Source organism: Martes martes (assembly GCF_963455335.1).
Source record: "Martes martes genome assembly, chromosome: 4".
Taxonomy (NCBI): Eukaryota; Metazoa; Chordata; class Mammalia; order Carnivora; family Mustelidae; genus Martes; species Martes martes.
In genome coordinates, this window is record NC_137891.1 from 121,432,252 (window position 1) to 121,488,474 (window position 56,223).

Below are 56,223 nucleotides of genomic sequence, written 5' to 3' on the forward strand. Positions count from 1 at the left end.
TATAGATACATAGCAAATCACTTGAAAAAATATACTTGAGAGTATTAGCAGTAGTTTTGTGTGGATGATGACAGAAGTATTTTGAAAAGTATTCACTGGCTCTATAAGGTATAATTTACATATACGCATACATGATACATTCAAAATACACTTATTTTAAGCATACAGCTTGAATTTTGACAATGCATACACATTTGTAATCACCATCACAATCAAGACAAACATGTGTGTCTCCCTCTGGAAGATTTTTCATGCCCTTTCTAATCAATTCCACCTCCCCCAACCTCCAGACCCAGGCAATCTCTGATCTGCTCTTTTGCAGTACTTTGTACTTTCTTCCTTTTGTTTATCTGTGTATTGTAATATTCTTCAATGAACATGTATCTTTTTCTAAGAAGAAAAAAATTATTTTAAAACTAAAACAATTGAGGGATGCCTGGGTGGCTCAGTTGGTTAAGCCGCTGCCTTCGGCTCAGGTCATGATCTAGGGTCCTGGGATCGAGTCCCACATCGGGCTCCTTGCTCAGCAGGGAGACTGCTTCTCTCTCTGCCCCTGCCTGCCACTCGGCCTGCTTGTGCTCTCACTCTCTTTGACAAATACATAAATAAATAAAATCTTTAAAAAAAAACACCCCTAAAACAATTGAAAACTACAATAAAAAATAGAAAAGCAACACAAAAATCTATAAGGTGAAATCATTTCAAAATTAATTCATGTATTTCTCCCTGAGTGAATTTCCATTTCTTCCTTTGCTCCCTGACTCTAAGGGACCTCCCCCATCCACCCACCTATCAACACTGCCCCAAATCAGCAGCTCACCACCCCCTCATGAATCCATATCCTCTAGGGGTTATAATAATCTTCTCACTCAAAATGGAAAACAATGAGACAGCCCACCTTTTTTTTTTTCAGAAGGTTTTTACCTATGTGACATTCAGAGCAATTTATTGTTTAACCATCATTTAAATTACTCCTTTTCCTTCAATTCTGTTTAAATACCTCCCAGTCATAGAGTGATAATTAAACATAGTGGAAGCTTCACACAGCCCAAACGTCCAAAAAAAGATTGCCTTCCTTGGATGTTTCTCCTGCCAAACCGCAGGAAACATTCTGAGGCTACTGGAAATGAAGAAAAACAGTGGTGAATGAACTAGACAGGATCTTGGGATTAGGTGAGTATGGTACAGACCGAGGAAGCCAGTGGCTTTCCTGCCTACAAATGTGATGAAGGAGATCCAAGACTAGTTATCAGGTACACAGAGTGCTTCCATGGAAGCCAAAACAAATGATCAAATATTGAATGAACACCTGCCTGCCAAATATCCAGATACAAAGTCTTCCTTTGTACCAAAGTACCATGTACCCTTCAGATGAAGCCTAGAAACCCTGATGAGAACACACAGTTTTATTCAGCTAACATGGCCCTAAGGGAGTAGGGATGCAATGTACATTGCCTGCTTCCTTTGCCTAGAATGTCACATAGTTTACTTTTCTAATTTCCTCTAGCTCACAGATGAGGGAAATCGAGGCTTGGAGGGTTTAAGTAAATCACCTGAGACTGCATGGAAAGTGGCAGAACTGGAATTTAAATTTCCAAAGCCCTCTCTCCTGAAGGGCCTCCTACCTGTTTGCTCTGCAAATAATGGCCACAGCACCCTGTGGTCATCCTGTTAATATTGCACTAAAAACATTTGCAAAGAATTTTCCTGGATGTTGGGAAGGTTGATGGCTGTACTTTCTCTTCTCTGAGAGCATTTCTTTCTTCCATTCATTTCTTCCCCATTCCTCAAGCGTGAGATAAAGTAAAAAAAAAAAAAGAAAAGAAAAAAAAAGACTGCTTTTATTTGTTTGTCTGTTTATTATTGAGAAAACACTATCACCGTGGAAAAAGGGAACAATTCAAATAAAGGGCATTCTGTGATCCTTTATTCTACTTATGCTAACCAGTGAGACTGATTTCTTCATGGAATCGAGTAGTTGGTAGAATGCACTACAGATGCTTTCCCCTCAACCTCTCAATTAATACAATTAATTAATATAGTTAGTATTTGTTGTTCTGACAGTTTAAAATGGAAAACAGGGAAATTCTGTATATGCTCGGTACTAAATGTTTTACATAGATTTTCTTATTCCTCTTATTAACGTTCTTGTTCTTCAGTTTAGAAAGTGGCTTGGAAAGGTTAAATAATTTGTTCAAGGTCACACTGCTGGTACTTGCTCAAGATCGGCCCAGCCAGGTTTCAAACCCAGGCTGTGTGATTCCAGAGCTGTTACACTGTGCTATGGCTGGTGTGTGGCTTCTGAAAGTCTTTTGTAAAGAGAAGTGTCACAAAGGGTGGGAAGAATGACACAAAGGGATGGGCTTTTAAAGTGATTAATTGGAAAGAAATACATTCGTTTGAATGTCTAAGTGCTGGCAAGATGGAGAAGAAATCATTTTAATCCCTTTGTGGTGCTGTCTCATGTAGGTCTGGTCACATAAGGTTATAGCTGGTCTGGAAGGAGTATGATTCTAATAAGTTCATAGCCATATAGTCAAACAGGCTGCCTGATTGTGATAGAGGGCATCTTTTCTACTTGGCCGTGATCAGCCAGTCACCTGCAGGATACTGGTGACAAAGGAATTGAGAGAGAGAGTGTGTGCAAATCCATGACCATCCTTACACAAAGGCTTGTATTTATCTTGCCAGTGTTCAAAGATGGGATCTTCTATGGTACGTAAGTAAATATTTATTGAGTACCTAGTATATGTTGGGTTCCCATTATGGAAATAACTAGAGTTATTATTAATTTAGAAGTGAAATTCTGGCAGCTTTTTTTGTTTTTTCTTCTTGAAATGTCTCTCACATTCCTCTTTCCCTGGTTTTATTTGTTACTGTCTTAGGTCAGGACCTCTCATCTCCCATCAGGATTATTGTCAGAGCCCCCCTAAAATGGAATAGAATAGAAAAAAATTGTTTTGGGATGGAAGGGACATAATTTAGTCTAAATCATTTTAAGGATCAGACCTTATGTGTGACTAACTCCCCTTAAATCATTGCCTTTATCATGATGTTTATCCATCTTCTCAAAAATTCCCAGGTTTTGCCCCTTGAGTTCAACTCATAGTTTGGCTGTAAGGTCCCAGCTTGCATTGTGGCCCTACTGTACGTGTCCAGTCTCATTTTTTCTCAAGTTCCTAAAGTACATCCTCTCCTTTAGGTAAGCCTAACTCCTTGTGGTTCTCTCCTCAGGTCTGCCTCTGAGACTTTGCTCATGCTATTCCTTTCTCCTAGAATATCTTTCTTTCCATTCCAACTGTCTAAATTTCACCTGTCCTTGAAGAGCCCTTGATGTCTACTTCTTCAGTGAAATCTTCTTAACTGATCCAGTTTTCATTAGTTACCCCTCTCTGAACCAATAGTGAAATTTTCATGCATCCCACAATTTAGTGCTTAATTATAGAATTTCAGGGTTGAAGGGGACTTTAAGATCATCCAGTTCTACCTCCCAATCTATGTGTGACTCCCCTCTACCACAGCCTTCCCAACAAGCTTTTGCCCTTCACTCAAACACATATCTGGCAGATCTTGCCATCTATACATGCATTCATTCAACTCATAGGTCCTGAACACCCAGTTTTCCAGGCAGGGCACAAGGTACTGGGAATCTGACAGTGAACAGGATGCAAAAATCTACTTTCTATCATGAAGATAATGTCCTACAGTGAGAAATACTAAAATAAAATAAATCAAAGGGTATGGCATTAGAGAGTGCCTGAAGATGCTAACTTAGGGTGACCAGAAGAAACCTTTTAGAAGAAATTACTTTAATGCCAACGGTCTTACTGATGAGAAGAGGCTAGCCATGTGTTCAACTGTAAGAAAAGGTTTTCAGACAGCAGGAACATCAAGTGCATGCCTTGGGAAGTGGGGGTGAGTTTGGAGAGTTTGAGGAGTAGGAAGAATGGCAGTCGGTGAAGTATAGTGAGTGGGTGGGAGGAAGGTTGGAGAGTGGCTAGAGAGTGGCTAGAGAGCGAGCCCGGTAGAGCCTGTAGAGCTCATAGGTGATAGCAAGAGGTTTGGACAACACAGCTTGTATTTAAATTGAGCTGAATGTGGCTCACTCTATTCTATTCCTTTATTCTGGCTTTGCCTCTAGATGTTATGTAGAACAAATGTAGACTAATCTCCACAGAATAGTCTTTTATATATTTGAAAATATCTATCCTGTCTCCAGTGAGCCCTTTTAGGGATAGACATTTCCATTTCTTTCCACGGTTCTCTCCACTGTCTCAGGAGCCATACTATTCTGGTCAATTTCTTTTACTCGTCCTCCAATTTGTATTCCTCATAACAGTGATTATCTAGGTCACCAACACAGGATAGAGTATGTCTATTTCCTTAGTCTTTCTAATACGTATTATTCATACATCTCAAGATTGTATTAGCTTTTTCTTTTTCTTTTTTCAGCCATTTGCACTGTCCAGTCATGTTGACATTTTGCTTAAACCGCTGGATCATTTTCTGTATCATTTGCTGCTCAACTGTACTTCTCCTCAACCTACACTTCTGTGATGGCCATTGTGCAGGTTTTTTTTTTTTATTCAAGTGCAGAGTCTTACATTTATAATTAATATATTTAGTATCACTTGATTTAATCCACTACACCAGCTTTCCAAGTTCCCTTGCGATGCAATTTCACCGTCTGCTGGATCTGCTCTTCTCTTACCGGCTTGTCATATACCAATTTGATAAAGGTGTTTTTTGCATATTCACTGAAGTCATCTAAAATGTTTATGGAACAGGGCTAAGGCCAGACTGAAGTATAAGATTTATAAGGGCAGAGACTGCCTGTTTTGTTCATTGTTGTTCCTTTTGCTCATTATAGAGTCCAGTACAGAGCATGTTTGATGGATTAAATTGGAAAGACTGCGTGGGTGTGACCCCAAGAGCCTCCTTTCAAACTGATACAAATCCACTCTTTGACTAATGCATAAGTTCACTGGACTGTACTCACATCACCCAGAGTTACTGTCTTGACCATAAGGATATCAAGAGCAACATTTGTTTGTTGCTGCCCAAGGATACCATTACCTCTTACAACCTCATGATCCACTGGTCGTATAACTCTTGTCAAAAAGGGAAATGAGGTAGTCAGAGATGCCTGACTTGCAGAGAACCTAGCTCATGCTCAGACCTGCAGATCGTCTCATTGATTGCTTGGTTAAGTGCTTAAAAATCTGGCCCTTTTAAGATCCAGACAGAATCGCCCTGGGGATTACATTTAAGAACACACCTACCATTCGCTTTTGTAAATGAAAGTGACATTTGCCTGTCTTCTGTGTTTACTTAGTGATCTCTGGTCTTTCAGTAGTTTTCACTGTCATTTATTGAGCCTGGAAACATGAATTCGCTGTGGGGAGCAGCGTGTTCTTTGAAGATTGCTTTGAGAGGACTTCATTTAGTTCTCTTTGACCAATTTTATTCCTACCTTTTTACTCTAAATAACATTCATCTTTACTGGAAAGATGGAAGTAAAAGAAACAAAAGTTGCTTTGTTTTTCGTATTTTTTTTGATACACACCAACTCCTATTAATTCCAATGTAATCTTGATTGAATGTAAGTATAAAATATTTTTTATATTTTATATTTTTATATTTATATTATATTTTAGCATTTTTTAAAGATTTTATTTATTTGACAGAGAGATCACAAGTAGGCAGAAAGGCAGGCAGAGAGAGAGAGGGGGAAGCAGACTCCCCGCCGAGCAGAGAGCCGACGCGGGGCTCAATCCCAGAACCCTGAGACCATGACCTGAGCCTAAGGCAGAGGCTTAACCCACTGAGCCACCCAGGTGCCCCAACCTTAGCATTTTTTGCAACAAGTTTCATATTACAGTTTCACATAATTCTGTACACAGGTTGGTGCCATTCTTCTATTCTTCTTTGTTCAATGGGCTTTTACTCCCATGCTTTGTATGCACTGAAGTTATAGAAGAGTCTGTGAGAAAGCAGGCTGTGTATTTACATTGCTTTCTCCCTTTCTTCCTCATGGAGAAATCATAGAGTCAGAATTTCTTTTTGGTCTTAAACTCCTGAGCTGCATTCCCTTTAAGAATTTTCAGCCATGGAATCATATTTTTCCTGCACCTCAATCTCAGACTTTCTAAACTTGAACTACGTTCAACTTTTCTTTTTCTGATGACCATCCAGGAACACCTTTCTCCTGGGGTACCATGTCCTTGCTTGCAAGCCTCAGGTTCAGAGTTGAAATATCTCTGGTCATTTCAACTCTTTGGGAAATGAAATAATGTATTTAGCCACAAATTAATAAAAAAAAAATTTTAGCTAAATGAGACACTTAGGAAATGTCCAAATATTTGAAGCTATCTCATTACTTTTTCTTATTCTTTCTCACCAAATCCTTCCTATTTATTCCCTTAGGAATACGTTAACCATACCATGCTACAATCTCTAGCGTACTTCCTTTATAACCCACATTCCATGTTAGTACATAAAACATCTGAGATTGTGGGACTGTGAGAATTGTGCATGACCCATCTCTCAGTTATTATTTTAAAAATTTATTTATTTATTTTAAGATTTTATTTATTTATTTGACAGAGATCACAAGTAGGCAGAGAGACAGGCAGAGAGAGAGAGGGGGAAGCAGGCTCCCTGCCTAGTAGAGAGCCAATGCGGGGCTCAATCCCAGGACCCTGGGATCATTACCTGAGCCGAAGGCAGAGACTTTAAACCACTGAGCCACCCAGGTGCCCCTTATTTATTTTTTTAAGGATTTTTTTTTTTTTTTGGTAAGTAATCTCCATACCCCATGTAGGGCTCAAACTTACAACTCTGAGATCAAGAGTTGCGTGTTGACCGACTAAACCAGCAGGCTCCCCCTCAGTTTTTACTTTAATTGAAATGATTTGTCACTGCCCTTGCACTGTCATTCTCATTTCTACATGACTTAAGTGAGAATTGTTTGCCTGTAAAAAATAGGTAACTACCCAAACCAACTGAAACTAAAACTGGGATACTTAAGGAAAGATATAGTGGTAGGTCATAGGATATGTGACTAGGGAGAACGGCTGGGCTCCACAGGGAACGCATCTGACAACTGGACATTTGGAATTGATATTACTCTGTGCTCCTTTGAACTCAGGGTACATTTGCACCATCCTCTAGCTTTTGCAGCCCACTGTTCTCTGCTTCAGCAAGCATAAGGCAGTCTATGGTGATCTTATCTCCAGGGGACATAACCCTCCAGATCAAGTGCTCAAGCACCAAGACTCTGTTGTAATACACCTACCTCAAACTCTTTTCTGAATTGTATTGCCTTCAGTGCCATATGGCTTATTTTCTTTTGTGTCACAAGCATTTGGAGCTGGAGAGGAAGAGGTCACGTGATATAGACCGGGGAAAATAGCTTTTCTAAGAAGCTCACATCTAAGAAGGGTGTGAGGGCACAGTAGAAATGATTTGGAACTGCCATGTTAGAATTGCCATCTCCAACCCTGATTATTGCCATAGGTTTATTTCTGTTTTTAATTTCCTCTGCAATTACATTAAGTACTTTCCAGCTAAATACAATCTTAATACTTCTTTCTGAAGTACACTTCCATCTTAGACATGAGTCTTTAATTCCAGTATTTCAAACCACGGTTTAGAACTTAAATTTTGTTCATTGATATCTCCCATATCCTTCTCTTCCTCCCAAAGGGCATCAATGAAAACATCCCCTATAATCTCAAAAGTTTCAGTTTCCTTCCAGTAATGTTATTATCTTAAAGGTACTCCCCGGTGTCCCTATAGGAATCACCATGATTGGGTAATGGGCTTGGGCATATGCTTGAGGAAGCAATACTAGTTTCTTTGTTCTGCTGTGGCTACTCCTAACTAAGCTCCATCCCAGGGAACTACAACATCAAGGTATATTCCTTCCTCCCAAGGTCAGTATTTGATATCCTTGAACTACTGGGGCTGTTCAATTCCTTTCCAGCATTTTTTCCTTCCTCAAGGAGGGTCTAGACACTGCTCTTCCTCCCTTCACTGGGAAGCACATCCTTAATGTGCGTTGCCAGGAGGCCAGCATCGTCTTTTTCTTCTCTCTGTCACATTCTTATCCTCTTTATTCTATGGATTCTGGTTTTGATTCTACTCTTTCAGATTCTTCTGTGGTGCTTGAGATAAAACCGTTTTTCTAGAACGTCTGGATTTACCTTTGGGGAAGCTCATACCTATTGTGTGTATTTTTTTAGTCCAATAAAATTTCTTCTTCAATTGACCTTTGCTTTCTCCTTTTCCTTTTCATTTATTACTATCTGTGTTATTGGATCAAGTTCTGACCCTCTTCACCTTTAAAGTCAGGATCTTGTACTTTTTAGTTTTTCTGTTAATCCTATTTTATTGGAATTATTTGTGGTCAGATGCTTTCTGTTAGGATAAAACATATTTTTCAAACTTCTTCATACATTCAAACATATAAGCTAGCTAGCTAATATTCAACATCCCCTTCATTTATCTTTACTTCTGACAGGAAGATAAACTCAATTTTTTCTCTGCTTTTCGTTGGACAGGTGTCATTATGTTCCATGAGTTTTGGTTGGTGTTAAGACATCATATATTGGGGCACCTAGGTGGCTCAGTTGGTTAAGCCTCTACCTTAGGCTCAGGTCATGATTCCAGGGTCCTGGGATCGAGCCCTGCCTCGGGCTCTCTCAGCAGGATAGAGGCCTGCTTCTGCCTGCTCTCTGCCTACTTGTGATCTCTTTCTCTCTCTGTCAAATAAATAAAATCTTAAAAAAAAAGACATCATATGTATATTATCCTATTTTGCATCATTTTATTTTATTGTGTCTTGGAATAGAAGTAAAGAGCATAGCTTTAGAGAGCAGATAGACCTCTATAATATTGGGCAAGTTACTGGAGATTTGTAGGCTTCAGTTTCCTTGTCAGTAAAATGGGGATATAATAATTTCTATTGCATAGCATCATTATGAAGATCAAGTAAGAAAATATGGGTTGACTGTTCACTACATAGTAAATGCTCAATATATGCTGGCCTTAGTTACTGTTATGATTACTCTTGTTAGATTATAATTTTCTTGAAATTGGGAACCGTATTTCAAATTTTATTAAGCAACTAGTTCTTAATGCAAATTTATTACTGTTTATTTATAGCATAGTTGTATTTAGTGATCAGAACTCCCAAAATGAAGTACATGGGAATGAAGATTGTTAGATTTGATTATGATTTATTTATGTTACTCTTCTTTATTTACTCCCAAGTTGGTAGGTTGTTTTACTTCTTCCTTCTAATCTGACTTAAAAACATTTTTTTGAAAACGTTTATTATTTCCATGTCACAGATGAGAAAAGCAAAGCTCAGAGGGTTCAAGTAAATGGCCTAAGATCACAAGATTAGTAAGGAGGAGCAGCAAGAACAACAAATGACTTAACCATAAACCAGTGAAAAGAACTTTAAGAAGAATGTGACTAAATAGTATGAGATACATAGAGAAATTTTTTTCCTTCAACAAAGAATGAGAAGAGTCAGGAAATCTTTGTGAAGGAGATGCAATTAATCTAGGAGTTAGCCTGTCAATCTATGAACAACAGAGATTATTTTTTCTTCCACTCCATCCATTCTCACTTTAGTAATGTATAAAAATTTATGTTTATGACATATAAATAGAAAGTAGATAAATTGCCACTAAGTGGAAAATAAAAAGGTAAACATGGTAGAAAAGCATTTTATTTGATGATATATGGAGTACAGCTACATTCACAAGCTTTTGATATATAATGGATCTTATGGAAGAAGACTCATTGTCAGCAGTGAAAATGATAGTACTTATGTCCTTTCACCAAGTTTAGTTACAGTGCTCATAATACAAAACCAGTCCTTGAAATGCATGGTAAATCAGCTGATTCTGGGTACAAATGAACCCTCCACTTCTGAAGGCTTGGTATGGGCTCCGATTTAGGTCTCCAATACAGGTCCAGCGATTTTTGGTCCTCTTTTGGGAAACACACCATTTGGCATGATCCTGGTAAGAACTGAAGTAAGACTGTCCAGATATCTTAATTGCTCTGACATTGTAGACGTGGTAAGGAAGGGAGCAGTTTGAAGGAAGCTCTTGTCTCTTTCGCTGCCAGGTTTCTGTTAGCAAGTGTGTCTTCAAATGTTGAGCCATCCAGGCTGCAAAGATGTCTAGAGTTTATAGGGAGAAAGATAGCAAGGCTAGTATTCGTACTTAGATAAGTCCCTGAAAATATCCTCAGCAATGGAACTCATCATTCACCCCTGATATGTGAATGTCATAAACACAATAATAACAACATAATTGAGATAGTGGATGGGAGAACATTTTGTAAGTGCTAAAGTGATATGTAAATAAGTTATTATCCTTATTACTAAGATGACATTGGTGTTTAAAAATGTCCTCTGTTCCACACAAATAAGAGAGCAATATATGTTTTTGTTCTGAAAAGATCTTCAGAAAGAATAAAGCTAGAGAAGTAACCAGGGGCCGGCTTCGAGGGATCTTTGCAAATCATGCCGAAAGGTTTGGGTTTTCCTGAAATCACCGGGGCTATTTATTTATTTAGAGTGAGCAGAGGGAAGGGGGAGGGGGAGAGAGATAATCTTAAGCAGACTCTATTCTGAGCCCAGTGCAGGGCTCAATCCCATGACCCTGAGATCATGACCTGAGCTGAAATCAAGAGTCAGACACTTAACCAACTGAGCCACCCAGGCACCCCTCAATGGGGGAGTTTTTAAAGAAGTGTTAATGGAGAATTAATAGAAACTGGTTTGTGATCATAAATATCAATCAAGAGGCAATGCAGAGGATGAACTGTGAAAGGTGCATTAGATTGGAGATAGGGAAAACAGGTTGTCACAATAACTGTGACAATAAACAAAGGTGGGACTGTAGCAGTGGCAGAAAGTTTGGAAAGGAAAAGATAAATGTGAGTGTTACTGAGGACCTGGAGCTGATTGAATTTGATGACTTGATATAGGGATGAGGAAAAAGGAGGGATCTAGAGTCCCCAGTTGACTATGCGGAATACAAGAAAAAGAGTGGATTTGTGGGGGATAATGATGAGTTTGGCATGTTGAATTTGATGTGGCTGTGCCACCTTCCAAGTAGAAATGTCCCACCCACTTTTGAATACATCTGTCAGTCCAGAGATCTGGGGTGCAGATCTAGTCTTGGGAATCACCTGAAGGCTTGCTGGAATCGTCTAGAGTGAGTATGTAGAATGAGATAAGGATGAGTAGAGAACCACGTGGCAACTCAGCCACCTAAGTAGTAGGCAGAGGAGGAGGACCTGGCAGAAGAGACTTAAGAGAAGTGGGAAGAAGACCAAGAGACTATATACTCCCAAAAATCAGGGAGGGGGAGTGTTTCAGGAAGGAAAGGGTTTTAACAGTGCCAGATTCAGCAGAGACTATTTCTGTCCTGTTAATTTTTGGATCTCTATCTGGTGCCTAACACAGAGCTTGGCAAGTGGCAGGCATTCAGTGAATTTTATCTAATATAAAAGGAAGGAAGGAAGGAAGCAAAGAGGGAAGACAGTGAGGTCAACTAAGAGAGTCATTGGTGACTGGGGAGAGACTGGCGTGTCTACAGACAGAGGCTCAAGACTGCAGTGAAGGAGCATTGACCAAGTGAAGGCTCTGAAGAGTCCTTTAAAAAGAAATCTGGAAGGAAAGAAGAAACAGATATAGGGGATCTAGAACTGAGGGAAGGTTTTGGGGGATGTTTGTGTGCTAAGGGGACAGAGCTTATAGAGTGGGCCTGTTGAAGTAGAAGAGGGAGAACAGATCAAATGATGAATCAAGGTATTCTGAGACTGGGATGGGTTCCAAGGCACAAGGGGTGCACTTCTTCTGTTGGGGTAGAAGAAAACTCGTGAAAAGGGATGGAAACAGATAAGATTGTTGAGAGTAGCTATGTTCTTTTTGTTGTTGTTGTTGTTGTTGTTGTTGTTAGCTATTTTAAAAAATTGAAGTATAGCTGGCACAAAGTGTTACATTAGTTTCGGGTATAAAACACGGTGATCTTGACAACTCTGTTCTTCATTTTTTGCAGACCACAGTGGAGCTACCATCTGTTACCATACTATGCTATTGTATCATCGACTACATTCCCTAGGCTGCTCCTTTCATCCCTGTGACTTATTCATTCCATAACTGGAAGCCTGTACCTCCCACTCACCTACACCCATTTGCCCATCCCTCCACCCACTCCCCTCTGGGAATCATCAGTTTGTTCTATGTATTTATGGGTCCATTTCTGCTTTTATTCTGGGGGGGGGGAGCTGTTCATTTGTTTTGTTTTTAAATTCCACATATAAGTGAAATCATGTGCTTTTAAAATTCCACATATAAGTGAAATCATTATCTTCCTCTGTCTGACTTATTTCACTTAGCATAATACCCTCTAGGTCCATCCATTTTGTCACAAATGGTAAGATCTCATTCTTTTTAATGCCTGAGTAACATTGCATTGTGTATATATACCACATCTTCTTTAATTCATTCATCTATTGATGAACACTTGGGTTTCTTCTATATCTTAGCTACTGTAAATAATGCTGCAATAAACAAAGGGCTGCACATATCTTTCTGAATTAGTGTTTTTGTCTTGTTTGGGTAAATACCCAGTAGCGGAATTACAGAATCATGTGATATTTCTGTTTTTAATTTTTTAAGGAACCTCCATACTGTTTTTGGTGGGGTTTGTCCTTGAAGGTGTTTCTCCTTGGTGATCTCTGTTCTCTCTATGAAGGAGAAATCGAGGCTGGAAATGAGGTGGCAGAGTCGTGTAAAGGACTTGAGGGTAAAGAAGGTTTTGAATAGCTGCTTAGAGAATAGAAAAAGAAGGAGACAGCTGCATCTTGTGCCCAACAGAGGCTGCAGACTGTGAGTTTTCACTGGCCCCTGGTTGGATGGTTGTGAGATTTTGTGAGATATTTTGGCGGTTGGATCAGCAATTTTGCTATTCATGCAGAGTAGGCAAATGTTTGAACCAACCCAATCTCCCATTTCCCTTTCCTTCCTTTTCCCTCCCTTCTCTTCTACTTCCCTACCCCTGAATAATCAGAGTATTTCCTCTATGTAATCCAGAGTGAGTCCAACAGCAAAGTTACATATGATTGGATCGTGATCTTTCATACCATCAAGGAAAGAATCAGACTTTGCAAAATGGAGGAATTTTTGGCCCTGGGCTGACTGAAGTGCGGTGAGGTGCCGGCCGGGGATCTCTGACGAGCTGGAACCGGAGCACAGCTTGGGCATGTGAAGGAGCTCCTGGTGAAAGATGGCGGGGATGGAACAGCTGTAAATGTTTGGGTTATAGATCAAGAGCTGAGAATCTGAATCAAGAAACAGAAAGAAAAGTTGAGAATTAGGACATAGATGGAAATGCTTGTTGATATTATAGATCTTGTTTTGAGTTAAAAAAACAAAGCAAAACAAAAACAAGAGTATTCCCTTCTTGAAACCAATAGCTTTCAAATTATTCTCGGTTAAAGTAGTTGACACCTATTGAGTACTTCCTACTTTCCAGGCACTGTCCTATGGGTTTTACATGTATTTAATTCAATCCTAACAATAACCATATTATTAAGTAAGTTCTTTTATCATTATCTTCATCTTACAGATGAATTAATGGAGAATTTATGTTGCATGCACAGGGTTATAAAGCTCATAACTGATGGAGTTGATATTCAAATCCAGGCAGTCTGACATTGGAGGCCATATGGTTCTTTCTCATATATGTACATATGCAAAAGTAGAGAACTCCCGTGAACTGATCATCCAGCTTAAAGAATGGTTAGCTCAATAGCATGTACACCTAATCTCTGTGCTATTCATCTCTCTAATCATTACTGGAACTCAAATAGTTAAACTAGGGCTTTGAGTGAGAGCCTCAGTAATCCTTGCCATAAGGTGGAAATTTGATGAAAAACAAGTTCTAAACCTCCTATACTTAGAGGTAAATCACTCATTACTACAATTTAGCAGCCTCCTCAGTAAAAAAGAGACTGGTAAAACAGCGTTCCTCCTTCTCCTCCTCCCTCAGCTTAGTTTTCCAAATCCACATCCATAGTTTTCACTTCCAAATCCAAGTATTTTTGGCCACTTGAGCTTGGGATCTCAAAGGAAGATCCCATGGCTTGGAGCTGTCAGGTTGGTGGCCTGCAGGTAACATGTAATCTGCACAATTATTTTTTTAAATAAGATTGAGACCATGCTCTCTTTCCGACTCTCTCCCATCCTCCCATCCCTAGATTTCTAGTTCCTCTTGAAAAATATGGAGATCTGGTATCGTTAGGTCTGCTTTCCTGCAGAGTCACACAGCAGAGATGAGGCTTTTGAGGGGAGACTCAACACTCCAGTTTATCACTGATCCCACTGCCCATGAGTGTTGCTTGTCTGTTTCACCCATTTTTGTTACCAGCCTGGCCACTGCAGATATTTGAAAATACTACCCCGATCAATTTCAAAGACATCACTGGCAGATCAGAAAACAAAGGTCTAGTAAGTGAAACAGATCAAGGTCTCACCATGGCAATGTCAATATTAGAATCTAGTAGAATCCAGGTGTCAGAGTGTTAATGAATAGAGAAATAGATGAAGTAATACATTTATTAATACATTTCCAAATCCTTTCTTTAACATTGCTATCTCTTTTTTTAACATACTCTAGTGTTACCTATTGCTTCATACTGGTTGTACTTAAAAGTTACGCAGATGCCAGTTTGCCCGTGTCTTCTTCCTGTGGGTGGATAATCATAGCCTTCTTCAGGAGTTGGAGGAAACCGGGGAATAGAATGAATCAGCCAGATTCCCTGGACTCTGTTCCACAGCAGTAAGCCTACCAAAAATACAGTTAATAGAGATACATTAGAAAAACAAATCTCCATTGAACGATAGGGTTCAAAGCTGCATCATTTAAGCCCATTTATATTTTCAGGCCAATGTTTTATTCCATTAATAAGCACAAAGATTTATGCTTGTTTTTCAAAGATTTCAAAACGAACTCGGGCACACATCACCTAGTCCCATTACTGATAAGAAGCCACCAAAGAGGCAGCCAGGGCAGCCACCCTATGAAGAGCTAAGAGGAATTTCGTGTTGTAACCATAAGGAGAATTTGTTTTGGCAGAATGCAAATTTGCTTAATTGGAATTTGACCTTTTTAAACTATATAGTCACCTGGCAAGCTTCAGATAATGAGTCTCTTTACTGCTAAGCAGATAAGCTATTTTCAAATGCTGGCTAAAAAAGAGTTGGGGGAGAAAAATATCAAACAGAGAAATGTACCTGTAGTAATTTGTTGTAAGAAACCGATGCTCATTTAACTGTAGAAGACTAGTCAATTCCACAAGCCCAGAAACAAGAGGCAAAGAGAATTAAAAGAGAAGCCATGCCAAAACATCCCAGGTAATTGTGTTTAGTGAAGATGTGTAAAGCAAAAATAACATGAAAACCGGAAAGGAAAGAAACAGAAAGATTTTCATCATCTTGTGACATGGCAAAACGAATCCTACCCAAGAGGCATCTGTGACGATTTCTGTGTTTATAAATAAATTGGGATAGTTTTGGTATGCTGACTAGACTTTCCAGTTTGCGTATGACCATACAAATATAAAGCTATTCATGTTTGTCTTATTGTTAGAGTGGAAATCAAGTGCCTGACTGTTATTTCTTTTGCAAAGAACACACTTTAAGAAAGAACACTATTGGTCTCTCAGTGAATATAGAATCATTCCCTGTGTCCAGGTGGAAAATGTATGTCCAAAGTCATTTTGCCTAACAGACCTGGATGACCTTCAGAAGCCTCCTTCCGCCCAGATGAGTGAGCTGTTGGCCTGAAATCCTAAGCCCCCCGTACCAATGCCACAAGATGTCAGGCATCTGTTGGCAAAGAGAACACTCCCTCTGGACATGGGGTCCCATTCCTTTTCCAGTCTTTCTCCCGAGTCCTTTTAGCCACTAACAGGGTGGAGTGAGAATGGTGGTTGAGGGTTGTTGGAGGAGAGGTTGGAGAATGTGGTGTATTATAAAAATTGCTGCATTCCATGCTAATAGGACCATCAGGAGGGCATCTTGGCTAAATCAAAAGCTTTCAGCACTCATGACACTTGACAGCCATTACAAATTATATTCTTAATCAGAGGTTGCAAAGTAGCAGCCCAGTGGCCAAATCTAGCCTGCAGATACATATTATTATGTTCACAGAGTATTTTTAAGACTTTGAGCTCATTGCCAACATTTAAACACTGGGGGACATTTCCACAACTCCTAATTTTCAACATCCCCTGAAAAATTGCATCCCCTCAAGGCAAGCTGAGTACTATCTGCCCTTTTGACAAAGTATGTACCCTCCATTTCTTCAGGGACCCGTTAGCTCAGCCCACCTGGCTTGCTGACATCCCTTTACCTGCCCCTGAAGGCACGAGTTTGAAAAATACTTGTTGCCATGGGAAATTATTCATGATGCATTAAGTTGAAAAGCGGTTGAAAATAGTCATTACAATAGTTTTATAAAAATGTTTTAAAATACATACTATAGGAAAGGTAAGTAGCAAGGACTAATGTGATTATCTAATGGGTCTTAGGATTACAGATTTTTTTTGGCTGGCATTTTGAATTTTTATGTATATATATAGTTTATAAATAGAAAAACTATATATATAGTTTATAAATAGAAAAATAACATTTCCTATGATAAAATTTATAATATATATAACAAAATTACCTAATATGAAAAATTTATTTAAAAATACTTTTCAAAAATGTTTATTTCAAAGGAACCATACAGTAAAAAGAATAAATTTTATTCTATATCAATTCTTTATTCTATATTAATTATACCCCAATGAACCTGACTGAAACATGTGTGTACACACACACACACACACACACACACACACACACACACATACTGGGTGGTATTCCCATTATTCACTACTTGGATTTCTGCTACAGAGTGTGTATTTTAATTTTAATTTATTTTATTTTATTTTTTTTAAGATTTTTAAAATTTATTTGACAGACAGAGATCACAAGTAGACAGAGAGGCAGGCAGAGAGAGAGAGGAAGAGAAGCAGACTTCCCGCTGAGCAGAGAGCCCGATGTGGGGCTCGATCCCAGGACCCTGGGATCATGGCCCGAGCTGAAGGCAGAGGCTTTAACCCACTGAGCCACCCAGGTGTCCCCAAAGTGTGTATTTTTAAATGTTAAGAAATAAAATGGGGGCGCCTGGGTGGCTCAGTGAGTTAAAACCTCTGCCTTCGGTTCGGGCCATGATCCCAGGGTCCTGGGATCGAGCCCCACATCGGGCTCTCTGCTCAGCGGGAAGTCTGCTTCCCTTCCTCTCTCTCTCTGCCTGCCTCTCTGTCTACTTGTGATCTCTGTCTGTCAAATAAACAAATAAAATCTTTAAAAAAAAAAAAAGAAAGAAAATGGAATTTATGAAAAGGAGATTTCCAAGTCATATGATATGATTACAACCTGTGATATAGAAATAACACATTTTGATAACTCAAAATAAACCATTAAGAAGAAAAGCTATCTTTTTGGTGTGCAACCTAAGAATATTCCAGAGAGAATGTTGAAGAGAATGTTGATTGCCAATAGGAAAGAGAAACTAACAGCTTTTGTCATACCTTTGGTGTGTCCATACTTTCGGCTGTAATTCACAGAGGTAGGGACCCCATCGTTGTAGAGTAGATAGGCTGTGTTGTTATTCTGCAGAAACACACTAGGGTTATAACGGCGTCACTCTTACGCTCGTAAACGCTCACAACATTTCTACCAGCCACCCAGACTGCAATACAGAGCTTTCATTAATACACATGAAAAGTCATCCATTCTCCTAAAAAGCAGCTTCCCCATCAATATGAATTTTGTGCCACGAAAGACAGGGGAACAGGAAGCCCATTCTCAACCGCGCATGGCTTTGTCTTATGTTACAGGAACCCTAAGCTTCCTGCTGTGTATGTGAGGGCCGTATTCCTATTTCTCTTGGTTGTTTTGGACCCGTGCTTCTCATTTGGCAACCAGTTTATAATAAAGAAGTACTTAAATATTTGTCCAGGAAATGAAGTAGGAACAACCAGCCAAGGTTTACACCTGGGTTTTTTTCCACTGATATTAGAGGCGCAATGCGGAACTGGCTGTCAGGGTCTGGGTTCCTCTGCCTGTGTTGTACTTCACCTCTTGGTCAGAGTTTTGTGTTTAATCAGGATTCCTCATTCTCTGCTCCCACTACTTCCCTGGAGGGGAGGATTTTCCTTCAATCCATTTCTCAGTGTCACTTCACCTTCTCGCCCGATATTTTCCTGCTTAGAAAAAGTGCTGAAATTGAATGTGTGGGGATATTGGATTTCCTCTGGTAAGGCAAAATAAGAGAAAATTTTCTAAACAGTGGGCCACATCTCTGAGTAAAAATGAAGCTGTTATTTTGGTGGTGTCTCTTATGTCGTGTTTTGGAAATGTGCTTATATTTGTTCTGTGTGGTTCCATTTCATTTGCATCATGACATAGTGATTCTTATTGAAGCCAATAATGTTGATACTTAAAAAAATCTTGGGGACATAATTAAAAGCAATAAAGGACAACCCCAGTTCCTCAATTAAAAAAAAAAAAAGCTTCCTCCTTTTCTCTCAGAAAACAAGTCAATAACTGAGTTGCTTACAATTGCTTCATTATTTGATGTAATCTAAAACCTTTTATTAAATGTACCATATAGCCTGTGAAGCATTCCTGGCTACTATATTTAGGAATATCCAGGAAAAGGAGCTGTCTCCTTACACTCATTTTCCACAACTGACCTACTGAGCTACTGTTGGCCCTCATATCCTCAGCCGGAGGACTCTGACAGTGACTCAATGAGCTGGTGTTGAATGTGGTCATGAGGCCATTGTGTGCCTTTGGCATACCATGTGAAGGGGCTCTGGGAAGATTCTGTGAGGAACTTGATCCTTATAATTGATGAAATGTGTTATTCTAACTAGGAGGGTAACGGCTAGCTAAGGTTAAACTGGTTATAGCCCTAGTGAAGAGAGGCTCTCTGACAAAGGGGAAGACCATGGACCGGAGAGTAGGTAGGCCTACGCATGTGCCTCTGGACAGCTTTATATAACACATAGGCTGGGTATTATTTTGACTACCGAATGTTGGACAAGACTAATACAATCTCTGCCCCTATTTATCAGGGACTATAGACAGGCAAGTACAAGCAACTCCAGTATAATTTGATAAATGTTATTATAAAGGTGAATGGAGGGTTCTTATTGACAAAGACAAAAGAAGGGCAACAATGCCCACTGCAACCAAGATATTGGCCCAGGTCATCTTGGCAATTGAGATTAAAAACCAGTCGGTCTGATCTTGCATTCTGCTTTCTGTTAGAACTCCAGGTCAGGAGGTGAGGGAGTTCTGTCTCGCCATCACGTCTGGCACAGAATTCCAGCTTTCAAAGAACACCCATCTCCCTTGAATGTCACCCACTATTGTTGCTCCTCTTCTTTTGGCTCTGTGCCAATCAGACATGGAAATCAGCCTCTTTACTGCCATTTTCTTTCCAGAATCCATCACTTGAGGTCTGCGTGTGAGCAGATTTTACTGAGGGTAAACGAAACATTGAATGGTTTTACATCACCGCAGGGACTTGCTCCCGGTCTCCCTCTGTGTTTCTTACGCTTTCTAATTCCTAGCTCTCATCTACTCTATTTTATTTGGCAGAGAAGTTTAGCTCTTTTGCCCTCCTGGCTCTGAGGCTAGTGTTGGGCCTTCAAAGCTCATTATTATACTCAGCCAAAGTAGGAATCATCTGTCCCAACTAAGGTGAATGACAGAGGGTCCACCATGTTGTTCTTTCATTTCTCTTCCCAGTGGGGAAGGGAACAGGAGGGCAAGTGCTGATTTCCTCACTGATGGGTTATGGTCCCAGCCTCCGTCCCCAACCTTGGAAAGCAGAAGAAGCTGCAGGCACTTTTGACTTTACATAACAACCTATCCATTTAAAACAGGGTTGCTGCTGGGATTAAATAATTTTAAAAAGCACCTAGAACAGTGTTTGGTGCACCTTACAGATAAATTCTTACCTTGTAACTTGGCTCTGAAGGCTGGTCTTAATGGCAGGTGAATAAAATGACTATCAGCACACATAGGGACAGCTCTCTGCACGTTTTGAGTGAATACTCACATATACATGTATCGTAGTGCTAGGGTCTAACACAGTATCATGGGGATTAAATTTATTGACCTATGCAAAGGCCCAGCACGCTGTAAGTGCTGAGTCATTTTACACATTGACTTCTCTTTAAGTGAGTGTTGGGAATGCATACATGTGTGCAACCAAATATTATTGTTTGATTTTACTTGTGACCCCTGGTTGGAATGCAGTGTCTTGTCACTGAACAGCAGATGGTGCCTGGAACATTGGGAGACTGCCCACAGTGAGCCAGCAGCCTGCTTACCTGTCTCTTTGGCTGGTTAGCTTATTGCCTGATCAAGTCTGGATAGCAGGTTTAATCTGCATTTGGGCAAGTTAGTTCTGGGTCTTGCGCTAGAACCCTAGCTCTCAACTTACTATTTGGAAAATGATAAATTAAAAGGAGGACCAACTGGAAACCTTCATGAGGGCCACCGCCACTCATCCCCACCATAGCATAAGCAATCCGTTCCTCAAGGTGTATTGACTGCGGGTCTATATTGCATTATAACAGGAGGGGGCTCCTTTCTATTTCTGTCAGAGGGATAGGATAGCAAGTACCGAGTGAATTGGCAGAGTTTGGCAGCCAGAAGGCTTCCATATGTAATAGGTTCACACCTTACCCAGTGATACTACTGGATATAGTGCTGAATGTGCCAATAATCTGGCATCGCCATAGAGTCTGATGACATAATCCTTAAGGTCTTAGATTGATTCAGATTCTGTGCCGGCTGACTTCAAGTTGCTAGGACTGGGGGTTTGGTAGGTTAGCATTAAATCCTTTGGAAGCTTTAGATTCTATGTTACGCGTTTTTGTATAATCAGATGAACAATTAACAACAGCTTACCTTGGAGGCATATGCTTCGTATAGCTGTTGTAATGTCCTTCCCAACACACTCTTGGTGGTATTCATGAGCTGCTTACTCCTCTTCCAGCTTCTGGTGGTGGAGTCTAGGTATAGGTACTCTAACCCAGTCTGCCTGCTTTCCTTGTCTTGCCTTTTAGGTAACTTATAAAAGGTAAACCTAACAAAGGAAATAATCATGAATTACTAACATCTATTGACTGCTCCCCTGGTGTGAAGCACCAAAACATATCATTTTACTTGTGTTTCCTAAGTCCGAGGAAAAGGATTTGCTCCAGCTTTCCACCTCTATTTTCACCCTTGGCTTTGGTCCTTCCCCGAGAAGGAATGTGAATCTGACTGGGCATGTCCCGAGACAGTAGCCGGCCTGGCAGGAAGGGTCCCTGTAGGCAAAGCCCATGTACGCATTGTACACATTGACTGTGGTTGTCTTCTGTTTCCACAGTCCATATGGCTGCACTGGGGAGAGGCCAAAGCCCAGGGCTAGACAGCAAAGGCCTTGGATGTGTTTTTCTCTTCTGCCCCAAGTGCTTGGCATGCTCATGTCTTTGTAGCTGGCTGGCTGGGTCTCAGATTTGGGTCTGGACTGCAGAGTAGATGGCGTCTCCCTTGACCCTCTGGCTTCAGCCACATTCTTCAGCTGTTTATCAGACTGCCCTGCATGGGTTCGAGGCCAAGACCAGCCAATTAAGTAAGCATTTTGCCTTCTTTACTATTATCTCCTGTTTGTATATCTTCTTCAGGTATCTCACAGGGAGGGAAGGTGGCTGGATCATGGAGCCCAGGGCTTCTCAATGGGCCTGTGCTCACATTTCAGGCCAGATCATCCTTTGCTGTGGGGGGGTGTCCTGGGCATCGCAGCCTCCCTGGCCTCTACCTACTAGATGACATAGTACTCCGCAGCTGTGCCAATCAAAAATGTTTGCAGACAATGTTGAAAGTCCCCTGAGGGCAAAGTCACCTGGATCTAGCCAAATACTTTCTAATGCAAAAATCCCACAATGAACTGTCAAATACTCACAAGAAAGCAAACATCCTAACGCATTCACTATTGCCGGACGCCAGTACCTCAGCCTGCCCATAAAAGCTTGACATTCTACACTTGCTTTTATTCACATGCTCATTTTCCCACCCCGTGCGTGCGTTCTTACTCTCAGGGCAGGGTCCTTGCATGTGGCTGGGAACACAAGATCCTTCTTTGGTACTGGCCTGATGTTGCTCTGCCCATTGACTATCACCGTGAGTTGTAACAGCTCGAGGCTGTCTCCTTGTTTGCTCAGGTTCAGAATTCCCTCTGATGGATATTGCTAAGTAACATGTCCATTCAGCTGTGGCAAAAATACATTTTTTTAAAAGATTTTATTTATTTATTTGACAGAGAGAGAGATCACAAGTAGGCAGAGAAGCAGGCAGAGAGAAGGGGGAAGCAGGCTACCTGCCGAGCAGAGAGCCCAATGCGGGGCTCGATCCCTGGACCCTGAGATCATGACCTGAGCCGAAGGCAGAGGCCTAACCCACTGAGCCACCCAGGCGCCCTGCAAAAATACATTTTATGTGTCATTCATGCTGTAGTGGCCCGCCACTGAAGAGCTGGAGAACTATCTGTGTCACAACACACTAGATGCGAACTCGTGCATTTGAACGTTTTTCTTGGGTAACCGTTTCCTGGATCTCTTTGTAGCCCAGACCTCTACGCTGAGGTCCAGAGAAGCCTAAATGCATACATGTCCCAGAGACCTCCAACTCCATATTTTTGAAACCAAGTTTATAATATTTTGTCCAACTCTGCTCTTCTCCGCAGCTGGGGAGCACATCTGTATGATCAGAGACGCCCACGGTCTGAAAGTCTTTCCTAACTCGGCTCTCTCTTCTATGACCCTCAGCCCATTTGTGGGCAAGTTTTCTCACAGTGTTCCTTCCTCTCTAATTTGACTGCCATGTCTCTAACGTGGGTCCGCACATCATCTCACCCATAATGTGAGTCCTATAGGTCTCCATGACTCTAGACTGGTCTCCATGAAGCTGGCCTTCCCAGTATTGCCAGTGGACTTTCTTGAATATGAACCTGACCACTTCACATCCCTGTTTGAAGGTCTTTAGTAGCTCCCTTGGAGGGTCAAGGGCAGACTCTGCAGCCCAGCACACGAAGCCCTTCTTGAACTGGCCATTGCCTCTTGCTGAACTTCCCTCCTGCCATCTCTCCATGTGCTGAAGGACCAGCAACACTGAACTGCTTCCACACTCTCTCCATGGCTTTCTACCTTTTTGTCCCTATACCTCCTCACTGCTCCCTCATGGGCCTGAGATGCCTTGCAGCTCCCTGGTTTTTCTGACCAGCTCATCATTGTTCTTAAAACTTAGCTCAAAACAGGGACACCTGGGTGGCTCAGTCAGTTAAGTGTCTGCCTTTTGCTCAGGTCATGATCCCAGGGTCCTGGGATTGAGTCCCATGTGGGCTGTCTGCCTTTCTCTCATGGGGAGTCTGCCTTTCTCTCTCTCTCTTGCTTTCTCTCTCTCTCATGAATAAATAAAGTCTTCTTTTTTAAATTTTTTTTAAGATTTTATTTATTTATTTGACATTTATTTATTTATTTATTTATTTCACAAGTAGGCAGAGAGGCAGACAGAGAGAGAGGAGGAAGCAGGCTCTCTGCGATCCCAGGACCCTGGGATCATGACCTGAGCTGAAGGCAGAGGATTTAACCCACTGAGCCACCCAGGCGCTCCAAATAAAGAAAGTCTTAAAAAACAACAACAATTTAGCTCAAAACTACTTCCTTAGAGAAGATTTTTGGGCTGTCTGCTCGCCAATGGCCCAATCTATGCCCTCACTGCATAACTGATCTCCTGGAGGGCAAGAAGCATGTTTCATTCATATCTGTGTTTTCAATACTCAGCACAGGGCCTGGCATAAGCTCAGTAACTGCTTGCTGAGAGACTGAATGAGTGTATCTGTGTTCTTTAGCCTGAAGTTTACACAAAGCTTGACACCAACCATAATGTCAAAACCAAAGACCTTAATGAAAGAGTGAAAAGGTGATCTAAGCTTTAGAAGAATCCACGGCTATAATGTGGTGCTGTGCTTAGTCTCTCTGACACCAGGAGGGAGGCCAGCGATCCAGCACCCACTCCAACTGCCGTATGCTGCCTAATGAACACTGTCAGCCCAGCCATGCTGCGCTCCATCAAGTCCTCTTTCTCCTTCTCAGAAGGACAAGAGCAAGTTCTCAGACAAAAAGTAATCTGCCTTCTTGCCTTTCTCCCTCTCTAAAAAGATGTTGGAAAGTTCCGTTAGGAAAGGCACAATGCAATGAAAGGAAATTGCCAACTGAGAGAGGTTGTCAGCTCTCTCCCACCTCTGTGGCCGCCAGCCTTGTCCCTCTGGGGCCAGCGAATCAGGCTCACGAGGGGCTGCTGAGCTCTTCCTCAGGGGGAAGCCCCCCCATCAGAAGCCTGCTCCTATTTGGATATGTGGGTCATTTACACACTTTAATTTCCTCTTTTTAAAAGGGAGAGGCAGGGGGCACCTGGGTGGCTCAGTTGGTTAAGTGACTGCCTTCGGCTCAGGTCATGATCCTGGAGTCCCGGGATCGAGTCCCACATCGGGCTCCCTGCTCGGCAGGGAGTCTGCTTCTCCCTCTGACCCTCTCCCCTCTCATGCTCTCTCACTCTCTCTCTCCTCTCTCAAGTAAATAAATAAAATCTTTAAAAAAAAAAAGATTAAAAAAAAAAAAGGGAGAGTCAGGGTGGAAGATTCCTTTAGGACTTTACAGTGAGCCGCTTTGCCTCAGACGCTCTGGCTTTCCACCTGCATGCCCGAATCCTCACATTACATTTACCTACCAATCCACAGCGTCGCCTTCTTCATTCCTGCACGATATTGTTGTTGCTTCCAGAACCCCAAACAGGCCAAAGAAGAGCAAAGCAAGGGCTGTTCTCAGAAGTCTTGCTGTCATTTTTTTTTTTTTTTAATCTGCCACCTTTACACCCTGCCACCGTGGGAAACTTGCCCCCGAGACTGAGGGCTCTGAGTCTCAGGTCTGTCCCAGGCTGTGTGGGTGCTGATGTTGGATTGCATTTACCTCTGCCATTTGCTGTTTGGGCATTTCCAGAATGGAGCGAACCTCACGTCATTGTGTATGGTTCTGTCACAACGTGCCAGCGTGACTCCGGAGGCTTTTGTGCTCAATTGTTGCCTGGTTTGCAAAGTCATCAGAAGTTCTGGAGAGAACAAGGGATAGATAGTTAACTCTTCGGAGTGAACACCATGTAGTAGGAAGTTCAGTAGGCAGGGAAACTCCATCTTGATCAGTAGATGTGGAATTAAATATATTTCATGTTTTTCTTTGCCTCATGATCCTCTACAAGTGAAAACAAATGCTTGTCGTTCACACATTAAGCAGAAATGACTAAACCTTCTGTCTTAGTCATAGTTGGGATCTATCACTTCTAACACGCTCGGTCTTAAAGAAACATTTCCTAAAGTCTACTTCAAAGGGTTGCCTCAAAGTCAGAGCAAATTTAATTGTATTTTACCAAAGATGTTTACATATTGTCTCCACCTCTGGTTTTAGCCAATCAATGCGGTGCTTTCATTTCAAGAGGTCTTGGTGTCCAATTGGTTTTAATGCAATCAGGTAAATATATTGACCGCTCACCCTTCAGGTCAAATACAAAATATTAGAAAACATCTGTTTTGTCCAAACTATTCTTTTTCACTCTTGAAACTGAATTTGAAGTTGAAGGCCAAGAGAAAATGGCTCATTACCATGATGACTATAAAAAGGTGAGACCATTCTCTTTGTGGAGGAGAGAAGGGAGTAGGTAGGGATAGGAAAAGAATTTCTCAAATTGACTCAATTATTAAAGATGCTGTCATAAAAAGTAGCGATTTACCCTATGCCTAGAAATCATTATGGCTCTGATCTCTCCCTCTGATTATGGGTCCAGATCAGTCACTTAGAGACCCAGACCAAACTGGAATCCTGCAAATATTCTATGGTTGAGTTGGAGTTTTTCAGGACTCAGGGTTCATGGGAAAGTGAGGGGTTGGGGCTCTATTTCTCTAAAGACAGAGTTTTACGAGGGGATGCCTGGACCACCTGCCCACATTTTCCTGTGCTTGCAGAAGGGGCAGAATTCCGGGCCTCACTGCAGATCTGCTAACTCAGAATTCTTCCGCTTGGGTGTAGGAATCTGCATTTTTTTTTACAAGGTTTGAGGCGATGCTAGTACGCCCTAAACTTTGAGGTTTGCTGCCCTGAGCCAGGGCTGTGCTGTATCTGACAGGTTTGCAACCTACTAAATTGGTAAATTAAAAAAAAAATTTTCTAATCATTTCTCCGTGGGTATCATTTTGTTCTATATATGTTTTTATTGCATTCGGAAAAAAAGTATTTCAACAACCTCAAACTTTTTTTTTTTTTAACCTCAAACTTTAAATCAATTTTTAAAAACGTTCATAACATGAAGTTTATTTTTCTAAGTTAAAATAAAATAAAATTAATTTTATCTTGTGATAGCTCTTGGTAGTATAATGGTAATAGCTGAGTACCCCAGGCTTAAGATTCATTGATGCATTTAGAGAGTGTAAACAACTTGTTTTCAGTTATGTAGGTTAATGAACATTTGCTGAATAGTGTATAAGACAATTCCTATTTTCTCCTCATTCCATGCTTAGCATGGGGCCTGGCCAAAAGTAAATGATCCACAAACATTAGCTAAGATCATTTTTATTACAACCTGAGCCCTTCCTGTGTTTGGGCTGGGGCACATCTGTATTAGGATGCCATTTGCTAAATCCATTTTTGTTTCAAGCTCTGGAAAAACGCTATTAGGTCACTTTCTTTCAGAGACAACTTTCAGTTAAGCTTTCTTATCTCCAGTTGTTGCTGACCTGATCATGCTGATTGTGCAGTCGGTGACCTTCCTTACACAATCACTTGTTATCAAACCCTGTACTGGACATTGAGGGGCTTCAGGGATTTCAACACTATCCTAAAGACTAGATTCTAATGAGTCCTGGATTTTGCTAAAAACAGCAAATTAATGTGAAAAGAAACTGAATTTGGCAGATGGAGAAAATGCAAACTGGATAGAATGGTTTTCACATTACCCACTTTTGAAGACCAAGTAGTAGAAGATGACAAAAATATCACAGATCCTTCACTATACAAGGATATACACTATCCTTCTCAAAACAGTAGAAAATCCCTTCATTATAACTTAACCAAGTCTAGTAATAAGGTAGAGTTTTTCACTTGGTCATGGGCTTCTTAGTTCATAGTTGAAAGTTTGCATTCATTCATCCAGTAATTCTGGAAAATCTCAGTCCTGATCTCCTTGAAATGGTGCCTTTTCCACATTCTCTCTGTCATATCATCCTAGTGTATTTTATGTCTCTTGCATATACTCTGTTTCCTATATGTCTGTATTACACCGAATTCTTTATTTGGATCTATCTTCCAGTTCTCAAATTCTCTCTTGGGCAATATTATTCTGTTACTTAATTTATATCTTCCAAATAACTAATTTTATTTCTTCAGTTGTGTTTAATCTGTTTATTAATGCATTTAGTATTGCATTTCTAGAGGTTCAATTTTTTTTCCCTTCAGATTTGCTTGGTCTTTTTCATGGCCTCTTGGTTTTTGCTCAAAAGAAGAGACACTCTGTATCAGGAAGGAGATATACTCAATTCTTTTATATCTGTAAAAATATTAAATATGTTACTTTATATTTTATGTTTGATGATTCCAATATTCAACGTCTCTTCAGGTCATACTTCACTGTATGTTGTTTCTGTAGTTCTCTCTCATGATACCTCACTACCCTGTCTGCTTTTTTATTTTTGGCTGTGAGTCCATATTATTTGAATATGGAAATTCAAATCTTTGAATTCTGTGAAAATTTCTTGAGGTTGAGATAAAGTTGGGTTTCTCCAAACCCTGGTCTGTAGGGCCTTCACTGAAATTTGGTCATCCTTTGAGGATTTCTGGAAGTCAGGCTGCTGGCTTTACTTTTTCATTTTCAATAGCTTTTTGAGGTGTGATTTACATGCCAGAAAATTTATCTGTTTAAGTTTAATTTAATGTTCAAACTTTTATAGGACTGTTGATGTGCTGAGTAAAATCTAAAATATGACAGACTGAAGGAAAAAGTTGATATCCTTATTGTGGGAGGAAGGGGGAGGGACTGGAATTATTTTGATGAAAACTGATGATAAAAGCAACATGATACAGGTATTTGTGAAACAAAGAATTGTTCATGAAAAATATTAAAGGAAAACCTAAATAGAATTAATGGAAGAAGACTGGGCAATTTTATTTTGTTAATTACTATCTATCACTCATAGCTTTGTGGATGCCAATCTCTTCTGGAAGCTATTCTTGATCTCCCCCAATCTGGTTTAGGTATCCCAGAGTTCAATGCATTTTTTTCAACGGTAGTCATTATCACAATGTGTTCTAATTACTTGATTATGTTTCTGAGTCTTTCTCTCAAGAGCAGGGGTCAGCAAACTGTTGTTGACCAAATATGACCCACTGCCTGTTTGTGTAAATAAAGTTTTATTGGAACACAACATCCATTCATTTTTGCATTATGTATACCTATTTATGCTGTAATGGCAGAGTTGAGTAGTTCCAACAGAGACTAGATGGTCTGCCAAGCCTAAAATACGAACTTTTTGATTTTTTACTGAAAGGGTTTGTTCTAGTGTAGAGGGTATAAACTTCTGATGTATAATCTATCAGGGCAGAACAATGTTTCCTGGTTTGTTATTGTATCTCTTGTACTTACCATGGTGCTTATTACCTAGAAGGAGCTAAATAAATACAGACGAAGGAATGGATTGAATGAAAATGGTTTCAGATGTTTCTATTCTGGGGTTATGTGGAATTTATAATAATTAAATCTAGACAGATAAATAAAAAGGAGTATGCAGGCAAAATCCAATTTTAAAGAACTTACGTTATCTCAAAAAGGCAAATGGGTATAGTGAAAACAATCAGGCAGACCTGGGGTCCCTGCTTGACCCTGCCTCTCCAAAGTCTTCTGGTTTGGGGCTTTTATTTTTCCCCCAAGATTTAATTTGTAAGTAACCACCATACCCAACGTGGGGCTTGAACTCACAAACCCTAGATCAAGGGTCGTATATTCCACTGACTGAGCCAGCCAGGTGTCCCTGCAACAGCCACGTGGTTTTGACCAAACCATTTAACCTCAACACTGCCAGCTTCCTTTTCTCAAGGTGAGGCTCATGATCTGTACTTTCACAGAGTGCTCTCAGGATTCAGGGAGAGGCTGGGTGCGTAGCCTCAGGCACATGACTAATGCTTATTAGATGCTGGTTCTTACCCTCCTTGTTTCCTGTTTCTTCTGTGCCACAGTTACGTCTTCGCCTTTGCTGATGGGCTAAAAACAGTCCTTTGGTGATATGGGTTTAATGACCACAAATCAACCAACATCACTCCTGTTTGCAGTCGCCCTTGCCCAGATGAAAGTCAGTCTTTGACTCAAATGTAGTACCTGTTACTGAAGACACGAAGCTGAATTTTCATCTTTCCCCCAAGGGCCATCAGCTCTTCATTGTTCCCTTACCTCACAACCTAAACATCCTAACCGTACACACGGAATCAATCAGAGTGGAGGATTCCCCTGCAATTTAAAACCATGACTTAAGTTCTAGAGAAAGCGATGGGCTGGACCAGGGTATCACTGGGCATCGGTGAGTTCTGCCTGGTGCAGTGTAAGCAGAATAAAGCTCTTCAGTCTCAGCAGGGCTCTTTCCACAGTCCCAGTCTGCCTGGTAGCCCTGGGACTTTGGACAGCTCACTTACATGCCATTTCTTTTAAAACGGGGATTCTTCCTCTTAAATGGCAGGGAGTTTGGGAGGCATAGATGAGATAATGCAGAGTCCAATGAATGGAATTTTTAAAATGGCATAGAAACTTAAGTTTCTGCAGTAGCACGGACTTTCCCCTCCCTCTGTATCCTTTCTCTCCCTAAAGAATGGGTTGGCCATCCAGAGTCTCATCCCTAAAGACTCTGCCTGTAGTGGGAAAGAGCATGTCATTGGGTGGGGGGGTTCCCTCCCCCTGCCTTCTATCATCTAGTAATTGTGTGACCTTGGCAGGATGCCTAACCCTGCATCTCCCTTGGTCAAATGTGGATTAAAAATACCAACTTCGCAGGGTCCTTGTAAAGGATCAGAGGGAATAATGCCAAGTTCCTGACCCAGATGAAACCCTCGCTAAATGGTTGCTACTGTTATTTTTATTCTCAAGACTTACACATTTGGAAAGAGGTATCTTTCAATGTATGTGTTTCAGTAAAATTTGCTTCCCACCGTGTTCTTGGAGGTCTCCATCAGTTCTTTGTTGTGGCGGTTCCTGCCCCCAATCTAGAAGCTCCCGAGGGCCTTGTTCCAGTTCCCAGCCTTAAGGCCACTGGCGCCATGGAGAGGCTGGCAAGAACATTAGCATTTCCCCTGACATTTAGTGACTGAGTTTTCTCTTCCTTTCTAATAGGCAGAAGTATGAAAATCACTGAGCACCTGTACATAGAGTCTTCATTAGCTAACAGGTCACCTTCCTTCTACCATGATTATGCATATGACTTGTTAAGACTGTTTCTGAAGCATCTGCCTGACAAATCCCTTTAGAGTCACACTTTGAACATAACTCAGGGCATATCCCTCCTTGATAGCAAAAATAATCCACTCTACAGCCTAGAGCAACATGACATTTTCTACTAGATATCAATATTTTCCCATCTGACATTTAGTAGATCCTAGGCAGCCAAAAAAATACCAGCTGCTTCTAAGGTTATGATTCACCATTATTGTTCTTATCCTTATGTATTGTTAAGATCTGCCAAAGTGATATTAAGATTGTTCAGATGAGTACTCCTTTTTCTCATATTAGTTCAGCATCTTTTTCTGAAAACTTTTGTTCATGAATACCCAAGGAAATAGTCAGGCAAAGGAAAAACCTGGGCACAGATCTGGAAGAACTTCTCCAGAACATTCCAAATACAGAAAGAGAGGCCTGTCTCCAAGTACAGTTCTTCCGTCATGGTGAACTGCAACTGAGTTGATTTTTATACCCGCATTCAGTCCTAAATAGCTAGCTTTTTTGTATTTCTCTCTGTCATGGAGGGAAGAGATGAGGCCTGCAGAAGCTCTTCTAAGACTGAAGAGAAAACGTGAGTCATCTTTAAATTTACAAACTTTTTTTTTTAAATGTTTCTTAATATTTTCCACCTCAAATCTATCTACTGGGCCTTCCAGGGGTTAACAGACTCCAGGCTAGAAACCCCTAGACAGCCTACATCATTTTCAGTGTGGCCTGCAAATAAGACAATGCTCACTACCTCATTACAGAAGTGAAAAATAAGACTAATTTACAATCTCAGAGAGTTCTCTCCAATATTACTTGCAGGTAAGTCATGATTTCTATCCCCTTATCTTTCAAGACATGTCTACGAAAAGGGGATTTTTCTTGTGTAGAGCCAGGTAAAAATTCATTCGGTCTGATGTTTCATCCAGAGTATTTCTCTAGGAAATCGAGTTACCTCTTGTAACTTTGTTTCCCGAGGGCACACAAGCTTGAGGACAGACATTCAAACTATGAAGGCAGAAGTAGGCCTTGTCATAGGAGCAGTCTTTCTGGATTGGTGTGCAATCTGGGTATTTATTTCTAACAGTAATTGGAACCCTTTGACATAAAACTTGACATGTAGTTATTATTTATCAGTGATAATTATGACTAACATTTATTGAACACTTATTATTTGCCAGGCCCTTTTCTGAGTGCTTTGTGTTTTTTCTCACATACTCCTCACAGCAATCCTGGGAGGTGGGCACTACTATTATTCCATTTTATAGATGGAGAAATTCGCCTCCACCTGCAGAGATAATAGATGGCAGAACAAAGGTTCACCTCTGTGCTGCCTGATTCCAGAGCACAGAGCCCACCCTCTCAGCCACCTGCCCACCCTCCATATGAGAGCGACCTTCATATCTTACTGTACAGTTATCTTGGACATGGATCTCTGCACCATATCGTGTTTTCTACACGATAGGGTTCTGGCACCTACTTCTGATTTCTCTGACTACAGACTGGGGGAAGTCTTACTGAGAAGAACAGCCTCATTTCTGGTCTGGACCCGTTATCTGTTTTGTCAGGTCCTGCCGAGAGACTCTCAGGCATCCCACACCGCTGTTGTTCATTCTGCACCATCCTCAGATGGTTATGTTCTTTTTCTTCTGACTTATTACCCAATAATGTGATTACTCAAGCTTTGCTCTGGTGCCAAGCCCTGGTTGGGAGCTCGCTGAGGAAGGCTGACCTCTCTGGCCCACGTCATGTGGGAGCTCCACGATGGCCACGCTGTGTGGAGTGCTCGGTCTTGTCAGCAATGTGAGCTGTTGGTGCTGTGTTCGTGACTCTCTCTACACCCAGTTCTGCCCTTCCCGAGCCTTTGTTCTCCAGTCAGCTGTGCCTGTGATCTCCAGGTTGTGGTGATCCGAGAGCAGATGGCGCCTTCCCCACTCTCCCAGGAAGAGGAACTTCCTGCCCCAGGTTTGGGCTGAAGAGGCAATTCTGTATTGAAATCTGTGGGGTATCGTCGTTAACTATTCCATGTCACCACACAAGAAGTGGAGGTGATGGTGCACAATTCATTCAGTCATGCTGCATTTGTTAAGCACCTATTTATGTTCTAGGTACTGTGCTGAGCACTGGAGTTGCCATGACAACTGAGAAAGACTGGCTCCTGCTTTCATAGTTTCCCATTTTTTAACAAACCAGACACATGATGAGGCAATTGCTATATAATTTAATAAAGACTGTGATAAGGGAGTAACTCTTTCCAGAGCATATAGAAGAGACACCTACTCCAGACCTGAAGGACTGGGTGGATAACTGGGGGAAATGGCTTCTGAGACCTGAAGGGTGACTAGAAGACATTCATCAGGTGAAGGGGTTGGTATTTGGATGGAAGGAAGGGAAATGGTGTCCAAGCAAGAAGGCGTAGCAAATTCAAAGGCTTGCAGGCAGGGTGACTATGCAGAGGCTGGGCAAGCACAATGAGCTCAGGAAAGCTGAAGGAGAGTTTGAAATAGGCTGTGACAAGACATGAAGTTGGAGAGGTGAGCAGGGTTGGGGACCCGAAGGGTGGCTATCATTGACTCTGTGTATCACGTAGGAACCACTTGCTTTTCACAGACTGAGCTACTGTAGCTTGGGTATCGAGTGGCAGGGTGTAGGACTGAGGGGTCACATTTGTTGAGTCCTGCTGTGTCCTGGGGCTGATGGGTGATCTTGGAGACCTTTGGTTCTGACCCCTCATCCATGCCATCCAGGACCCCCAATCCAGCCAACTGCCTCCCTGCCCAGGTGGCATCTCTTTGTGGCTCAAAAGACATGTCAAGAGTCTTCCTCCAACTGCTACCAGCAGTGCTCTCTACTATAAAACCTGGTGCCTTTACTCAAAATCCCTCCTGCCATCTCCACCATGCTTGCCCACAGCCAGGCCCAATGTGGCCGCTGTTGTTGGGGGTGGACCCCACGGCTCCCTAGGCACTAGGAACTGAGCTGGGACTTTCACACTCCCCAGCAACTCCGACCAGTAGGGGGGTTATCTCTGTTTGTGCAGCCGGGGAAACTGAGGGCTCAGAGCCAACAAATTATTTGTTGCAAGCCACAAAGCTATAAATAGCAAGACAGAATTTGGATGTGGTCTGACTCCAAAGTCCTTGCAACCATAAGCCGTGACTCCTTCCCCGTCCATACTATCATTCTTCTTCAGATCCTTTAAGTCTGCTCTTTGAGTTGTCTTAATGATCCTGTTCTTGAAGATGAGTCCCTTGAAAATTGGGTCAGAGGCTTCTGGGGGACCTCTCCAAGAGTCACCCCTTCAATCAGCAGCATGTCCTAGCAGGCTCCATCCCCGAGATTCAGGACCGCCTCCCATCCCTCTCACTTTGATTAAGAACTTAACAATCATTTCTGATGTCGGTTAGTACTTTACAATTCCTCCCAGGGGATCTGGTGATGCTTTACGTAAACAGAATCTGGGGCAGCCCTCAGCATATTGCCTATGTGCCATTAGCCGGTGAGGCTCCTTCTTTATGACACTCCCACCCCAGACTCTCTGTGCATGTTGTTTCTGATTTACTTTTATTTTTGTCACTTTCTTTCACTACCATTTTAATGTTCAATTTAGACACTAAATAAAATAGGTTTTTCTGCCCCTCTGCTCCCTCCTGCCTCTTCTCTCAAACACCAGTAAAGCCCAGCGACAAATCTTCTGAATCCTAGCTGTAGAGACGGATTTGCCAGCGAGAGCTCCGGCTCCAGATAAGGCTACTAATGAATCAATCACCGGGCTTTTATTAAGTGTCTCTTCACTAAAAGCATAGCTGTTCCCGCAGCCAGATGGCCCTGGCTCTGCCCTCCTGGAGATAATCTGGACCCTGTCACTAATTATTCTTCTTCCCGGCAGCAAGTAGAAGAAGCAATTTTCAAATTGTTTTTATTGATCACAGGGCATTTTCTCCAGAATATGACTCAGTATAAAAAAGAGGATATAATTATCTTCAGTTAACATAGTCAAAAAATTTTAATGAAAGAATGACAGTCTACATAGTGGTTTGGAGGACAAAGTCTGGAGTCAACAGATCTGGGCAGGAGTCCTCGGCTCTATCCTTCACTAGCTATGTGGAGTACAGCAAGTCCCTTAAACTCGTTGAACCTCAGTTTCTCCCTCTGTAATATGGGAATAATATGAGTTTATAGAGCTGTTACAAGAATTAAGTTAGCAGGCATTGAAAAAACAAAGTAAGGATTTTGGTCCAGGAGATAATGTTATTGTTATCATTAGTTATTATTATCAAGAAAGCCATGCACCTGTCTGTCTTCAGGCTAGCTGGATATATTTTCATCTGTTTCTCGAAATTCTCTTCTCCCATTTTTTCTTCAAAGGTCTTACTTTCTTGAATACTCTTAACTCTCCCCTTTTGTAATCATGTGATGAAATCAAGGCTCGAAGAGCTCGGAGATGACTTTTTGCTTTCATTTAGGTTTCTTCAATAAGAGGACTGTATTTTTGTTGCAGAATGATGAGGTGGAGTTTGTCCGAACTGGCTATGGGAAGGATATGGTAAGAGTTCTCCATATTCAGCGAGATGGAAAATACCACAGCATCAAAGAAGTGGCAACTTCAGTGCAACTTACTCTGAGCTCCAAAAAGGATTACGTGCATGGAGATAATTCAGACATCATCCCCACGGACACCATCAAGAACACCGTTCATGTTTTGGCAAAGTTTAAAGGGGTAGGTGTCATTCTTCGTAGACGCTGCCTTTCTTGATGCGGAATTCACTGTACTGTAACTTGAGGGTATCACTTGACTAACTGCAGGTTCCCCTTATTTTTAACCCTATTTTTACATTTAAGCCACTAATTTTCTTTCTTTCTTTTTTTTTAAGATTTTATTTATTTATTAGACACACAGAGAGAGATCACAGGTAGGCTGAGAGGTAGGCAGAGAGAGGGAGGAGGAAACAGGCTCCCTGCTGAGCAGAAAGCCTGATGCGGGGCTCGATCTCAGGACCCTGAGATCATGACCTGAGCCAAAGGCAGAGGCTTAACCCACTGAGCCACCCAGGTGCCCCTCTTTTTTTTTTTTTTTTAATTTCTATTCTAAAATTCTCAGCCTTACAGAAAACCATTTTTTTTCCCTCTCTCTCTCTCTCTCTTAATCTCATGTCTTCTCTTTTTGGTTCCCAACTTACTACATCTTTTAGGAAAAGAATTTTATCTGACAGATTTACATGCTCTCTCTTAATTAGGATCATTGGCAAATCAAGGCCCAGGGAGGATTTCGGAATAGAATTTTCCACATTTTTGTCATACATTTCTTTGATTCGTCTTGCTTATTTTTTTCTTTTAGAATGGTATACATTTATAGCAGAAGGTACCATTTATCTTTCTGGTGTTACTATAGGAGAAAATCTTGAGTCTATGATGTATTTTGAAATATATTTGCCCAGCTTTTATTTATTTTTTTTAAAGATTTTATTTATTTATTTGATAGAGATTACAAGTAGGCAGAGAGGCAGGCAGAGAGAGAGGAGGAGGAAGCAGGCTCCCGCTGAGCAGAGAGCCCGATGCGGGGCTCGATCCCAGGACGCTGGGATCATGACCCAAGTGGAAGGCAGAGGCTTAGCCCACTGAGCCACCCAGGCGCCCCTATTTGTCCAACTTTTAATGCCTTCCTCATTTTCCCAACTCCATGACCACTTAGTATCTGTATCACGGTAAGCGTACTCTTCAAAAGGGTCTTGGAGCTGATGGAATCTGCTATTTTGGCACTTCACCTTCCACTTTCTTTAAGTGTGAGTGAAGCTGTGTTGGACTACCAGCAGATTTCTGGGGAACTCAAGATAATCTTTCTATTTGCTAAGCAGTCTAAAAGACAAGAAATGTAGACTGGAAAAGCTTCTTTTTCTCATGCTTTTGCATGAAATCCACACTCAGCATGCATGAAATGAACAGACTAATTGAAATATAATTTCTGCAAGGCCTTCCTCCCTGCTTAACTTTTCTCTTGCTACTCAGAGTGGTCCAGCAAGCGTAAACATGGCTATGGACAAAGGCATTGCTCTTCTGAAAAAATTAATTGAAAATAGGCTTTCGTCCTGAGCTAGAGAGGAGGGCCAGGTAACACAGATTCTTATATTTCCCGCACTGGGTGAGAGATGCAGAAAAGTGAAGGAATGGACCTGGATATTAAAAACAATTAGAATTTATTCATTATAGGTAGAATGACCATATAATGTCTTATCCAAACCAAGACACTTTTTTTCTTTTGATTTTTTTCAATTGAGGTATAATTGGCATACTTTACATTAGTTTCAAGTGTACCACATAATCATTTGATATTTGTATATATATGACAAAATAAATGTTTATTTCTTGAGATGAAAACTTTAAAGATTTATTCTCTTAGCTACTTTCAACTAGGCAATACAGTATTATTACCTGTATTTGCTGTGTGATACATTACATCCCCATGACTTATTTATAACTGGAAGGCTGTACCTTTTGACTCTGTTCACCCATTTAGCTCTTCCCCACTCCCCTGGCAAATATTAATCTGTTTTCTATATCTATGAGCTTGATTTTTTTCTGTTTGCTTTTGTTTTGTTTAGATTTCACATATAAATGAGAACATATGGTATTTGCTTGTTTCCTGACTTATTTCACTTAGCATAATGCCATCAGTTTTATCTATGATCTATGTTATCACAAATGTGAAGATTTCATTCTTTTTTAATAGCTGAATAATATTCCATTATATATATATAATATATATACACCATATATAAATAGATATGGTATAATTATGGCATAAATAATAAATATAAATAAATATATGTGTGTGTATGTGTGTGTATATATATATATATATATACACACATTTACATATACCACATTTCTTTTATCCATTTATCCATTGATGGATGTGTAAATTGTTTCAATATTTTCGCTATTGTAAATAATGCTGCAATGAACATATATCTTTTTGAGTTAGTATTTTTGTTTTCTAAACTAGGACACTTCTGAGAGTGAAATAAGATGCTAAATAATTATTCTGGAACAAGAGGCATAAAACTGAACTATCCTGGAGAAACCTATACAAATAGTTCACCTTAGGCAGAGCCATAAATCATCTGTACACTGTGCTAAGACTATAACACATTGTCTAGAGACTATCCTGAAGAATTTGTGTGAAAATAGGCAGCTGCTTTATAGGGCAGAGAGCTAGAGATGGTCCATAGGAGCCTTGTTTGCAAAGCAAGGAAGCAGAAGTGGCCCTACATTAACCTTTCTCCTTGGGAAATTTGGAAGCCCATTGGCCAACGTCATAGAGACACGAGAGCGTTTTGGAGTATACTGTGGTACTGTAGTTGGTGTGACTGATGACTGAGCTCACTGTAAGGAGAATCTAACTGTTAAGTTTCATTTTGCTCATCCATTGATTGACACATTTCTTTCTGTAAAGCAGGTTTCTTTTAAAAACAGGATAGTCTCACCAGGTAATGGTGATCTATTAAATACACTTAGGAGACCTTGTGAAAAATTGGGATAAGGACCAATTCACCTCTCCAGATTCTTTCAAAATCTCTATTTCTCTGATTCTAAAAAACATTTGAGCAGGAAAGAGAACTCCATGGGTATTTAAAAATTATTTTTAAATGGGGCGGTGTTTCTGATCACTAGCATTTTGTTTCCTTTTACAGATCAAAAGCATAGAAACTTTTGCAATGAACATCTGTGAGCATTTCCTTTCTTCTTTTAACCATGTCATCCGAGCTCAAGTCTATGTGGAAGAAGTCCCTTGGAAGCGTTTTGAAAAGGTTACCTCAGTTATTTGTGCTCTCAGCTTAATTAAAGAAATTGGCTTTATGATATATGCTGAAATTTTACCAGAAACATTTTTTTTTCTAATTTTCAGAATGGAGTTAAGCATGTCCATGCATTTATTCACACTCCCACTGGAACGCACTTCTGCGAGATTGAACAGATGAGGGGTGGTGAGAAAATATTTTTGATGTTTTGATTCTGCAATAACAATTTCAGTATTTTTTTCTTCTAAACAATTCTGTTTATTAGCATCGAGGAAAACTGTAGAGAATTTTGAAGACATTTAAATCTGAAATGGGAATGAGCATCGTGACTCTGGAGTACATTGAAAAACTATCTACTTTTTATCTTAATATAAAAATGAAATAATACATTTTGCAACAAACCTAGGGATTGAATAAGGTAGATCATTTTTATCATCTGATTCTGAGATGAGGGGGAAAAAAAGGTCCCGACTGACAAAACCCCAAATCTCTGAATTTTCTGACTAGTAGTTTTTGTACCATATCATGCTATAATTATAATAACCTTAATAGGAAATAGCTAGTAAATTATAATTGAGTTTCCCTGGTATTTTATTTTCGTAATAATAAAACCACTGATGTTATTATAACTACTATTAGAATGAAGCTCATTTAAATAGCAGTGATAATTATATAATTCTTTCTATTTACTAAGAAATTTAAAACTTAACTGTGGAATATAATTACCATATGGATTTTATTGGTACTGATGATTGAACTTAGCAAATATCAAAATTCCCAAATCTTGTCTTCTTGGTTGAGATAGAGTAGAGTTCAATAACTTGCTATGAGTTAGATTAGAGGACCTCTAAGAACCATGGAGCCAGATGTGGTAGATAGGTCTCTATCCCAATAAAAAATTAATTTTCATGATCATCATAAATTGAGAGTGTGGACTCTGAGCTTCTTCCCTTTCTTCTCCCCCTTTTCTCTTTTCTCCTTTCCTTCTCTTCCTTCCCTTTTCTGTACCTCCTTCTCTTTTTCCTCTAACTCTCTTCAGTAAGAATTGGAGGTAGCACTCATAAATGTCAGAAATATTATAAAGTTAATAAAATATAAATGCCTTCTGAATTCTATTGGATAATGCCTTCCCTTAGAAAGTTCTAGTGTATTAGCTGTTGTTTAATAATTTCCGCTATCTGTGTTAAACTCCAGGCACAGCCAGGGCCTTCTCAGAGTTTAGTTAACAATTATGTAATTATTGGCCTATAAAGGAGAATGTATAACTAGTTGTTAAATTAAGTTGAAATGATAATGATTTTTTAATACCCCAAATGCATAGCCATGTGATATATTGACTTATTAGTTGAAATGTAACCTACCTTCCTCCTTCCTTCCTTCTTTCTTTTCACATGTGACTTTGGGAGAGAAAGAGAAAGAAATGTTTCCTGGTTCTCCAAGCCAGTGTTTTCCTACCTAAACCACATTGACTAGCCTCATAAAATTATAAACTCTAAACTGGCATTATCCAACAGAAATATGATGCAAGCCACATATGTAATTTTAAAATTTTCTAGTATTTACATTAGGAAAGCAAAAAGAAATTAATTTTAATAATAAATTTTATTTCATCCAATATATGCACAATGTCCCTTAAATATGTAAAAACATCAACTATTAACGAATTATTTCACATTCTTTTTAAAAAGTTAAGTCTTTGAAATCCTGCGTGTATTTTTATATTTACAGGACATCTCAGTTCACACTTCCCATATTCCAAGTGCTTAAGAGCCATGTGTGGCTAGGAGCTACCATATTGATTAGCAGAGCTCTACACCAAATCATAAGAGATTTTGCAATATTTAGCATATTCCTCTTTTGACATTCAAGCATGTGAAATAATAGTAGGAGCTGGAATTAGATTTGGGGAGAGCTAATTAAAAATGAGAATATGAATGAAATATGCTTATGTCATTCATTGAAATACTATTAATTCAACATTTGGATTTTGAGGACTTTTTATGTATACCAAGGCTGTAAATTCAGAGGTGAATAAGACATTCCTTGGCCCTAGTGAGTCTGCAGTAGATGAAGAGTAGGAGATAGACTTATAAAAAGATTTATTGCATTATTAGGGGTTAAAAACCACAATGAAGGAATCAAAGTTATACAAGGGAAGCAAAGAGGTGCAAAAACCTGACTCTTCCCAGGGTAGTCTGGAAAGCTTGACAGGATAGGAGGAAATATTCCAACTGACTTTTGAAAAATGATTCAGGACATGCTGGGCATAGAAGGGGAAAGAAAGTTACAGGTGGAAGAAACAGAATATACATGGGCAGGACCTATGAAAGAGGGGAAGAGGGAAACTAAAATATTTTGGACGTCTGCCTGATGCTGAGCACCATCCTGGAAAAGTAATTTTAGTTTTAAAGGGCAAAGCATTTGAGGAATAGCAGGAAGTTTAAAGGGTCTATTTCTTAGAATGTAAGGAGCTGAGATGAAAATGAAGAGATTGGTTTGGGTTGGGTTTGGAAGCCCCTCGTGTACCAAGTTAGCCAGATTGGTCTAACTTGGAGTTAGTTTTGCATGGGGATAAAACCATATATGTTAGCCCCAGACTACAGTATATTTGAATTCAAGGTCCACTACTTAATAGTTTTGTGACTCTGAGAAAGTTACTTATACTACCTCAGTGGTTTTCATTTGTGAGATGATGATAACAGTGTTCACCTCAATGGCCTGGGGAATTAAAGGAGATAAATATTAATAAAGCATTTTAGCACAGTACCTGGCACATAGGAAGCACTCTTTAAATGGAAGCTACTATTATTATTATTTAGGATGGCAATAGAGACCCGAGAAATGCGTGTGTGTGTGTCCCATTCAGTAATTCTGACCGAGGTTACTGTGCATTGGCTGGAGAAACAGGCGGTAGTGAGAAATTTGGGACCTTGCTGCAGAGATGGAGAAATGATGGACTCGGATGGCGGGCAGTAAGAAGTAGAGATGGAGAGGGCATTATGTGAGGCATTTCTGAAGAGTGCTGAGTGGGTGTGAGGGGTTGGGTCAGGGTGGAAGGTACGGAGAAGGAGGAGTTAAAGTTGCCCTAAAGTCGGGGGCTTGCGGGAACTGACTGAGGAGAACACATATGATTAAGAGGTGTTCAGGGGGAAGCTGGTGATTTGGGGAACAAGGGATAGAGATAGATTTGGAGACCATCAACAGACTGATGGTGGGTGAAGCTGTGGGCAAGAAGGAGCCATTTCAGGAAAACACGTGAAATGAGAGGAGGAAAGTGAGAGGACGAGGGGAAATTCCCCAGTTTATGGGCTGGGCAGTCTGAAAAGTCAAACAGCAGGAAGGTCAGAGAGAGAGAGAAGGAAGATTGGAGAGAGTGGTGTCATGGAAGCAGAAGAAAAATACATTTCAAGAAATCAGAGACTGTATTAGGATTACAGGAGCATAACACACATGTTCACATATAGTAGCTCCATACAAGAAGCTTGCTGCTTTCTGTAAAAGTCCTGTTCAGTGCACGTGTGTGCATGCATGTGGTGGGGTGATGCTCTGCTCCGGGAAGTCATTCAGGAACCCAGGTTGATGCAACATTACTTTTTCTATCCTTACTTTTTGGGGTCACCTTGAGAGTAGATCCCCTTACCAGACAACCAGGTGAAGAAAAGAGCTTGGAGGAGCAAAAGGAGGCAAAATCCCTCAAGCAACACCGTGCCTGAGACTAGCACATGGCACTTCTGCTGGAGAGAACCCAATCACACAGCCACACCCAGCTGCACTGGTGGCTGGGAAATGTGGTCTCGCCAGGTACCGGGGAGGAAGAGGAAATGGATTTAGGAAACAGCAAGCAGCGTTTGCCGTGGGAAAGTTCAGACGTTTGGACTGAAAGAAGGCTGAAGAATAATTGTGCAGTTTGGCAAATGGGTCACTGGTGACTTCCACAAGAATGCTTTAGCGGGGCGTGGAGGTGGAAGTGGAATGGCCAAGGATAGGGCTCTGCTGATCGTAAGAAAAAAAACCAAGCTGTTCTTCACACCCTTGTTCTTTCCAGGAATTACCAGGAGCTATCATCAGCCTGAATTCTAGTTACCTGGTTGCTGCAGAATGGAAAAACTAGTCACCATAATAAGGCCAAAGCTTTTTCTTTCTGCGGAAAGCCACAAAGCTTCACGGTACTGCAGTCACGGTGGTGTTCCCAGAAACCGCAGCTTGACTCATCTAGAGTGCCGCGTCCCTCTGAATATCATGCAGGGCTGGCAGGGATCAGGGTAGGGGAAGAGGGATCTGTTGCCTCACGTGTATGCAGTATGTGTGTGGACATGTATATGAGCATGGGTATTTTCCAGTGTTGTGTACCTAAAAATGACATTTGTACTCTGTCCCTCTTTGGAGAGTAAGGATCTATGACTTCGGGTAGCAAAGTTTAATTCTTAATTTGCTTGTGATCCAAGAGCTAAAACTGCACATATCGTGAGGTAAGTCAATGAACAAAAATTGTCATAAGAAATGCCCTTGTGTAGGCCTAACTGAAGAAAATAATCAGTATGTACCCCACCCCCCTCACCGCAATTCATATGGCAAAGACTGTTGTTCCAAACGTGTAAGGAAGACTTTTGGCGAGGGGTTAGCTAGTTGGTGAGAACTGTGCCCCCTCAAACACATGCACTCAATCACATATCCAGCCATGCAACTCCCCACGGGGACTCCTCCCGGCAGGATATGTAACTAATGGACTGGGTTCTTTCTTGCCAATTGAACACACATTTATAGAAAGCCTACTGAATCTCGAGCACCATTTCAGACCCTCAGAATTGCTGTAAAACTCCCATTACACTCTTTTCCTTTCGGATCCTTGAAAGCTACATTGCTAAGTGTGCTTTTACCTGTCACAGAGTCTGTTAGTTCCAAGGGAGAGTCTGGAAGAGAGAGGGAAATTTGTTCACCCAAAGGGATGACCACTGTTATGTGGTCATCTGAAAGAAGGAACTCTGAAAGAAGAGCTAGGCTTTGCACGTGGGATGCAAGTTGTTGGTTTAGGCATTCTAAGGAACCTGGATCTTCTAAACTCTTTCTCTCATGTGTTTCCCTGAACAAGTGTAACCAAGTCTTGAAGTCGCTGAGATGGTTGAGTCACTAATTTGGACTAAATTGGCCCCCAGACCTCTCCAGTATTTGAATTATAACTCACAATTCTTAAAAAGTCAAATTCCTCCCAAACTGACACTAAGTTAAAAATTCAGCTAAATCATAGCCAAGTAGAGGAATGGTAGATGGAGAAGACATGTCCACTAAGAGATATTGTCTTCTGGTAGTTTAAAAAAAAAATCTATTGACATGGAGACCAGTGGGGCCTTGGAGGTAGTCTTAAGGAAGGAGAGTGATAAAACTGAAGTCCTGGAAGGAAGTTATTTCAGAGGCTGGGCAGGCAGAAGAAGTGAGGGAGGAAGTAGGAGACCCAGGACAGAGATGGTCCATTGCCAAAAGAGCTATGTATGTCTTTTTTGATGTCAAGACAGAAACACTCTTTCTTTCTCCAAAAGAGCTTTAGGTACACACAAGTCTTTTAAAATCATCTTGATCACAGCGTCCTCATACACAAGCCCAGTTAACTTCCTTCCACCTGGCTGGCACCATCTTTCCCCATACAGAGTTGCACAGAGGTACCTTGCATTTTCCCTGCATGAGTGAAATGGACTCTCAAAGACAAATGATATTTAATCCTCACTTTTTCTAACACTTTACAAGTTTGAGGTTTTTCTACTAGAATGATTTAATATAGTTTTAAAATATCTTCCTTTTAGCTATTTGTGTCCTTTTTGGAGGTGTTAAACATGGAAGCAATTATCCTCTTCATGGCAGGATTTTTTTTCTTGGCTCAATAAAGCTTTGTGCTTTGTGACACCTGATGCGTAGGTAAGGAATTGGACTTATTTTCTATTAATTTGCAGTGAGTTTCTTTCCCCTAGAGAGCTAAAGGGTAGGATGTATGCTTCTCTGAGAGATAAACCACAATCTGTTAAGTGTGTAGGAGGACACTAAAAGCTAGCAAAGATTATGTTCTAGCGAAGGAAAATGTGAAAAATCTTCTTTTGCATTCCTCTATAACCATGGCAAAGAAAAAGAAAAAGAAAAAAAAAGCTGATTAAGTAGTTTCATGACAAGTAACCTAGAAAAGGACAGTCCTTTTGGTTGAATTAATTCTGTTAGTCTAAATTGGAATTGTTTTTAGCTTGTGTGAGGCACCGTATTTTTAGTCGATGGGTCCATGAATTTGAAAGGCTCAGGTTCGTACCAGTGTTCAGAAAGCTGGGGCACCGCCAACAGAGAAGATAAAATAAGCTCTTTCATTTCATCCAGAGTATCTAATGTGTGCCAAGGAAGAAAATTTTTTCACATTAAAAGAGAATAGGGTTTTTTTGTTGTTGTTGTTGTTCTTCATAGAATGATGAGCACACCAGAGTAGATGGCTCGTGTTCTGCCAAAACTGTAGCAATGATTAATTGTCTTTGGGAACATAAAACATTTTATTCTATGTGAAACTGAGGCCAGAACACATTAGAAAACTCAACTTGTTTCTTCATTTTCAGATTCTAGCAAGAAAATAGATCATTTAAAAATTGCCTAGCAGAGCTGACACTCCCAGAGATCAATAAATCTCATTCCAGGGCTGGAGGTGGTAGAGATGGCATGTCAGAAGTAGATTTCAGAACCCAATGAGCCTTTGTGAAACCTGGGAAACATTCACAGGTAGTTAAAGTTGATAAGAAAAAGTCAATTATCGCAACATCATGATAACTTTCAGAAAGCATTTTCTATGGAGCAGCTATTCTACTAAGTCTTTTGCAGATACTATCTGAGACATCTATCAATTACAGGAAATAGGTATGATGATCATCTCTATTTCAAGATGAGAAACTCAATGTAGAGAGAGATTAAGTAATTTTCTGAGGGGAATAGTGCTCATAAATAGGGAAGGAGAGGCACAGAGAGCACTTAGATTTGAATTCAGGAAATCCTGAGTCCCAAGGCTGTGGCCTCAACCACTATGCAACACTGCATCTGGGAATCCTTTTAGGATTAAGACCATTGGAGGAGCCAAAGTTTTATTGGCTTATGTTGGTGATAAAGACCATCTGTATAGGAAGAGATGAAATAGGTAAAATTTGCCTTTGGTTCTCATTAACTTTCTCTTTATCCCCCCTCAAGAATTTCCACTGTTTGTTCTAATCTCATTCCTTATTGCAAACCTACATTTCATTTCTGTAAGGTTTTTTTTCCCCCCCAAAAAAGGATAACTGTTGGAAGTAGGTTATATTAGTTTATAAAGGTTTAAGAATTCATTCCTTTATGGGGTCTTTGTATCTCAATAGGAAATTTTTAAGGAATAAAAAGTTTTCCAGACACATAGGGGCCATTTCTTTTTTTTTTTTTTTTTTTTTTTTTAATTTATTTGACAGAGAGAAATCAGAGCTAGGCAGAGAGGCAGACAGAGAGGGGTGGGGGAAGCAGGCTCCCTGCTGAGCAGAGAGCCCGATGTGGGGCTCGATCCCAGGACCCCGAGATCATGACCTGAGCCGAAGGCAGAGGCTACATAGGGGCCATTTCTAAAGGTGATGTTTCAGTTTCCGATTCAGATAAGTGGTGATGGTATTTTTCAGGTTGGGGACTCTGAGGCTCTCAAAGAACACTGTGGAAGGGAAGGTGACAGCCTTTTTGTCTCCTAGAAAGCTCTCTGACTATAAAGACATGGGGAGAGAGAGACTCGACATCGTGGGGATAGGGAAGGATCCAAAAAGGAGGAAATAATGAAGTGTTGAGTTCAAATTCCATCCCTGGCAGTTTCTAGCCGTGTGACTATGGGTAAAATGACTGAAAGTTACCTGTATAAAAGTGCTTAATAGAATCATTAGGATTAAGTAAGAAAGACTGAAAAAGGCAGCAACTAACCTTATGCCGATAGTTCAGATGTTCTCAGCTATTGATGATATCCTCCTTGTCCTCTGCCATGCTGCCCCTTATAGTTGGGTGGGTGTGATCAGAAAGGGAAATGATGAGATTGATGGAGGAGAACTGTCTAGAAAAAAAGAGTCTAAGCTGTGAAATACTCATCCTTTGATGTGCATCAATCTTGTTGCATGCATTCACTCATTCATTCAATAGATACTTATTGCTTCTGCAATCCTCTTGGATTTTAAACTTAGACTCACTTGGATTAGCACTACACAGCATTTAGAGATATGAATTTTGCAGAACCATGTCTTCATACATCTAAAATCTGTTACATCAGCCAACTTAGGGCATGAAGACATTGCTAGTGTCTTTCTCTTGATCCTTCTTCAGATGTAGTTTCCAAAGAGAACTTCTTTAATGTTAACAAATTATGTTAAACAATATTTATTGTTAAACAAATATCATTTCAGTTTTGCCTCATTATCCTGAAACACTCCGACCAGAAGGCCTTATTTAATCAACTGATCTACCACTAGCCACTAGCCATCGTTATCTTTGGTAGATGTACACATGTGGCTGGGAAAATATCAAAATATAGTCATTATTTACCTACTTCTAAACTCTGCAGCTCCTGAGCTGACCACAGCAACTTAAACCATATAGAAGATATAAACTATTGGGTTATTAAGAGCTGCCCTATATTTTAATTGAGGATCAAATTATATTCTTGTCCTTCAACTAAACCATGTACAATATAGTGATGCCTGATGCCTGTGGCCCTTGAGTTATACACTAAACAAGCCAAGAAAGATAGATATTAATCAGGTCTAACTTCATGACTGAAAAGAGATGACCTTAGTCATCCTGTCATGGCACAGCGTTACTCGGGGTTTGTACCCAAGTGTGCCCTGAATATCCAGCCTCTCCAGCCTGCACAAATAAGTCTATTTTTATATAAGTCTATTTTTACATAAGTGATGTTAATTCCTGAATTTTCCTGCCCTTGTAGTTCTCTCATTACAAAACTGTTGAATCTCTCCAGTCAAACTCTCCTACCCCCTGACAGTCTGGAGGTCTGTCTCACATGTGTTTAGGGAGAAGTCTGCACCCATTGGGAACCACTATTGCTTCACAGGACCTGCTCAGCATTGGCTGTCCTTGTTTGGGAAGCATCATTCTTTGAGAAGAATGATGCAGAACACTGTATTCTGGCATTTCGAAGTGTGTCTTCCAGTGCCGTGTTCTGTTCAGGCTCCACCAAACTGCAGAGCAGTTTGTTCCACATAGAAAAAGAGAGAATCTTCCCTTCACTTACTCTGCTCTTCACCTGTCCCGGGTCCTGAGCTAGAACTGCCTGGTACACAAGTAAATATCTTCTTCAGATTATATCTATCACTCCTTCACCTTCCCCATTCGCCTCCTGTTGTCAGGAACTACAGGAGAGCTATATCATTGCCTCCATTTTTGCCAACTCTGCCCTCTCTCCCCCAGGTCCCCATGAACCAACTTTGTCCCTTCTCCTTCGGCCCAAACCAAAAGTTATGGGTCCTTACTTAGGCAGCTCTGTGCCCTGTGGGTCCTGCCTCATCATCCCAGTTTCTATTTAGGTCGAGCCAGGTCTGCAGTGCCACCCATTCAGGCAGTTGTCTGGTTTCAGTGTGCTCATGACCACAAGAGAACTGAGGGTCTCATGATAATTGGAGCCATCATCCAGTGTAGATGATCAACATGAGAACGAACTCTCCCCCATCCCATAAAGGTAGCAAACAGCAGAACTGCTCTGGAGGAGCTTACGAATCGGCACGATTATCTGTTGAATAAAGGAGAGCTCAAAAAATGGAAAGTATTTGGCCTAGAAGTCACCTGTACATGGGACTGAGAAGAAGGTGTTCATTTCTGTGGGTTTCAACACAACAAGGTTTAGTCTCTCACCTTCAGTTCTCCTAGGGCTGGAGAAAAGCAGGGAGTTATGGAAAATCCAGACAGAGAGAAAGGCACACCATCCTCATCCCTGGGACTTCAGAGGAGACAGAGAGACAGAAAACATGGGCAGTGAGGCAGTTCTTTGTTCAAACCGTGCACCATGTTTTAATGACCAGGATCCTTAGAGCTAGGTATCAGTAAGAAGACACTATTTTGTTTATGACCTCATCCCCTTACGTTTTTACTTAAAACAGGACCTCCAGTCATTCATTCTGGAATCAAAGACCTCAAGGTCTTGAAAACAACCCAGTCTGGATTTGAAGGATTCATCAAGGACCAGTTCACCACCCTCCCTGAGGTGAAGGACCGGTGTTTTGCCACCCAAGTGTACTGTAAATGGCGCTATCACCAATGTAGAGACATGGATTTTGATGCTATCTGGTATGAGCATATGCTAAGGTCTGGTGCTGGCTCTTCTCTCTTCCCAGGGGCTCTAAGGTCATAGAGTCTTCCTCTGAAACTTAGAGGTCATCCAATTCAACCTTCCCACTGTTTAGAGTCCCTTCTGAAGGTTGGATAACAGAAAGACCATGCCCTTGATTTGAATTAGTAAATCTGCACTGAATTCCTAGGTGCTATTAGCTAAAATGACCTTGAATGGACCACCTAATATCCACCCTCTGTTTTTCAATTGATTACATCAGTAGTTCTCAAACATTATTGTGTATCAGAATCACCTGAAGGGCTTGTTAGAATGCAGATTACTGGACCCACCTCCAGAGGTTCTGATTCTGTAGGTCTGCGGTGGGGCCTGTGACCTTGCATTTCTAGTAAGCTCCCAGCTGATGTTGATGCTGCTGACCCAGGAACCACACTTCAAGAATCACTGTATCAAGCTGGGATAATGATATTTGGTTTTACTCCCTCATGGTAGATGCAGAGAGGGCTACGTGAGGATGACAAACTCACCCCAGTTTGCCAAGGACTTTTCTGATTTTGATACTGAAAAGTCCCATGTCCCAGGAAACCCCTTGGTCACAGGCAAACTGGGACAGTTGGTCACTGTAGGCTAACTCAAAATGAGATGATATTCACAGAAGCAATTTGTAAGTGATAAATGCCTTAACGATGTAAAGGTGTGATTATTATTAAAATATCCTTGACAAGCAGTAATTAGGCCTCTGGACTCTGAATTTGCTTTTTGACCAGGCATTCCTCTGCTGAAATTCTAATTGTTAGAAATGTTACTTTTGGATAGGCTGGAATCTGCCCCCTGGTAACTTCCTTCCACTGGCATAGTTTTGCTCTACTCCTTTTATTATGTGATGGGTTTGAAAAGGCTTACAGAGAACCTCACCTCAATCTTCTTTTTCCTTTTTATTTTAAGTGTTCTCCACTGGCAGCAGGCTGATGTATTTATGTTGGAAAGAGCACAAAATTGAACATGGCAGAATCAGGGTCTTAGTTGGGTCTCCCACTAAGGAAAGAGACTTAGTGTGGATCATTTAATTTTAAGATTGCTCATGTCTAAATTGGGAATAACAAAAATACCTGTCTCAGATATATAGAGAGCATTCAATAAATTAATTATGTAAAATCCTTAACACCAAGCCTGGCACAGAATAAAACCCCGAAAAAACAATAATGCAAAGAAGTGGCCAAGCTAAGCAATAAGAGTGTAGCATACTTGGAAGTCCTTTTCATGGGTTCTTCAAATGGGAGGAAGATTTACTCTGTAATGTCCGGTGGACCCTAGTTCCAGATGATGAAGATTGCCTAGTGACAATACCTTTCTTGAATGGGGTGTGTGTGTGTGCGTGCGTGTGTGTAGGGAAATTGGAAGTGAGGTGTTTTCGGGAGTAAGGCATTACAGGATATTAATCTCTTCTAAAATTAGCAATAAAATTGTTTTCTGGGGGAACAGAAGGTCACCACTTCCCGACTTTATAGTGCATTCCTAAAAGACCACCTTATGAGTCCTCAGGTCTCTCTTCTGTGTTTTAGGGATACTGTTCGGGACATTGTCCTGGAGAAATTTGCTGGACCCTATGACAAAGGCGAGTACTCCCCCTCTGTCCAGAAGACCCTCTATGACATCCAGGTGCACTCTTTGAGCCGGGTTCCTGAGGTATGTTTTGTCACTTGCCATCCTGAAGACTAAGAGAACGTGTTGTGTCTCCTGTCAGCTCTGACAGAGAGTTGAGAGTTAAAATAAGACAGTGGAAGACACATGAAAAATGACATCTGTTGTTGTTCAAAAGCTTGTTATAGCAAGTGAGAAGAGAGCAAAAAATGGAAAAATCTGTCCAACCTGAAAACATGGGCCACTGTTATAGTTCTTTAGGTTTGTTGAAAATTCTGTGGGTCTTTCCAACCTGCCATAACTTAAGCCTCATATCAGGACGCTCAATACCCTGAAGGAGGAATAATTAGGCCAAGGGTCTATGTTTCGGGGTAGACAGGGAATGAAGGATAGATGCAGACAGATTCCATCCATCCATCTGATGTTATTAGATGGTTATTATATCTCTGTCAACACATGAAGAATACAAAGATAAATTAGACAGGGTGCCTACCCTCAAAGAGGTCATCACTGAGTAAAAGGGGATGCCATGGCAAGCAACCAGAGATTTCTAAAGTACATCCTGGCCTTCCAGGTTGTTATGAAGATATATTTGTCAAGTTGGGAGGATAGAAGATATTTCACTTAAAAGTTTCCTACTTGATTCATAACTTTATTTTTTTATTTTATTTTTTTAAAACATCTGGTATGTGGGCCTCCAATTGTATTCTTACTCCAGGGCCTGGGAATGTTTGGGACAGGCCTTGAGAGGAGGAAATGGACTGAGGAAGACTTTAAGAGGTTGACTGGCCAGCACCAGGAGGCCAGTTGGATACCGTAGATCGCACAGGTTTCTGACCCAAGGACCTCTTACTTTTCTGAGAACAGATTTTGTACTTGGAGGGGAAAAGGGTGGGTCCACCATCGAATAATAGGACTATCAGGAGACAGCTGTGTCAAGCAGTAGAGGACCACCAGAGGGTGTCTCAGGGTCAGAGGTGGAACTTGAGTAATGGGGTGCAGGGCAGGTGGGTTGCAGGGGAGAAGTGATAGAGGGAGAGAGTTCTACAGTTGCCCAATGTGATCCATATTACTTCGGCTTCCAGATAGAAGACATGGAAATTAGCCTGCCCAACATGCACTACTTTAACATAGACATGTCCAAAATGGGACTGATCAACAAGGAAGAGGTAAGAGAATTTTTAAAATATTTAAAGTACATCCACCCTCCTGCCCCCACACCCTTACTTGTCTTTATAAATTTGGGATGATAAAATCACCAAGCAAAACTCTTCACAGCTGTTGCTTTTGGAGTATTTATAGTTGCCACTGATTAAAGTCCTCTTAGACTCCGGGCCTTTCTGTACCTGAGGCTGGAGTACCCTAGAAGTGGATGAGTGATTGTGGAGGAGGGCTGGAGGCTGCGGGGAGTAAAAGAAAAGGAAAGCACAGAGTGTGCCAGAGGAGACAGCTCTGAGATCTGCTTCTCAGAAAAGTGCCACCCAAGGTCACGGCTTCATTATTCTTCCATGATGAGGCGATGAGGAGAAGAAAAAGTTTCTATTTTCATTTTCCTTCAACGTCTTTAACTTTGGATTCAGTTGTCAACTTAAGTAGCATATAAACAGAAAATGTCCACAGAAAAATGAAAGAGTGTTTGTGTTTCCAAAGGCAATTCTAGAAAGCGAGATGAGGAAGTGCACTTTTTGAAAGGAAACCTTGTTTTGGGAAAACCACTTACGTGGAGTTGTTTGAAGCCATGACAGAAGGTTAAACCAAGTGGGAGTGTCTGACTTGACAGCCTGAAGTGGTGGGGCCTTGGAAATTAGAACTGTCCTTCCCCTCTCGAACCACTTGCAGAATGGTAGGATCTCTCTGATCCATCCTCTCACGGACTTCTAGAATTTGAAAAATATCATCTTGATGGCTTGTTTTAATGTGTAGGTGAGGGAGGGAGGGGCCATCGATTAACATGGCTCCGTGGCCATAGAATTCTGGGCCTGCTGACCTAGGAGACATCTTCTTAGTCACAGTCCTCTAACCAGTCACCTTGTGTCTGTTCTGCAAATGATATTACTGGGCTCTGTGGGGACTCTGCACCACCACATCTGTAGGTGGGGTTTGGGGAACAGCACTGGGAAGAGAAGTCATGCTTAGATGCCTGGCATAGCTGCTCGAGAACTCTGTGTGGCAGAGGAGAGCAACCTTGACCCCCAGGTACAGTTCACTCAGCTGAGCAGGGAGGCAGCGTTGTTGACTGCGATGGAAGGAAAGCATGGTGATTACCAGAACCCCACTAATTAGAATAGAAAGCCTTTTAAAACAATTACCTTCTAAAAAGCACGAGAGGGACCCGAAAGTAATCCTGGCCATGTCCACCAAAGCTAAAACAAAGGACCCCAAACAGAAAAGGGTCAAGTGTCGTGAATGGGACAGTGCTCAGCCCAGGAACCTAGAAGAGAAAGGAGGTCTCCTCAGGGCCCCCAGACACCTCCGGCCTGCACTGATCCCAGCTCAAAGACTTGTTGTCAGCTTGCCGGTTGGGTCTCTCTATCCAAGAAGTCAGACTGGCAGCTTCCTCAGCTCCCACCTGAAGAACGGGCAGGGACCCCAAGGCAGGAAGCCCAGCTCCTTCAGGCCAGGGCTCTGCGTGAAGGCACCTGAGAGGCTGGACAAGTTGTCCCGGGTCCATGTCTGCACTTTGGGGCTGGCCAGAGCTGCTCTCGGGCCCGCACCCAGCACGTGGCTACAAAGCGAAGGCAACACATGAAAAGCGGGGAGTTAGGACACACCGACAACGGCAGAGGAGTGACAAAGGACAGGGTGGGAAGACAGAACCACTCTAAACTCACAGCTTTCTGGAGCCATTTGGTATTGGGCTAACAGCCCCGAGGACCTCAAATGTTCCCAAAGGCATGACAGTATTATAGCATTGGACAATGATTGATGTTCAAAGTGAATCATCAAGCAAAGGCCAAATTATGTTCAAAACATTCTATTGAAAAAACAAGGATATATAATGCATTTGAGAAACATTCATAGCCCAATGATTAAAATTTTTCAAAAACTTTTCTAGAAAAGTTTTCTACAAAATTTTCTAGAAAATAAGGCGTTGCTATACTTGAAATAACTGTATGACTGTAGGACATATACATTTTCCTGTTTATCGAGTTGTGGTTTTTATTGTTGATTCACAGAAAAAAGGAGAGGTCTATTGTAATGCCTCTGAAGTTGCCATGTGGTTTTTCTACAGGTCTTGCTACCCTTAGACAATCCATATGGCAGAATTACTGGGACGGTCAAGAGGAAGCTGGCTTCGAAGCTGTGACATTGTACCCACCTCTCAACTGAAGAATTCCTTCAGCCTCTTGTGATGCTGGAAATCATAGCATGTAGCCATGCCAATTTTCAAACTGGAGTGTTGATTTATAGTGTTAATTTTCCTCCTGTAGGAAAGAATTCTTCTACAACTAGCTCAGCAAGGTGTTTTGTGATTAATAATTACAACACACTTGGTGGATACAGTTTACTTCACAAATGTTAAGCCGTATGAGAATAGTCATAAATCAATATTTCCTTTTGGTTTTCTTGTGCCTTCCTATCTTAGAGAAGTTTTAGAATCAATGTACTAAGAAAACAATAATGAATTAATGGATATGTCTTATCAATTAATCTGTGCACAAATTTAAGAGTAAGCATTGTTTTCAACCTACTGATGCTAACACTTTGCTCTGGGCAATGCAAAAAATGTAATGATGAAATCATTGAAATCAATGAAACTATCACCATCGTGGCTTCAATGAGACTGAAGTATTTGAATTTCTAAGAATGTTCCAGTGTATATATCACTGGGAGTTTATTTCTACTCTTAAAGTACTTTTGTAATCCTAATGTATTGGTTTTAGGACTTTTACAACTCTTTGAGAATATTTAGTAGACACTGAAAAAAAGTACAACTTGTTTTTCTTTGAATAATGTATCACTTTGGCAAAAAGAGCACATTTATAAGTGCTAAGTCACTACACCAAACAATGGATATCCACAGAGAAAGAAGACGAGAGACTCTCTATAAAAATATCAGTGATGGTGTTGCCTGGGTGGCTCAGCTGGTTGAGCTCTTGGTGTCAGCTCCGGTCATGGTCTCGGGGTCTTAGATTGAGTCCTGCATCAGGTTCCGTGCTTGATGGGGAGTGTGTTTCTGTATTCTCTCTCTCCCTCTGCCCCTCCCCCCTGTTCACTTGCTCTCTCTCTCACTCACTCTCTCTCTCTCTCTCACTGTCAAATAAATAAATACGTCTTTAAAAAAATACCAGTGATGATGATTTCTAGATGGTGGGATTAGGAGTGATTTTTTTTTTAACCATGTGCTTTTCTGGATCTCCCAAATATAATAATCAGAGAAATAAATGTAATTAATGATTTAAAGGTGTATACAGATTTGACTGGTGATTATATCAGTTGACTAATACTACTATTGTATATAGATATGTACCATAAAGCTTCATAAATTGTGATTTTAGAAGCCCCTGATGAAAACCTGTCCACATGAACATTCTAGATAACCTTCCCCCATTTAAAAAAACCTCCATTTATCAAGTTTTTAAAATCTCCATTTTTTATAATGGTTACATATGAGTACTTACCATTGTTTGAGAACTCTGCTTCAGTCCCCCGTTTCTAGTACTATAACTTAAGCTAGCACTGCGTAGTGTTTCATTTAAAAAAACTCACTTCACTCCTGGATCCACCTCTTACTAGTTCTATGACGAGCATCCTCATCTGTAAATTAGAGGTGAGAATAGAATCTCAGAGGTATTTTTGGGGATAAAACGGGTTAATGTCTGTAAAGTGCTGTGATTCGTATTTATGCCCGACACACAGAAATTTCTATATGTGTTTATTAAATGATGTTAATGTTAAATATTTGCCTTCATTTCATGTGATGTTAGACCCAAGTAGGAATGGTGATTGGACTTTGTGAGGGAGATGAGAGATGGGAAGTCTGAGAGCAGCGAGCCCTAGAAGATGCTGGAGGCCACGCACAGGCTGCTGCCTGCTGGGAAAGAACATGAGATAAGAAGGAAGAAGTAATTTGATAAGGAAAGTTTCGTGCCACATTGAATACTCATGTTACAAAATGTGCTTACAGCCTGTCACTTGCATGGCCAAAGAGCTGGTACATTTCATTCCTCTGCTGATTCGATGATCCAGTTCGAAGAGCAATTTAGAGTTTAACATGATTTTTTTCTAAAAACAAACAGCAAACAAAAAACGCAATCAGGCCCTTCTTACTAGATATTATATTGATCATGTAAGTTTTAGAAACACTGTAGTTGCTTCAGAGAAGAAATCCATATTAGAGCAGAATCCTTAGAAACTGGGGTCCATTGTGTACTCACATGCATTTTGTTTCTCCTGAGCTGTTAAAACATTTATCGTAATGGACCGCACATGAACTATTGGGTGTTATGTTCCAGGTGCGGGGCTGGAAAGCCTGTCTTCTGTGAAATTTTCAAGGACCAGATTCCTATTTTGGGAAGAATTTTTTTTTTTTTTAAGATTTCATCCATTTATTTGACAGAGAGAGCACAAGTAGGCAGAGAGGCAGGCAGAGAGAGAGGGGAAAGCAGGCTCCCCACCGAGCAGAGAGCCCGGCGTGGGGCTCGATTCCAGGATGCTGGGATCATGACCGGAGGTGAAGGCAGAGGCTTTAACCCACTGAGCCACCAGGCACCCCGGGAAGAATGTTTTCTTGTGGTTAAAATTGTAAACTATGTGCTGAA

The 56,223-nt window shown here is 40.9% G+C and overlaps 2 protein-coding genes across 4 annotated transcripts; one reads left to right on the forward strand and one right to left on the reverse strand.

Annotated features, from left to right (window-relative positions):
- Positions 1 to 9,726: 9,726 nt before the first annotated feature.
- Positions 9,727 to 25,517, reverse strand: DNASE2B (deoxyribonuclease 2 beta). 3 transcript variants are annotated; one of them, XM_080802301.1, is made up of 6 exons: positions 25,177 to 25,517; positions 21,077 to 21,254; positions 17,677 to 17,758; positions 14,718 to 14,879; positions 13,177 to 13,374; positions 9,727 to 10,201 (listed from the first exon to the last, which is right to left on the reverse strand). In XM_080802301.1, exons 1-6 carry the CDS (start codon positions 25,395 to 25,397, stop codon positions 9,861 to 9,863), a joined length of 1,182 nt encoding a protein of 393 aa, XP_080658427.1. In that variant the 5' UTR covers positions 25,398 to 25,517; the 3' UTR covers positions 9,727 to 9,860. The 3 variants fall into 3 exon arrangements, with proteins under 3 accessions (XP_080658427.1, XP_080658428.1, XP_080658429.1); XM_080802302.1 differs by having other exon boundaries at positions 24,938 to 25,374; XM_080802303.1 differs by lacking the exons at positions 17,677 to 17,758; positions 21,077 to 21,254; positions 25,177 to 25,517 and having other exon boundaries at positions 13,177 to 13,309; positions 14,718 to 14,851.
- Positions 25,518 to 25,725: 208 nt separating this feature from the next.
- Positions 25,726 to 54,873, forward strand: LOC308341467 (uricase). Its single transcript, XM_080801422.1, has 8 exons — positions 25,726 to 25,880; positions 35,214 to 35,432; positions 38,404 to 38,520; positions 38,619 to 38,697; positions 48,633 to 48,819; positions 50,383 to 50,506; positions 51,547 to 51,630; positions 53,694 to 54,873. The coding sequence occupies exons 1-8, from the start codon at positions 25,851 to 25,853 to the stop codon at positions 53,766 to 53,768; spliced, it is 915 nt and encodes a 304-aa protein (XP_080657548.1). The 5' UTR covers positions 25,726 to 25,850; the 3' UTR covers positions 53,769 to 54,873.
- The last annotated feature ends 1,350 nt before the right edge of the window (positions 54,874 to 56,223 follow it).

What these genes read in the sequence shown, in the direction of transcription:
- DNASE2B (XM_080802301.1), bottom strand. Translation starts at nt 25,397, where the DNA reads ATGGAGTTTCCCTGCCTACTGAACTTCCTACTACATGGTGTTCACTCC. An exon ending in CCAAACAGCAAATGGCAGAG is followed by an intron (nt 21,255 to 25,176) that starts GTAAATGCAATC and finishes TTCCTTTGTTAG; the next exon opens with GTTTACCTTTTATAAGTTAC. An exon ending in GTCTGATTCTTTCCTTGATG is followed by an intron (nt 10,202 to 13,176) that starts GTATGAAAGATC and finishes TATAAACTCTAG; the next exon opens with ACATCTTTGCAGCCTGGATG.
- LOC308341467 (XM_080801422.1), top strand. Translation starts at nt 25,851, where the DNA reads ATGGCTCATTACCATGATGACTATAAAAAG. An exon ending in ATGGATTTTGATGCTATCTG is followed by an intron (nt 48,820 to 50,382) that starts GTATGAGCATAT and finishes TCTGTGTTTTAG; the next exon opens with GGATACTGTTCGGGACATTG. An exon ending in GACTGATCAACAAGGAAGAG is followed by an intron (nt 51,631 to 53,693) that starts GTAAGAGAATTT and finishes GTTTTTCTACAG; the next exon opens with GTCTTGCTACCCTTAGACAA.